Raw genomic sequence first — 72,089 nt, forward strand, 5'->3', positions numbered from 1 at the left:
AACCGATGTTAGTGGAGAGCTCACGAATGATCAGCATAGCTTTAAGCGCTTGACGTGCAATACCGTGCCTGTTCCATGCAAATCCTATGAGGAATACAGAATTATCAACTCGATTACAAATGAAAGAAACTCCACAACGAAAGAAAGCAAAAAGAAGCATGTGAGAAATTAGGAAGGTGGAAGAACCACATTCCCAGTTACTGAGGGTCTAGAGTAAAATTTTTAAAAAGCTTTGAGTTAAAAAAAAACAAAAAACAGAAATATACAACTGCACACAAAGGCAACTTTGCAAACTGAATTAACATTATTATTATTATTATTATTATTAATTATTATTTCATTATTTGTGATGAGTAGATAATGAACTAGTCTGGCCAAAAAAAGAACAGTTATTCAAGTATTCAAGAAAGGACAAAGTTCTAGAATCCAGTTTGTAAACTGAAGATCAAGCAAAACATTGTAAACAGCACCAGTGGTAAATAGATCCTAGTTTGACAGGTCTCGGTAGATATCTTCTCCTTGGATATATTATAATCAAAAATTACAGGCAGTTTCCCTTGCTTGGGTTTTCTTGTTTACATTAACTACTGAGACTCTTTAGAGCTTAAATACCATACGGAGACCAGAGTCTTGCTGACTATTCCAGCATAGTGTGTGCACAGCAACTTTTTTAAGAAGCATAATAGTTTTAGCAAAGGTGCCTTGGGCATATTATGAAGATGCTATTAGAAGCATGCTGCTTTCATAGTTATTGATTCTCATATGTATCTGGTAAGGGCTGAACATCCATACATATTTGTTTATTGGCATTATGCCATAAACATCCTTGAACCTACACGGAGCCAAACTCAGCCATGAGAAACAGAAGGTTAATTCCTCCAAAATGTGACCATCCCTGGGTCGGTAGGAAACGAGTACAAGATAATGAAACTAATTGCTTAGCAAATATTTGGGAATGTGTCATTACCTTCACTTAACTACTTGAAATTATCCAAATCTAGTTCCATAAGGCTGTTGTGCAAAGCAATTTCTGATAAATAAATTCATTCACGTATTCATTCCAAATCATTTATTTATCTTCCTTTGCACTGCCCTTGGAGGTGGCGGTGATCTCTTATTTGAAAAAGTAGCTAGAATGAAGCATCTTTTGAAAACTGGTATCATGTTAAGGATGGAAAATACATCTGACATTAGACAAACCAGTATGTCATAATTAGGCATTAATCATAGCACTCAAGGTGGGGAAAAAAAGTCAAGAGCCAGATTTTAAAATCCAATGTTGATTATAAAAGCAACACAATGACAAAGAACCTGTGCCCAGCAGCACCCAACAGTTGCTGGTATCCCCAATGAGTAACCACAAATGCAAAACATTATTTTACTAGACAAACTGGGCACACCATTCCCTCCAAGACTAATAAAATCATTTTGGCAAAAGCAGCTGACACGTGGGACACGACAGTCAAGCCTGATATTGTAGAGCCAAAGAAAGAGAAGGAAATGAGAAGCTTTATTTTCTTAGAATCTAGCAGGACTCTTAGACAACATGGATGTGCTGCATATCATGTTTTATAAATAAAGACAATAAAGCATATCTCTCATGCTTACTAAGAATTGTACTGACTGCAGTCAAATATTGACTTCTTAGTCATGAATTAGATTTTGGACAACGATGAAAAAAATTTTCATTGCAATTATGAAGTTCAACTCATTGAGCATTCTGTTATTTTTTTCATCATACATCACTTCCAGAAAATTAGATTTGTTTACATGGCTTATAAATTAGTTATGATATTCAATGGCAACAGGAAAATGTATATTACTCAATATTCAAGAGAGGGTACAGGCAAGACAGAGGGATGGTGATGATGATGATGATGATGGATAAGACACTTGGACTTTAAGTAGCTTCACTATGATGAACAAGAAAAAAATATCTACTCAGTAATTATAAAACACAGGATAAGCACAAGCTTATAGTTTCAAATAATAACAATTGAGGCATGATTAATTCATTCAGGTATGGGGCCGCCTGGGTGGTTCAGTGGTGGAGCGTCTGCCTTCGGCGCAGGGCATGACCCCGGGGTCCTGGGATCGAGTCCTGAGTCAGGCTCCCTGCATGGAGCCTGCTTCTCCCTCTGCCTGTATCTCTGCCTCTCTCTCTATGTCTCTCGTGAGTAAGATAAAATAAAACATTTTTTTTAAATCATTCAGGTATGGAGAATTAGTATATAATTCATAAAATGAATGTGTGAGGCCGCCTTAAAGGATAAGTAAGACCTATCAACATAACACATGAGGATATAAGTATTTTGGGAATGTATGAAGAAATGGCCTGATCAGATTTCCAGGCACGTGAGAATACGTCCTGTGATGATGGTGAGAAACGCAATTAAATTAATGCACGACAGGGATCCCTGGGTGGTGCAGCGGTTTAGCGCCTGCCTTTGGCCCAGGGCGTGATCCTGGAGACCCGGGATCGAATCCCACATCGGGCTCCCGGTGCATGGAGCCTGCTTCTCCCTCTGCCTGTGTCTCTGCCTCTCTCTCTCTCTGTGTGACTATCATAAATAAATAAAAAAAATAATAAAAAATAAATAAATTAATTAATTAATTAATGCACGACACATCAATTTCTTTGTGGGAGAAATGGGGTTATTTGTCTGACAGCCAAGACTGTGAATATCCTTTCTTCTTTGTAGTAAAAGAACACCTCTGATATGGGTGGTAATATGCCCAGGTACAACTATCTCCATTTTTAGTGAGACTCACACTAGCTGAGTGAATGGCCAATGAAATGCAGTAGAAAGCCATTAAGCAGGACTTCCACAAACTCTTTTTAAAGGGAATTAAAACAAACAAACAAAAAATAAAATAAAATAAAATAATAAATAAATAAATAAATAAATAAATAAATAAATAAATGGAATTCAAGGGGCACCTGGGAGGCTCAGTGGTTGAGTCAAAGGCAAACGCCCAAGGTCGTGACCCTAGGGTCCCAGGATCGAGTCCCACGTTGGGTCCTGCATGGAGTCTGCTTCTCCCTCTGCCTGTGTCTCTCATGAATAAGAAAACATTTTTTATTATTTTTTTATTTATTTATTTTTTTTTTAATTTTTATTTCTTTATGATAGTCACAGAGAGAGAGAGAGAGAGAGGCAGAGGGAGAAGCAGGCTCCATGCACTGGGAGCCCGACGTGGGATTCGATCCCGGGTCTCCAGGATCGCGCCCTGGGCCAAAGGCAGGCGCCAAACCGCTGCGCCACTCAGGGATCCCAAGAAAACATTTTTTAAAAACATAAAGGGAAATCAATTAGAAGGCTTCTTTTGCCCTTCCCTTTCCTTCCTTCTTCCCGTCTTAAACACTGATTGGGTGACTGGTGTCCCAGCAACCACATTTCAGCATGAGAACCAGGGTCATATTTTAGGGATAATGGAGTTTAAGACCGATGCCAGTGACACTGGGACCACAACATCAGGTTTGGACAACCTACCTCTGTGTTTCTAGTTATGTGTGAGAAGAATACATTTATGTCTTGTTGAACTCAGTATTTTTAAGATTTCAAGGTACAAAAGTAACCCTGAAGATGTATACTGAGGTTCACAAATTATTTGCACACAAGGATAAGTTTAATTTCTGAGGCGTATTAGGCACTTAACATTTGTAGGTAAGTGAGTCTATTACGATACACTGACCGTGTCGCCAGAAAATTGAGGAGCTTCATTTAGATACGTACGTTCAAGCTTTTTCTTGGAGAAGCAGGACTAGTTAGTATTCACAGCCACATCTATGGAAACCCAGGGGGGATTTGTTGTAGAATGATTCTAAAACTTTAACATGCAACAACTTTTAAAAGAACTTTACTTTGATATGCAAGTGCTACTCAAGCATCATCAACTTTGAGATTTCCAGATATCTTTCTTGCTCTAGGACCAAAAAGCACAAAGTCTGTGGAACATGAAAGTAATGAAAGTACCTAAGCATCTGTCAAAACCTCCCACGTATTCCAACCTGGTCTCATGGCCTGAGCCCGGGGCCTTCCTTCTGACCAATACGCCCATCCTGTGCTTATTTTCAGCTCTTTCTTTGTGTCTTTTTTTTTCCCCCTGATTTTGCCAAGTCAGAGTACCTGAGGTCTGTGCTTGCCACACAAAGGTTTTCCAGTGAATTGCTAAAATTATTAAAAATCTGTGTGAACATTTGTTGGGATTTGTTACAAGCCACCTATTCAAAGGGGAGACAAAGTGGAGCCCATATTGAGAGAAATGGAACAGATGGTTAAAAACAAGCAATCTGACATTCCTGGACAATTGCAATGTTTATGTGAATGAGAGAGAGGAGATAAGATACTTTTTTCTCTCCCCACAAAAGAACATCACATTAGAATTTTCAAATAACTTTTTCTATTACCTAGTTTTATCCCAGCATTACCATCTAAAAAAGGCAATCCGAAGGTCATTTTCCATTGTTATTTTTTAACAAATGAGAATTCTGAGGCTCTAAGAAGTTAAATAACTTGTTTAAATTACTGTAGGTAGTAAGTGCTTTATTTTATTCCTAGGACTTATTACTACCAAGGAATTGATTTGCAAATACATATTTATCTTTCCGTGAAACGCAAGTGCAATAAAGTCAAGTTTTGAAACGTAAGTACAATAAAGTCAAGTTTTTGCTGTTTGATTTACCTCCAAACCACCTGCGATGAGAACAGCCACCGTCTCTTAGTGGGTTACAAAACTAACAAGTGTGTGTGCATTGGTGTGTGTGGACAATACGGTGTCAGAAGAGTGAACGGCGGGCTGCGTGACTGTAAGACCAGGTTATCCACGACGCCGTGACTTGTGAGTTGTTTTCTTATCATGGTACCATTGCAAGGATTAGAATATCTGAATCCTGTCTGAAATTCAGTTCTCTTCCACATGAAAAGGAAGACATGCAAGAGCCGAATGGGAATCAAAGTTGCATTTTATCCATAGATGTCTAAGTGGTTAATATTCTAATTCAGATCCCGATTAAACAGCTGAGTAGAAACCCTGATCAAAAACAAAGCCTAATTACAACCTTTGTTCCTCCCCTCTGTCTAAATAATTGCGAGCAATATGCTTAGCTGTAAATGGAAGAGAATGAGAGGCAGGGTAACCCGGAGGAGGAAAGGGAGACTGGCTCACCCCAGCGGTAAGCCTCAGCTCAAATACACCCATTTCGACTGTGGAAAAGACAGTTTGGCTACTGTCCTCTGTGGGTGTAGGACCGAAAATGACTGTTTATGAAATGAATGTGGGGCACCTGGGGGACTCAGGGGTTGAGCCTCTGCCTTGGGCTCAGGGCGTGACCCTGGGGTCCTGGGATGGAGTCCCCTATCGGGCCCCCTGAGGGGAGCCTGCCTCTCCCTCTGCCTGTGTCTCTGTCTCTCTCATGAATAAATAAGTAAAATATTTTCCAAGAATGAATTTTAAAAAGGGAAATGTGTGAGAGTATTAGGGAAGAGTCTGGGTTTTTTAGTGTGGGTTTTGTGTGTGTGTGTGTGTGTGTGTGTGTGTGTGTTTTCTTTTTTACCATTTAAGACAATAATCCCACTCATTATTTTCTGCAGCCAAATTCCACTATGTTCTGACCAGTCTTATCACCAATATGTTTCTTAGAGGATAAGGACAGAAGAGGAGGTTCATAAAGGACTTCAGCGTGCAAATCTATCTTGTGCAAAGGAAGGAATATTTGGGGTCATCTCTTCTAGAATCTTCCCTTATTAATCCTGAACCAAAAATCTACAGGTGAGCAAATTCCTCTGGTTTATTGTTGTTATATGGAGGAAGGATAAAAGGAGGGACTGACTGATTCTCTGGAGACCAAAATAAAAGAAAGTAATTAAAATTTGCCTCAAACCATATCCTTCCAGAAGGCCTGTGTGCAACACGGTGCTTTGGTGTGCCACATACAAAGTTCACAGTATCTCTCCCTTCTGGAAACTCACAATCAGACAGTGATACTGAAAAAAAAAATCAATGGCAATATGAGATGAAATTGTAGAAATGATCAAGCAATTACATCTCGTTCAATCTGAGAGCTTAGACACTCTGCATGTCTTTTTCTACCATAAAAGTGATGTGCACTCAACGTGTCTTGATAATTGCCTCTGGTCGTCGTTTTAGTTTATGGAATGGAAAGACTTGTTAGGTGCTGGCAACGACCTTGGAGGTTTGCATAAAAGGTGAAAAGGTGTAGTTGATAAAGATTTACCAAGCCATCATTTTTATATGTAAAAACAATAGGAGGGTAAGGAAGACAGAATGAACTCTCCATGGCCACACACCTCAGTTAACGGCAAAGATGATCCATAACATGGGTGAGCTGAATCCTACACTATTCATTTTTTATCTCATATGTTCGCTTAATTAAGCTATTTCCAATTCAATGTTTTTGATTTATTGCGTTGCGTCCCTGTGTCAGCACATACACGCTTTTTACTTCCATGACTTCTCCAGTGCAACCGAAAAGAGTCACACTTAAAATATAGTGAAAGGGACTGATAATTATAATTTACTCCTATAAGAATGGTGTCTGAATGTTCCTCTGGGCTATGCCTGGGCCATGGTAGGGTTCAAATATCTCTCAAAAATGGCAAGATAATCATAACTCAAAACTAACTTATATTCCTTTTCATTGCTCCTAATATAAAAATTTCCCATTTCTTTCTTTATTCTCTTTCAAGCACTTTGTTGTCTCAACACACTGTCACGAGTTGAAATATAAAAAGCAAATAAAGCAGGAAAGAGAAGGAAAACACCAAGTTTCTAGGTTTTTATATTTCAAAGCTACAGTCCTCAGGAAAACTATGAACATCAGGGTGTAGGAAAAAAATGGAAGAAAATAAATAAATGGGCACAGAAAAAGGAGAGAGTCTCCTCTCCCTACTTCTGACACCACCTCTTCTGTGGATCATGGAAAACAGTATTTTTCTGTGAAGGCAGGAAAAATGGATCACAGCAGAGTTATCAATAAGTCCTACATGGAGATGCAAAAAAAAAAAAGGAAAGAAAGAGAAAGAAAGCCAGCCTCTTTCCTGTTTCTAGAGCAGAGTCTTTAGAGGACAGTAAGACGTGAGAGAGGGACAGCGTGCGTGGCCAGGGTAGGCAGATAGGAACAAAGTTACCCAAGTGGAAATGCTTGGGTCCCAGCAGGGCACGGAATCAGTATAGTATTCTAGTGCCTCCAAGTGGTAAATTTATGTAGTAAAGAAATCGTTCAAAATTGAAAGGTTAAGAATTACAGATTCCAGCATATCTGAATGAGGATCTATGTGCAAAAATTGGAAAATAAGAGCCATCTGCCTTCCCCACCCTAAATTTAAGTTATGTCCAGCCCTTCAGAAACGAAACTCAGACATCCAGTTTCCGGCCAAAATTTGAAAAGAAAAAAAAGAAAAAGAAAGCTTCAAATAGACTGAGATTAAGTTTCTGCCACCACAGTGCTGTAACGAACACTTACAATGGAAATAGCCTTGATTTAATTCAAAAAGAAACAACAAAGAATACGACTTTGTGAACTGGATTCCATACCTGTCACAAAAGTAATAATCTCTCAAGATCCGACACTCTTCGACAAATTTTGTTGTTTCTCTGCATAAATTCTGCAATAAAGAAGTTACAGTCGATCATCTACCTCAAAGTATTTGCTGTGTGCCCTAGAAGCAAATTGTTTTATTATCAGATGGATGGACACTGATGCTGATGTCAGTCTGTGACATCTCTTGTTTGCATTTTTCAGTTTATGCGACCATTTTGGCCTGGTATAAGAGAGGGTATAGAATTCATAGTCTGATAATCCTGTGAAGAAAAAAAACTTATACCAGTAATTGTGTGATCCTCATGTCCCTTCTCTGTTAAATATTCACATCAATGCTATTCCATCTTTTGAAAAACTGCAGGGACCTGCTTTTATTGAGCATATGAAGTCCTCTATGCTTCTCAGGCTCCCACTTGACCCCAGAAGGCTCACATCTGTCAACGCCGTTTCTTCTTGAAGAGAATGACAGAAAGGAGAATTCTGTGAATCAGAATATTCCCTGTATCAGTAAACAGTATGTGTTCAGTCTTGTGTTTATCATAGAGGTTGACAGATATGAACTCCAAATAGAAAATGCAGAGAAAGAAAGAGGGTAAGAAGTCATCATTGGATTTCTTGGTAGAGTCAACATGTTGGAGATGCAAAATATGTGTTTTGACTCCCCTTCCTAAGCAATATTAACAACTTTCCATAATCTGAGGATGCTTTGCATAATTATTTTTTTTAAAAAAAAGATTGTATTTATTTATTCCTGAGAGACCCAGAGAGAGAGGCAGAGACACAGGCAGAGAGAGAAGCAGGCTCCCTGAGGGTGGCCTGATGTGGGACTCGATCCCAGGACCCCCGGGTCACTCCCTGGGCCAAAGGCAGATGCTCAACCACTGAGCCAGCCAGGCGTCCCTGCTCTGTATAATTCTTTCAAAATACTGCATTGTATTTTGTAATTCCATTTGTGTTTCTATGGCTCATTTTTTAAAATATCTGATCCACTAATTAAACAGTAAAGTCCACAAAAACAATGAGCACACCATTTTCTCCGTCTTACGATCCCAGAAATTATGATAGTACACGACACATAGTAAATGCTAAATAAATAATTTTGATTGGAATTTTAAATTGTCTTCTAAATTACAATTGTTTGAGTCAATCAGCCATTTGGCAAATGACTGATTAAGAATCATGATATATACCAGGTAAAGATGTACTGCATCCAATATTGTTAATGTGGAGGAAAAGCCAGAAATCTCTGTGTCCATAGCTAGAAATAATACCTTATTTCTGCAAAAGAATATAGAATGTTATCAATGCTGATATTATGACATTAATAAATATTGACTAATAATACTTTTGTGTAAGTGTGAGTCATCTCTCCTGCTAGAAACCTTCATTCCTGGCATTACAGACTAACAAAAGTCACGCAATCCACTGAAGTGTGTATAGAACTTATAGTCTGTGATAGTGCTAGACCCTTTTATTTAATTTGATTCGGAAACTTAGGGCATTATTCCATAGCACAGATCCTCATTTTCTTAATTAATAAAACAAGGATGCTGACGTCAACAACAGTGCACTGATTAGATAGCCTAACTTGTAAAATATCCTAGATCTGTGCATAATAGGTTCTCAGGAAATACTAGCTCGAGTCCTCTCTTGTTTGCATTTTTCAAAAGCTGCCCTTGGGGGCACCTGGGTGGCTCAGTGGTTGAGCGTCTACCTTTGGCTCAGGTTGTGATCCTGGGGTCCTGGGATCGAGTGCCAAGTCGGGCTCCCCACAGAGAGCCTGCTTCTCCCTCTGCTTGTATCTCTGCCTCTCTCCCTGTGTCTCTCATGAATAAATAAAATCTTAAAAAAAAAAAAAAACTGTCCTTGGAATTTTACATTTTATATAGCAGAATAAATTCCCCAAGGGACATATTTCCTACAGATGACAACTAGAAATCTAGACAAAATGCAAAGAGAGAGCAGTAAGGGAGAGAGAGAGGGAGAGACAGACAGACAGACAAGAATGGCCTCTAGGTGCTGGCGAGTGAACAAGGGTATGCATTTTGGAGTGAGCCAAAACTTGAAATTGGAGCCCAGCACAAGGAGAATACTCTGTCATTGCAGGTTTGGATTAAGGGGGGGTCACTATCCCAGTAGGGGGAGAACAGCTGAATCATTGTTTGAAAATGTACTATGTTTTGAAGGAAACAACCAACAAAACTAAAAGGCAACCAAGGAATGGGAGAGGATATTTGCAAATGACATATCTGATGAAGGGTTAGTATCCAAGATCTATAAAAGCAAACTTATCAAACTGAAGAACCCCAAAATAAATAATCCAGTTAAGAAATGGACAGAAGACATGAACAGACATTTTCCCAAAGAAGACCTCCAGATGGCCAACAGCCACATGAAAAGATGCTCCGCATCACTTGCCATCAGGGAAATAAAAGTCAAAACCACAAGGAGGTCCCACCTCACACTTGTCAGAACAGCTAAAATTAACAACAGGAAACAACAGATGTTGGCGAGGTTGCAGAGAAAGGGGAGCCCTCTTGCACTGTGGGTGGGAATGCAAACTGCCTCAGCCACTCAGAGAACAGTGTGGAGGGTCCTCAAAGAGCTAAAAATAGAACTGCCCTAGGACCCAGCAATTGCACTGCTGAGGATTTACCCCAAAGGATACAAAAATACTGATTTGAAGGCACATGGATCCCGATGTTCACAGCATTGTCAACAATAACCAAATTATGGAAAGAGCCTAAATGTCCATTAACTGGTGAATGGATAAAGAAGATGTGGTGAATATATACACATATGTACGTATAATGGAATATTAGCCATCAAAAAGAATGAAATCTTGCCATTTGCACTGGCATGGATGGAGCGGGAGTGTATTATGCTGTGAAATAAAACAGAGAAGAACAAATACTATACGATTTCCCTCATATGTGGAATTAAAGAAACAAAACAGATAAACATAGAGGAAGGGTGAAAAAAGAGAGGGAGGCAAACCATGAGAGACCCTTGACTATAGAGAAGAAACTGAGGGCCCCTAGAAGAAAGGTAGGCAGGGGATGGGCTAAATGGGCGATGGGTATTAAGGAGGGCGCTTGTGATGAGCCCTAGGTGTTAATTGTAAGGGATGAATCACTAAATTCTACTCCTGAAACCAATATTACACTATATGTAATTAACTAGAATTTAAATAAAAACTAAAAAAAAAAAGAAAAAGAAAGTATATTATGTTTTGGACTGAGGGAGGAATCCCAGAAAAGAGAGGGATACACACAAAGTAGGACTCCAAATTCTGTGTGTAAATTCTGCCCAAATCTCCCTTTGTCTAGCGAGCTGCTTTCAAGAAATTTCAAAGGATCAAACAAATTAAAATACTTTTCAACCTATCAAGAATGATGAAACTATCCCCGTAGCTTCCTCAAACCTCAAAATATTTTTTCAGAAAATATTTCGAACAAATTCATGTCAACAAATTTGACAACAGATGAAATGGACAAACTCCTTTAGAAAATCAAGATACAAAATTGATGCAAGATAAAACAGAAAATCTGGATAGCCCCAGTGTATTCAAAAAATTGAATCTGTTACTAAAAAAAATGTTACCAAGAAAATGTGAGCCCCAGATGCTTTTGCAGGTAAATTCCACCAACCATTCAAGGAAGAAACAGCCCTAATCTTACACATAAACTTTCAGAATATATATATATATAGAAAAGAAGGAAATTCTGAATTAATTTGAAGAAGCCAACATAACACTAATATCAACAACTTGACAAAAACATTTTTATAAAAGCAAATTACAGATTAATGTTCCCAAGAAGACATGTGCAAACATCTTTAATAATTGTAAATTAAATCCAACAATATACTAGAACAATAGCATATCATGATCCATTAAAGTTTGTCCCAGAAAAGCAAAGTCAGAATAATATTTGGAAATCAATTAAAATAATTCACCATATTAACAAAAGAATAGCCATAGAATCATGACAACAAATACAGAAAAAGTATTTGACATGTGTCGACACCCAACACCCATTGAAAATACAAACTTTCAGAAAATTAGGGACAGAATGAACTTAGTCTTTCAGATAAAGGGACTTATACAGAAAACTGAGACTTAACATCAGAGTAAATACTGAATGTTTTCTAATAATACTGGAAACAAGGCAACAATGTCTACATGGATCTAACAGAATGTGGATGTGTGTGTGTGTGTGTGTGCATGTGTGTGTAACTGTGCACATAATGTGTTTTCAACAAAATTGTCAGGGTAATTTGTTGGAGGAAAAGTTTTTCCAGCAAACTCTGGATGGAAATGTTTGATATCCATATGGAACAAAAAATAATAAATTTGTCCTTTACCTCATACCATATGCATAAATTAGATAAAACTTGATCCTAGTCCTATACATAAAAGTCAGACTTCTATATCTTCTAGAAGAAAACATGGAAGAAAATCTTGATGAACATACATAACAGGCATTTTTTTTAGATCAGATATACTTTTTTCTAAAGATTTTATTTATTCATGAGACACACACAGGGAGAGAGAGAGGCAGAGACACAGGCAGAGGGAGAAGCAGGCTCCCTGTGGGGAACTCAATGCGGGACTCGATCCCAGGACCCTGGGATCCTATGAGCTAAAGGCAGATGCTCAACCGCTGAACCACCCAGGGTCCCAAGGATACACTTTCAAAAGTACAGCTTGGCGGCACCAGGGTGGCTCAGTGGTTGAGCATCTGCCTTTGGCTCAGATTGTGATCCAAAGGTCCTGAGATCGAGTCCAGCATCAGGCTCCTTGTAGGGAGCCTGCTTCTCCCTCTGCCTGTCTCTCTGCCTCTCTCTGTGTGTCTCTCATGAATAAATAAATAAAACCTTTAAAAAATATTTAAAAAGAGTACAGTTTGGAATTAGTGATTTTTTTTTTAAATGTTACCTCTTCAACAGATGCATATTTGTAAAACATTTCTGATAGAGGAGTCTAATCCAGTGTAGACCAAAAAACCAAATTTGGAAATGGGCAAATGACGTAAATAGACGTAATGGAGTTCAGGAGATCCTACCCCAAAATATGACACTGTGGCACACTGAATACTTTAAGCTAAGCTAATTTGAGAAATTGCATCTGCAGGAAGAAATTTCTGACCTTCCTCTGAAATAGCTCATAAAACCCTCCATGAGACATGCCCTCCCTGTACTTGGGGAAAAGGAACATGCTTATCTCCAAGACGCCTAGAGCAATCTGAACAGGACTTGCTTGGTCCCCTGGCTTACGACCTTTAGATCTTGTCCTTTTCTCTCGCCTCATTCTTCCATCACCCCACTTTTCATCAAGTTTCGCATTAGAACACTCAAGTTTCACTGCTTCCTGGGGTTTCTTACCCTAAGAAGGCTCTTGTGTCCTACAAAACTGACATTAAATACATTTGCATGCACTTCTTTATATCCTGTGTCACAGGGACCCCAGCCAATAAATTGGAAGAGTAGAAGAAAAAGAAAGTTTCCTTCCATACAGGCACCCCACAAGTGAAGAAAAACGATTGAACCGTAAGGGAAAAAAAAAAAATTCGATATTATTAGGCATCAGGGAAATGCAAACTAAAACCCCAGTGCCACGACACACCTATTAGGAGGGTGAAAATTAAATGAGTTGATGGTACCAAGAACATTAGCAAGAGCAAGAGCATTGACAAGAGCTCACATACATGTTGGCAAAAATATTAACTGGTAATACCACTTCTTACAACTCTTTTAAAACTTCTCTAAAATGTCAAGCATGCAGTCACAATATGACCCATATTTAGCAAAGATAAATGAAGATGCATGTTCACACAAAGTCTTGCACATGATGACTGCAACAGCTTTATCTTCTAATAACCAAAACTCTAAATGCTGCGGATGTCATTCTAATTTATTAGACAACTTGTAGTTGGCTCTCTCGGTTAAAAAATAAAAATAAAAAAGAGGAAACAGGGAAGGAAGAGGGAAGGAGGGAGGCCTAAAAGCATGGGTGCATTTTAAAAATATTTTATGATGGGGGATCCCTGGGTGGCGCAGCGGTTTAGAGCCTGCCGTCGGCCCAGGGCCTGATCCTGGAGACCCGGGATCGAGTCCCACATCGGGCTCCCTGCATGGAGCCTGCTTCTCCTTCTGCCTATATCTCTGCTTCTCTCTCTCTCTCTCTGTGCCTCTTGTGAAGGCACAGAGAATAAAAAATAAAGAGAATTCTTTATTTAAAAAAAAAAAGAATAAATAAATAAAAAATAAAAATATTTCATGGAGTGAGGAAACCAGGATACAGAAGAATGCATGCCACAGGCAAGCATAAAATCACACATAGTAAAAAAAATAAATAAATAAATAAATAAATAAATAAATAAATAAATAAATAAATAAAATAAAATAAAAAAAAATCACACATAGTGAGATACAAAGAGAAGAGCGATGGCCCGGTGACATGGAGAAACTTGGGCGTGATGCAAGTGTTCTGTGCCATGATGGTGGTGGTGGGTCTGCTTGCTTACTGCACCTGCCCACACTCACTGTTTGTACGATTTAAGTGGATTCAGTTAATCATATATTACACATGCTTGTAATACACATAAAACACCACAGTAAAACGGATTAAAGAAAAAACTCCCATGAGCAAACATGAACCTTGGACATAGAACATTATTGAATGAATGAGTTTATTCCGATTTCCTCTCCAGCAGAGAAATGCCCACTTACATAGTATTCCAGGCTGAAAGATGGATACAAAAATAAGAAATGAGTGATTGAAGTATATAATAGGACTTTTAACAAGTAGGATATAGACGTAATGCACATTTTCAAAATTAAAGAAAATAAGGCCCACCCCCAGAAAGAAGGAAGGGTGGGGAAGAGAAAAAGAGAAATATGGTTACAAATCCATTTAAATTCCGAATCCTGCCAGCCCCATCTCCAAACTGCTTCCACCCCTTCCAGTTACGTGATGGGGGTTTGAAGTGTTTGAGCTGCACTGAGTTGGGCTCCTCGGATCTTCAGTGGACATGCATATATCCGTGTTCTGGAATCGCTATTAAAATTCTAAACTAAATAATAATAATAATCATAATAATAAGTAAATAATAAATAAATAAAATTCTAAACTTTCTGGGATCCCTGGGTGGCTCAGCAGTTTAGCGCCGCCTTCAGCCCAGGGCGTGATCCTGGAGACCCGGGATCGAGTCCCACGTCGGGCTCCCTGCATGGAGCCTGCTTCTCCCTCTGCCTGGGTCTCTGCCTCTCTCTCTCTCTGTGTCTATCATGAATAAATAAATAAATAAATAAATAAATAAATAAATAAATAAATAAATCTTAAAATAAAATAAAATAAAATTCTAGACTTCCTGAACAAAACTTATTTGATGCTTTTAATAAATGGTGCTCACTCAGTTGGATACCCACATAGGAAACATATATCTCGCCCTCACCTCTTATACTCAAAAGTCAATTTGCGATGGATTGCAGATCTAAATATGAAAGACAAAACAGTAAAGCGTCTCGATACAAATAAAGGGCAGCGAGCATCTTTATGAATTGAGGTAGACACATGCATGTGTATGTGTGTGTGTGTATGGTATGTTCACCAATAGGATACACACACACACATATATGTGTGTGTGTGTGTGTGTGTGTGTGTGTGTGTAAAATATTCCCTAGTAACACTATTCACGTTAACGAAGCATGAGAAGTTTATGGGATGTGCTAAGGGCCGGATTCTTAGCCTGCATGCTGGTTACCATGAAACATTCAGTTCATGAAGCTTTACTAAGCTGAATACTTACGGTATATGTACTCTCCCCCATATATAATACAGTTTAGTAAAAAAACATAAAACATCACAATATCTGGCATAGATATAGTAATTAGCCGATGAATCCATATGTCGTTATTATTGTTGTTATTTTTTTTTTCTTTTAATGATTTTATTTATGTATATCAGAGAGAGAAAGAGAGGCAGAGACCCAGGCAGAGGGAAAAGCAGGCTCCATGCAGGGAGCCCCACGCAGGACTCGATCCCGGGTCTCCAGGATCACACCCTGGGCGGAAGGCAGGTGCCAAATCGCTGAGCCACCCAAGGATCCCCAATTATCGTTGTTATTATAACTACGTATGTCTTCCTTGGAAATTATGGTCTGAAAAATGTCTTGTGATCTCTACTTGTGCTACTTTATAATTTGTTTTCATATACATTTATCTTAGAAATTTTCATGTTTAAAAAAAATAATGTTTTAACATTTCTCTCCTTTTACTGTGAGTTCCTTAAAGCGGGAATTCTGATTTGCTCTTTTTTTTTTAATGTATCTATCACCCTACAATAATATTAGTGATAAAGACAAGTGCGTGCATTCACACACGTGCAAACACATGCAAACACTCATGTAAAAAGAGTCCCTCTCATTCTCTTGAATCCTGAATGCAGGTAGGGAATTTTAAAAGGACACATGGCAGGGATGATCATCACTCTCTTCTGCAGTGCTTTGACGTTTATGTGGCACTCGTCTAATTGTAAAAAAATAACCCAACCATTATTGAATCATTATTGGTTTATTCATTTTATGTTCATTGGTTGAAATTTGCACCATGTGCATGTTCGTTGTTTAGAGACTTAGGTGCACAACGTTTTATTCCTAGAAGTAAAACAGGAGCATCTAGAGAAACTAGAATAATTACTGAAATTTTTTAAAGTGCATGTGTGTAAGCACTAATGTTCCCCTGCTTCTCTTATTACATGATTTAGCCTTGTTTCTTTCCTTTTTTCCTTAATTCCACAGGAGCTAAGGAGTGCTTCTGTGCTAAGTGATAGAACAGAGCATACACAGAGAATTCAAAGTACTGCAAAAGGTATTTATATCCTTATTTATTATTAATAGTAATGATAAAAATAACTACAATCTATTGATCACCAAACCTATAGTCACCATTGTGGTAAAAGATTTATATTACAGCAAATTCTTATTCTGATATATATATGTATATTTTATTTCTGCAGATGTAGAAACTGATGTCTAGCGTAATATAAAACATACTCAAGGTCACATAGTAAATAAGGGGCAGAACCGAGATTTAAACGCAGACTCTATTGACTTGTTCTGTATTTCATCGCCAAGGATCGAATTCCAGAATAACTTGCAAATAATTTATTTTCTTCCTTTCTTCAGTTCTTCATCCCTCGCCCTCCTTCTCTCTCTCTCCTTCTCTCTTTCTTATCTCCCTCCCCCCTTCTCCTCTGAGATCAAAGGAAGAGTTTATATTGTAGATTTAATAAAGGCTCCTAAGATAAAATGGGTTTTCTGTGGGCTGTCAGGAGGAAATAGTCCAAGTTGAGGAAAAATGAAAAGCGGAGCCCAGAGATGAACGCCCAAGCAGGGCATATAGGAAGAGAGAACAATCCAATTCAGCCTGAGTGTAAAATGGATCAGGGTCTGTGAGAGGAGGTAGTTATTTTGAAACCATCCCATCATTCACTTAGGCCCGGAGGCTTGATGGGAACAAAGTTTTGGTGATGCCCTTACTCCTGTTCCTCTTGGAAGTAGGAACAATGAAGCATAGCAGAAAATCCGTTTCATCGTGACACCCTTATGGGAAAAATGAACCAATAGGAGACCTGGCTTTGCAGCAGATTCTGCATACCTCCCTCCAAGTAAGTTCAAAGGTCATGGGCTTCACCTACCTGCCACTTAAACTCAGGGCATGGCTCTCCAGGGAGGTGGCGGCGAAAGGAACATGAGCAAGAAGTACCTGGTCAGTGAAAGAAATCTGTGAAAATGCGTAAGGGTAACTGTCACCAGCTACTGTGTATGTACAGGGGTTTTGGAGAACGGAAACAATGACTCGTGAAGATGTCCAGAGACCTTGCTGAGAGCTACGGGCGTAGACCTTGGGTGCTTTTTTTAAGGAAAAGGAAACAAACGAAACCACAATTAATATTGCCCATCAGTTCAATCAATGGGACCTAGGAAGTCCCATTATTGTTTTCCCTAAGTACGAATCGGTGACTAGTGTGAACCATGTAGAATCTAGAATTCATCAGTTGTGTAGATATCTTTGCCAACTTTTACTTCTTCCATTTCTCTTTCCTTCTCTCCTTCCTACCTTCCTGCCTTTCCTCCCTCCCTTTCTTTTTGCTTTGTAAGAATGTGATCTTGACTATGTCTCTAGACATGATAGCAGGAAAATGAGATGGTAAACACTTCAAGGGTAGATGTAAGCAATTCAGATTTAAAGTCTCAAAAATTCTGCTCCATTTGCGTGTGCGTGTGCGTGTGTGCGCGTGTGATGCGCATGCATGCATGTGTGCACCTTGGATAATGCACCGAAGTTCAGAACGTCTCAATGTCCCCTATTACTGTAGGTGGACGGATTCCTGCCATCCGTCTGCTACTGTGCATTCCCTCAATCCTCATGGAAATTATCTGAGGTAAGTACCATTATTTCCCCATCTTATAGAAGAAGAAACTGAACTATAGTGAGGTCATATTACCCCAAAGTGGCAAGTTCAGGATGTTAAATAAGGTCGCTGTCTTAAATTGCCCATTCCGATCAGAAAGTCAGAGAAATGTAACGATGAAAGGGCTTGTCCTGGTATCACACAAACTTTGACGTTACCAAGACTTTAGTTGACTGAGTCCATTTTTTTTTTTTTTTTGCAATATGCCATGCTGATTATTTCCTACCCATCAGACGATATATCTAGGGAAAATATGATTTGCGAGCCACCGTGATAAATGGAAATCTAAAATGCTGGTTGTCTTCCAAGCGCTTTACGGTTTCCAAGAGCTGATCTAATTTAAGTCATTGTAGAAGAAATTAAGCGAGTACAATTTGGTGGACATCTCCTTATTTTGTTGACCCTGCTCAGACACAAATGATCATGCTCCACCAGCCAGCCGGGCGCTTGCAGAGCTCTTTGCCGACGTGGTAGACGGAAAGCTTCTCGCTGTCAGAACAAAGCTACCTACGAGCTGCCTTCTCTGGTCACCCATGCTCTGAACTCTAGCCATTTCAAAAGAAATCAGCACCAGTGGCTAGGGAAATGCCTGCTGGGAAGCCAGTGGCGAGAAATCATGTCTCCTTAGATGAGAAAATATGTGGCAACTACACCACTTACCGTTATGAATGAGAACTCCTTTGGCAAGTTTGGAAGGGCAGCGGCAGAGCGGGACTTCTGACACTGAGTGCATGCTCTTGATTTCCAGTGAGGGGTGCTGCACATGAGTAAAGAAGAGGATCATGAAAACTGGCTGAGCACAGACAATGCGTGAGTTGGTGAAATGAGCTGAGCTTTGTTGACAGCAGGTCCAGCTCGTTTGCATCTTTCCTAAGGCTATTTTCATAACATCCCTATGCAAAAAGGGCCTATACCATATCCACCCTTTAGAGAGGAGGGCTAAAGTACACAGAAAACCATTAATTTGCTCAAGACACACACTAGTCTTTTGGAAACACGCAAGACTCAAACCCAGGTGTTCTCATCACGGAGCTCAGGCGATCGCATTCGACACCTCCGTGTCTCTCTGGTAAGAGATGTCAGAGTCTTCCTTTCACTTTATATTCATAATAATCTCATGGAATATGAACTGTCAATATTACCTGTAAGGGAGCAACGCGTCAGAGGGATAAGCTTTCCATAGTGACATAGCTAACAATGGATCAGAGAAGAATACTAACCCGGAAGGTAATTTTTTTCTGCTAATACTGATTATTCTGAATCTCTGCTTTTTGTGTTGTTAGGAAATGACTCCTTCTTTCTGAAATTCATCCCGTGGAAACTTAATCCTAGTCCTTCATGAAGGGGTGGTAAGTAAGACATTGAGGCTAATAAGAAGTTTAATTGTCACAGTTTCCAAATACTTTAACAATTTCAAAGCCTTCCCAAAAGAACTTTCTACTGCATTTGCATTCTCTTTCAAAGAAACCTCTCATGTGATTAGTGCTTTGTCCCCAGATGACAAGTTGCAAATGAGGCATTTTCCTTTAAAATGTTTTCAACTTGGGGAAATCATTTATCCAAGCAGGGGACTCTCCTCACTGACCCCAACACCTGGGAACCAGAAAACTTTGATCACCAGGCAATACTTCCTTGCATTTCAAAGAAATACCACAAAGAAAATTAGCATTGCAAGGTTTGTACTTGCAGCGGAGAGGAAGCATATTATTCTAAAGCTTTAGTATCTAGCCAGAGTGAGTAATCACAGGTGCTTCAATGCCTCTGGCATTTCCATCCCCTGGACTTACATGCTGATCTTGAATTAAAAATTGTATCCCTGTTATTTATTGAATCTTAACCTTAATGAAAATGTTTGACAGTAAAGCAATGGCATTGACGATGAAACTGAAGTATTCTTGCCACATGGCCAACTGAATATCACATTTGTAATTAATTTGTGACCTACAGAACCCCTTTCATGGTGACAGTTATAAGTATGCATATCACCTCGAAACACCAAGTGAAGAAATTTCACTTTCTAGAAGCTGAGCTTTGTGCGCATACAAAAACAAAAAGGCCAGTTTGTATTATAAGATTTAAGGGTTTTTTGGGCTTTTTGGAATATTTATAATTCTGGTAGATACCACTATGTTATTGCTGAAGTCTTTTTGGAAACGAGCACTGATGCAGCTTTTGATGTTGGGAGTGTGAGCAAGAGAGACACCATTCCTGGCATCATGAACCCCTCATACAATTGGTTCTAGTCTTTCTTTCTCTTGAAGAAATCTAAGAAATTGATACTCATGTCAACCATTTTACTCTAAAACTAAGCACAAGAGGTGATCCTTCCCCAAATCCACTTCCACAGTAAGTGTATCAATAAAACTTTCTTATTAGAATAGTTTCTAATTATATTTTTCTCTGGCTGATTTCCAAATCTAATTTCTTTCTTTCTTTTTTTTTTTTAAGATTTTATTTATTCATGAGAAACAGAGACAGAGAGAGAGGCAGAGACACAGGCAGAGGGAGAAGCAGGCTCCACGCAGGGGGCCCAACGTGGGACTCAATCCCAGGTTTCCAGGATCACACCCTGAGCCGAAGGCGGTGCTAAACCACTGAGCCACCCAGGGATCCCCTAAATCCATCTAATTTCTTAGAAAGAACCTTGGTCCAGAAAACTTGGGGGAATTTCTAAGATTAAAAAAATCATAGCTATTCACCTGACTGTGACACGTCTGACCTCTTGTCTCTGCGTGCTATGACAGCATGGTAAAGGTGGTTGGGCATCCGCAGACCGGTAAAGATAACATGGTTTGTGATACGTGTTGCAGATTGTCGGAAGACTTGAACTAAGGAGGCCATTGCCTCCTTACACAATATAAAAAAACAAGATAGGCAGTGGTAGGGACCACTGAGCCTTCCAGTGTGGAGAGGGATTGGGCTCGACTCTGAAGACAGCATGGACGGGTGGGAATCTACAGCCAAGGAGCAAGACCGAGGGTCAACAGATGTAAAATTACTAAGACGAAACCTCCGGGTTAGGTAAGGATGGATTCTTGCTAACCGATTCCTGCTGAAGGCGGGCCAGGGAGATCAGCCATTAGCTGAGACAGTCATCCAAGATCATTCCAGCTGAAAGCAGGGCTTTGAGAAGAAAAATGGCCTGGAAAGGTTTCTAAATATTCAAAGTATCTCCGCTTCAACAAGGTACAGGCTGTCACGCAATGTCCTGTCAAGTAGCCACTTACCTAGGTCTTTAATTTGAATCATGTATTTGTGTATCCTCCAAATTATTTAAAATGATAGCCGAATACTACCACTGCCTCATAGAAGTAGGAAAGGAGAATGTGAATATGAGGGAAGAAAAAAAAAAGTAAACAAAAGAAATATTTCTCAGAATTATAAGGGAAATAGCTTTTATTAAAATCGAAAAACAGATGCCTCTCTTAAAATATGAGGCTCAATCTAGATCTGATTTCCAGAAGATGTTAGAACCGGTGCACAAAACCCAAGCGTAGGTACTCCCCATTTCTCTGTGTGGGTAAATATATATTGTAAAACATAAAACATGTATATAGTTGCCCCATTAATATGGGGCCAACCCCGTGCAGAGCAAAAATCTATGTATAACTTTTGACCCTCCAAGAAACTCACCTATAAACGGCCCACAGTTGGTCAGAAGCTGTATCAGTAACATGAACCGTAGGACCTTGGTATGTAATATCTATTATGGACGCTGCTCTCACAATAACACAAGTGAGAGAAAAGAAAATGTTATTAAGAAAATCATAGGGGCGCCTGGGTGGCTCCGTCAGTTAAGCGTCTGCCTTCAGCTCAGGTCAGGATCTCAGGGTCCTGGGATCGAGCCCTGCATGCATCCGGGCTCCCCACTCAGGGGGGAATCTGTTTCTCCTTCTCCCTCTGCCCCTCCCCACCACTCTTATGCTCTCTCTCTCTCAAATAGGTAAATGATATCTTTAAGAAAGAAAAAAGAAAATCATAAAGAAGAGAAAATACACTTATAGTACTGTCCTGTATGGAAAAAAATCCGTGTATACACGGACCCACTCAGCTCAAGCCATGTCGTTCAAGGGTCAACTGTGCATAGAGCACACAGATACATGTATATTGGGGGCATGTATCTTGGATGAGAAAGCTTTTCTGGGAGGTTCAATTCTATTTTATCATAATTTCACAAATAAGCAAGTTGAAAATATAGAAAATAGACAGGAACTGCTTTATCACTAATTTGACATTTGAAAAACACACGCTGAGAGCAGAGAGCTAAAGAAAAGTCTACGTTTACTAGAAACAAAGAGATTACAGGGCTGAAATCTATGCTTGAGTCAAAAATGTGTTCCAACGTTCTCCCCTAGCATTCATGCAAGTGTTAGCATCACATAAATGCTGACTGCGTCTCCAAGTGCTGTCGATTTTACCTTAAAAATAGATTTGAATTCATTTACCACAGGGCACAGAGGAAGAAGAATGAATCAGGGGATCTCAGAGTGAAGATGCTTAGACCCAAGAGACAGAAGACATACAGGAAGTAAAATGTAATTGTGAGGGCAAAAAAAAAAAAAATCATAAGATAAGATTGGATTTTTCAGTATAATTTTTCTGAAAATGCAATTTGTAACAAGTTATATTGTCTGTAAAAGAATCCCTACTGCACTTCTAATGTGCTTTTTTAGTATCTGAAACATAAAAGCACATCAGAATACATCATGTGCAAACCATGGCATTAAACAGATTAGAAAAACTAAATGTCATACAGTAACATGGTCGGTTCTTGTGCTGTTAATTTAGTAGAAAGGCAGAGAATCGCTGCAGGAAACACTCTCTCTAGTTATGCTCCCTGCAGCTAAAATACCGTGTGTACTTTTTTTTTGAAGGAACAATAACTTCGCTGAAGTGATAAATTTAAAGCTTATGTGGTTTTAGGATGGCACCTCAGCTAACTTATTCCTGAAGTGGGTTGTATATTGAGAGACATGGATGTTAGGTCGAACGAGAAAGGCCCCCGCTTCCTCCACTCCCAGAGTCCTCTGGCCATCACGTGTCCTTTGTTAGCCTCACTGGGCATCATCTATTCCAGTCAAATCAACACCTTGGATATAACCACTCTTTAGTCATTGACCTCCCACTCCGCCGAGTGTGTCTCTTGAAGGTTCTTGGTCTTTACGCAGCCTATGGTTAATGCACCACAAAGAAAGGGCCATTTTTCTACTTCACTTAAAAAAATAATACATCAAGACTTGACATTATCTGGCCACCAGGTCAGAAAAGTTAAATTGAGCATCAGGTATTCTCCAGCGGTCTTCAAGCGAAGTCCATCACTCCTGTTAATTAGAGCTTTTCATGTGGGTTCTGACCGAAATCGCCTCCGTTGCTTTCTTCGGCTCTCACCTCATTCTAATTAATCCCCTTGGATCATTACCCCAGCTCCAGCCTCCCAGCGTCATCCCTACCTCATGATTCATCTCATTAGGAAAACTGATAAGTGGGCCTACTACTATCTGCTAGGTAAGATATACAGCGGTGAGCTCACCACTGAGCAGTTTGCTAATGATAAAGGATGGCCTTCCTTATGGCAAGCATTACAGAGGATCAGTGCCTAATGCCCTTTAACTTGGGTAATTAAGCACATCAACAGTAGAGATAATTTTTTCACAGTGGGGGTTAAGGAGAAACTGGAACAAAAAAAATATACCTTGCCCTGACCGAGCTGACATCTCTATAAAGCTTAAGCAGACTTCAGGAAGGTGCTTTACGTACCGGTGACTAAGCAGTATGTACTCTCCCGGCCTCCTAGATTCAGAACAAAATCCACTTACAGAAATTTTTAAACGTGAGCAATGGTATGTGGGGGGAGAACAATGATGCCTTCACCCCAGTCTCTGGAACCTGTGAACATGTGACCTTACAGGACCAAAGGGACTGCAGATATCATTTAGGTTTTGGACCTTGAGATCAGGAGATTGTCTTGGAATGTCTGGCTCAGCCGACGGCAACTGCAAGAATCTTCAAGGTTGTGCTCAAGGGGAGACATGATATCCAAAGGATAGATAGTCAGACACATGCAAACTTGCTGGTTTTGAAGATGGAGAAAAGGACCTAAGACACAAGAAATACCTCAATCTTTAGAGAGTAGAAGAGGCAAGGAAAACCACATCTTTCCTGGAGGCTCCAGAAGGAACGTGGCCAGGTTAACATACTGATTTCGGCTCAGTGAAACCCCATGTTGGGTTTCTGACATACAGAGCTATAAGGTTCAAATTCTGTGCTTTCTTAAGCACTGAGTTTGAAATAATTTGTTACAGCACCAATGGAAAACTAATGCAGATAGGAATTTAGGAGAAAAGCTCCTTCAGTGGAGAACCACAGGGGCTTGTTCAAGATTGCATTCATAGCACCTATTTGTGTCTGCTGCATAAGAGAAGCTCAATTATTACTTTTTTTTAAAAATTTTTTTCAATTATTACTTTTTAATCAATAAATATTAATTGACCCCCTACTGGGTTCAGTGACCTGATGTAGCTACTATGATATGCATTGCTCATTGATGAGAAAATTAAAGTTCACCGAGGTAAATTACTGGTTTCGTCCACATAGGTCTAAAATAAATTAAAAATTCAAACCAAAAAAAATAAATAAATAAATAAAAAATAAAAAAATAAAAAAATAAAAAAATAAAAATTCAAACCACAGCTTGACAGGCTGAGGTCTATGGTTATAAAAATGTTCCTGATTTCTGTAATTGGCACTTAGCCTCCGAAACAGGAGGTTTTGGTTCTAGTCGTGCATCCTCCAAATTCTTACAAGTGATAACTGAAGTTCTCCTCTCTCTTAGACGAGGTTACAAACGACATGAAAAAGATACTTGGAGTTCTTCAAAAGGCAAAGTAGATAAAACTAACTTGTTTGTTAAAATAATGAGCTAACATCTACATGACACTTTCTACTTGCCGGCTGTGGCTCTGACAAATTTTCTTACTTTAACAACTTATTCTTCAAACATAATTCTAAAAGGTCCATGCTCTTGGTTGCCTCCCCTTGGATAAATGGTGAGAGGTAATAATAATAATAAATAATGATAATAACAAGAACAATAATAAAATAAGTTGCCTGAGACCATGCTTTATGAATGCCACAAGTGGGATATAAACCCACGAGATGTAGCAGCACAGGCCACGTATTTCATGGCCCTGAATGGCCTTTCCCACAAAGGGTTCTGACATATGTCCTCTTGCTGGGATCCTTGGCCTTCTTTGCAAAAGATTTCTGCCAATCTGTTGAAAACCGTGGATTAGCTTCCACAGGATATGCAGGAGCATATTGTGGATGTGTAAATTTTTATAGAGGGTATTTTGGGAATCAAAGACATAAGATTAGGGAAACATACATGGTAAAAAAAAATAAATTGAGGATCTTAGATGCAGGATCACATTCAAATTACTTTTATAGTTGAATTTTGATTTGATAAAGAGAGACTGATGAACTATCACGTAGCCAATGGAATGTCTTCTTCCTTTTTTCTCTCATTCACTCTTGACCTTTGCCACAAAACCCTGCTAATGATTTTCCTCTCCGTTTAAATTTCAAATACTGAAAAGATTCTGTATATCTAAAAATGCCACTGGCAAAACAACAACAGTAAAAAGCTATAAAATATACACTAATTTGAAGACTTTTTTTTTTTTTTTAAGGTTCAATTCAGTAGCATATGCTGGAAAGGGCTGATTATGCTATTGTCATGTTAAGGAATTTTGAAACATTATGAGTTTGTGAGAACCAGTGATCTATCAGACAAGGTCTGCAGATATTTGGAGAGAATGAGATATTGTTACAAAGGCACAGGTTTAAGCAGCATTTGACCTACATTGTGGTAATATATCTGAATATGAATGGAGTTGCGTAGCTGCTAGCAGGGGTCCTGCCGTTCTTCTACCTGCTTCATCCAACAACCACCTACCGAAAGCCTTCTTTCATTCCATGAGTGGATGATCCCTCTGTTTCCAGATGGATCCTAGGTTATGAAAAACGAAAATCCAGATTTGCAAGGGAAGTGATCTCCACTATAACATGGCACATGAAATGGTGAACTAATCTCCCTGTGTCTGTCTGTCTCTCTCACTCTTTCCCTACCTCCTCTCACTTTACTCACATCACAACATAGTAGGTAAGTGCAACTCTTCAAGTCTGGTTTCTTTCTAGTAATAGTCGATGAGAGAGAAACCTTGGTAGAAAGTGCCACTCCTATGGAAGAAGGTAACACTCGTTCGCAATGGTCATCTGCTTCCTTAGGACTGTGAAGCAGAGAAACATTAATTGCATATCTTAATAAGGGATTGAGGAAAGAGATAACCGTAGACATATACTGGCCGAGAGAGGCATTTATGGATCTATAGGGAAGGAATACACATGGTTTACAAATGTGAAACAAATAATAAAACTCTACCATTCCTAAAGGGAGACTGCTACTTACCATAATACGAACACGCTGTGTTCATACCGAGTGCTCAGCTATTAGTATTTGTCAGTGGTCACTACGGGCTGAACACTGGAGTGAAGCCTAAAGCACATTTTTTGCCAGCATCTTTATTATTGGAGAATCTGTATTATCACAAAGTCTAGATTACTGGCGATGAACATTTCACTTGTTCATAAAAAGAAGAAAAGAATTAGAAAGCAACACTTCGTAGGCCATGATAGTAGAAACCTACAATGATCCAAGAAACAGGGTATCACAAATCTATAGTTCAGAAATTCAACTTCGGGAACAATTATGTTAAAAATCCTAAAACACGATGAAAAAGGTTTTGTGTCTTATCTACAGGAGAAACTACGAAAAGTTTCTGGAGGCTGTGAAGAACTCACCATTTCTCACTGCCCAGCTTTGTTTATTTATGGATGGGCAGGCGTTATACATCCGTAAGGGAAATCTGCTTTTACTATGTTCTCAGCATTTAGACAGAAAAAACTATACAGAAATAGATTTTTATTTTTTTGTTTTTCTTGCAAGGAATTGACAGATATTCCTGAACTGGGTTTACAGCAATTTTCTTCTCTGAAAACCTGATAGACAATAGCCATAGACATTTTCTGGAGTCCAGGCTAGAGGTGAATGTCGGGTGGGCAACTCCCTGCAGAGCTCTGCTGATATATGCAGATGTGATGAGAGGGATTAATAGTGACTGAGATGAGCAACGGGCGATAGCTATTATGCTTATAGCCTAATGTGCAAAATACGAAGACACGTGTGTATATGTATCTTCTCACAGACAAAGATAAGAAAGAAATTTGGGACCAGCTTAATCTTCTCCATCTCCTCCTTCTCCCTTCTCCTCCTCCTCCTCTTCCTCCCCTTCTTCTTTAACAAATTAACTCTTGCCAGTTTATTTTTCGTTTTGTTTGATTACATGCTTTCCTCCCCCTTAGAATGGTGTAATGAGTTTGGGGGAGATTCTTGGTGAGCCTCTTGGTGGATGATGTCCTTAGAAATCTGTGTATGGGACTGTCTGGAGGGACTACAAGGAGCCCTTGATGAAACACGCAAGGAGGAAGGAAAAGCTTATCTCAGCTCGGCCTGGGAGATTACAAGACACTCAGACACCAAATTTTCTCTGGCGCCAAGAAAACTGATAATTTTTGTGCAAATAAGGATGTGATTTTATGTTGCATGTGCACATACAGGAGAGGCATGGCAGCTGATGGTAAATACCTTATGGAGGGTAGGCTAAGTTGATTTGAATTAAAAAAGAGGATGTTTTGGGGGAAGAAGAGCATGTTTGCTTCAAAATACGAGAATAGTGGATAAGGTCTTTCCTGGTTGTTTGAATGCAGCTTCTCATTAAGTTTGGGACAAAGCAAAAAGTAATGTTCAGTAATGCTAATTAACAGCATAAAAACATAAAGAAGTCGTGTAAATCTCACTTACGTTAAGTACGTGGTCAGAGTCCGATTCAGATTCGGCAAAATGGTAATAGTGGTGCATAATTCACTTACAACTCCAGTTCAAAAGTTTTTGTTGTTTTTTTTTAAAGGAGCAAAAAATGGCCATGACCATAACAATCTGTAAGTAGTTATACAATATAAAAAAAACATAAATTGTAACAGCAATAACCTAAAATATGAGGGGGAGGAGAAATAAAAGTGTAAAGTCTACAAATTCTGTTGAAGTTCAATTGTCATAAATTGTTATCAGTTTAAAATACGGTGTTATAAATTTTATGTAAGCCCCATGGTAAGCATAAGAAGAAATCCTTACAGTACTTACACAAAAGAACACGATAAAGAAGTCAAAGCACATGGATTCCAAAAGACGTCAAAAAGAAAAAAAAAAAAAAAGCAGGATAAGAAACAAAAAACAGATCATCTACAAAACAACCAGAAAAAAATAGCAAAATTGTAATGGTAAGTCCTTAACTATCAATAATTACTTTAAATGCAATCAGATTAAATTCTCCAATTAAAAAAATAGGATCGCTGAATGGATTACAAGAACGCGATTCAACACTCTGCTGCCTGTAAGAGACTCACTTTAGCCTTAAAGATACATATAACCAGAGTAAATGGATGGAAAAAGACACTTCAAGCAAATGGTAGCCCCCAAAACCCCACAGGGGTAGCTATACTTACATCAAACCAAATAGACTTTCCACTAAAATGGCAAAAAGAGAAAGAAGATCATTATATAATGATTAACAAGTGAATACATCAAGAGGATATAACTGTGAATATTTATGCACCCAACATCAGAGCCCCTAAATATATGAAGCAGAAACTAACAGAGCTAGAAAGAGAAATAAACAGTAATATAATAATAGTTGGGGATTTTAATACCCCACTCAACAATGCATAGATCATCCCGACAGAGAATCAATAAACAGCAGATTTTAACGACACTATATTCCAAATAGACCTAAAAGACATATACAGAGCATTTCACCCGATAACAGCAGAATACACACTCTTCACAAGTGTATATGGAACATTTTAGGACAGACCATATGTTAGGCTACAGAACGAGTCTTAGCAAATTGAAGAAGACTGGAAATCATACCAAGTGTCTTCTCTGACTATTACTGCGTGAAATTAGAAGTCAATAACAGGAGGAAACCTGAAAAATTCACAAAAGGATGGAAATTAATCAGTAGTCTCCTAAACAACCACTGGATCGGAGAAGACATTAAAAAGTTTCTTGAGCCAAAAAAAAAAAAAAAAAAAAAGAAACACAACCTACTAGAATGTTATGGATTAAATCATGTCTCCCACAAAGGATACGTTGGAGTCCGAATCCACACTATCTCAGCATGTGACCTTATTTGGAAATAGGGTCATTGTAGGTTAGTTAAGATGAGGGCGCAGTGGAATAGGGTGGGACCTTGATACAGTATGACCAGTGTCCTTGTAAGATGATAGTACAACGACAAAGAAAGAGAATGTCGTGAAGGCAGATGTGAAGATCGAAATGACACAGCTGCAAGGTAAACCATTCCAAGGACGGCTGGTGACACCAGAAGCTGAGAGGAAGTTGTGGGACAGTCGTCGTGCCCTAAAGAGTGTGGCCCTCATGACAACTTGCTTTTGACATTCTAGACTCCAGAAATGTGAGACAATAAATTTCCATTGTTTGAAGCTGCCCAGTTTCGGGTTGTTCCATTACCCCTCGTACCTTCCAGAAGACAGCTGCTGGAATAGGTTCACAGGCAAAAGCGTCTCTAATCTCTCGATTTCATCTGATTATTCTTTATCACACCCTTTTTATCATCTCGGAAATTCCTTTTTTGTCTTGGTATTTGTAACCCTCAGATATTAGACAGGTATGCACCCAAGGTTTTTTTACAGCCCGGATTTAATTGCTGTGACAGCTCACTAGAAATCAATCTCTCAAGTCCTGAACACGCTTCTAATGCCAATCATGCAGGGCTTTCCTAGGAAGCATCGCGAGGAAGTTGTAACGAGTTGCCTCCAACAGAAAAGTGTCACCAAGCTCCAGCCTCTGATATATGGAGACGGATACGACTGCCTCTCTGCTGCACATCATCAGGCCCACCTAAAAAAGATGCACGTCGCATTTCTTTCCTTGTTCCTTTTTCTTACCAGCTAGAGGTGTTCCTCATAGACTGTAATCCAGTTTATAGACTGTGTGAATTGCAATGTATTTAACATTATGGGGACACAAGGTTTTTTTTTTTTTCCCTTAATAGTGTTGCATATTGATTTGTTATTTTTAATGCTCTGAGGCTATTTGAGAAAGCAGCAGAGGATCTCCCGTCACAGTTCCTGAACAATTCCTCACTTGACTTTCTTTTGCTACCGTTTGGTGTCACTTAAAAATTTCCATAAGATGATGCTTTATTGCTCTTTCAGTGGGAAAGCCAGATAGATTTATATTCTAGACTGATTTATCATGGACTTCAGGCCAGCACTGCCGAAAGGGAGTTATTCTTCGCTTCTGACAATGTGCCGTGCCTACCAAATGGTCTCTGAGAATAGCTGGGCAGCAGCAAGTGATTCAAGGGGCAGGGACTGTGCTAGGGGCCAACATACTATATGAGGACAGACATGAACCTTCCTGGATAGTTGAGTCTCATTGTCCAATCAGGAAAAGAGATAAAAACTATGTACTTGCTAGCATGCAAAACTTCAGAGCAGGATCACTTAGAGATAACACCCTAACCAAGCATTGCTCGGTCAAAAAAGATTTGTTTGAGTAAATGACGCTTATGCTGAGCTTTCAAGTAAATAAGTATTAATCAGGTAATACAATTCTCAGAACGTATGTAATATATACTTATAATTTTTTTAAAAAATATTTTTATTTTCAGATGAAAAAAGACAAAGATATTATATACATTTTCTAAGATAATAACCAGAACTGGGGCTTCTAGGAGGCCTTGTACCTCCAAAGCCTGTGATACTGACCACTGTACTACACCCCTATGCTCTCTGCCACCTGGAAAACTTTTTCTTCATTTTTACTAAAGGCTCTTCTCAGTTCGCCTAATTAACAAGACTTCTCCTGATCATGAAGTATTCCAAATGAGACAGTCTGATCCCCCGTCTGCAAAGCTCCTGGCTGTGGTTCGTCGTTCGTATCTCCTTTATTTCATGGTGTGTGTTTAATTTATGTGTAATAGTAAAAATATTCTGGGTCCTCCTTCATTCTTCCAACTTTTTCCATCACACATGTCTTCTACCCCAGTGGGGAGGCGAGAGAGAGAGAGAGAGAGAGAGAGAGAGAGAGGATGCAAGAACAGGGAGGAGGAAGAGGAGGACAAGGAGGAAGGAGAGTGGGAAGGAGGGAGTGGATGAGGGGTGGAGATGAGAAGAGGGAGGAAGGGTGGTCAATTTTACAAATGGTAGAAATCAATTTGTGCTTATATCACCCGAAGTCCAAAGGGCCTCACATAGCAGAGTGACTGTAGATGCTCCTCTGCGCATGACAGCTGACTTTAAAGTCACTTACAGGTTAGCTGGTCACATATGCACACATTGAGTTTTGGGTTCTCAATTCTGTTCCATTGGTCTGTGTACCCATGTTCATGTTGTTACCATACACTTGTAGCTTTGTAGTGTAGTTTAAAATCAGAAAATGTGATGCCTGTCAGTTCTTCTTTAAAATTTTTTTGGCTATTCAGAGGTATTCATTGTTTCATAGAAACTTTGTGATTTTTTTTTCCCTGTTTCTGTGAAAATGCCATTAGAATTTCGATAGGCACCGTACTAATCTATGACTTCAAATAGTATGGACCCTTTAACTGTATCAATTTCTCTAATCCATGAATACAGAGAGTATCTTTCCATTTGTTTGTCTTCACCGATTTATTTCCTCAAAGGTCCTATAGTTTTCTTTTTTTCTTTTTTTTAAGATTTTATTTATTCCTGAGAGACGCAGAGAGAGGCAGAAACACAGGCAGAGGGAGAAGCAGGCTCCGTGCAGGGAGCCCGACGTGGGACTGGATCCCCGGGGTCCCGAGGTCACTCCCTGAGTGGATGGCAGATACTCAACCACCGAGCCACCCAGGTGTCCCAGATCCTATAGTTTTCAATGTAAAGATCTTCATATCCTTGGTTAGACTTATTTCTAAGCATTTTATTCTTTTTTATGCTGTCGTAAATGGGATTGTTTTCCTTCTTTTTCAGATAGTTTGCTGTTAGCATAATAGAAATGCAACAGATTTTTACATGTTGACTTTGTATCCTGCAACTTGCCTGAATTTGTTTATTTGTTATAACAGGTTTTTTTGCGGAGTCTTTAGAGTTTTCTACATATAAGATCATGTTATTTGCAAACAGAGACAATTTCACTTCTTTCTTTCCAGTTTGGATGCTTTTTATTTCTTTTTCTTGACTAATTGCTCTGGCAAGGACTCCCGGTGGTATGTTGAATAGGATGAGTGACAGCAGGCACTCTTGTCTTGGTCTGATCTTAGAGGAAATGCTTTCAACCTTTCACCATTAAATATGCTCACTAATTGTGTGGGTTTGTCATACATGGCCTGTATCAAGATGAGGTATGTTTCTTCCATGCCCAGCTTGTTGTCTTGCAAGGTGTTGAAGTTTGTCAAATACTTTTTCAGCATCTTTTGAGATCATATGATTTTTATCCTATTTGGGTCCAGTGTTTCCTTATTGAGCTCTCCAATGCTGAAAGTAGGATACCGAAGTCCCCTACTATTATTGTGTAGCTGTCTTTTTATCATTTCACTGCCTATTGAAGTTTGAGGCTTCTGTATGTGATGAAACATTTTTCTCCTGCTTTCAACATTCTCTTTGTCTCTGACTTAACATTTTGATTATAATGTGTCTCTGAGTAATTTTCTTTGGGTTGATCTTGCTTGAAGACCCTTGAGCTTCCTGTACCTGAATGTCCATGTCTCTCCCATGATTTGGGAAGCTTTTAACTATTCTATTAGTAAATAAGTTTTCTGCCCCTTTCTCCTTCTGGAATTCCCATGGTGTTAATATTAGTTCACTTGATATTGCCCCATAATTCACATAGGCTTTCTTCACTCTTTTTTATTATTTTATCTTTTTGTTCCTCTAATTGGCTGATTTTTGAATGTATTGTCTTTGAGTTCATTTAAAGGGTGGCACCGGGATAAGGGTCCATTTCTGTGTCCACAGCTGGGCCCACAGACAACAAGTCTCTTACCAGATATACCTTGGAGGGATAATGTCAGGTCACTGAGCAGGGTTGGAGTCAAGTTCCAGGGATATTTCAGGGATATAGACAAGAGTCAGCTCTGGAGATCTGGCTCTGGAGGCATGGATGAGCATGTACCTTCTAGGACCCTGCTCAGGTTAGAGTGCTCCCTGATTGCAGCTGGAGGTGCAAAAGCTGGAGGTGTGTAGAAGGCCATCTGGATTTTCTGAGGTGCAGACTGAAGTATCCCCGATAGATCCTTGGACCTGCAAGACTAGCTGTGGACCGTGGCTAGGAAGGCCTGGAGGCAACACGAAAGCCCTTTAAGTATCTCTAAGGGCACAAAGTGTCTCTTGTGATAATATCCAACTTATATTATGAAGCTAAATGTGCTTATTGCTGAAAAAAAATTCTCTTTAGATATAGTAATTTTTTCCAGTGAAATATTGTGTGACCGTCAAATCCTGATTACTCTTCAGCATTATTAATTTGGGTTACAAAGATATCACCTTAAGAACTTCTCATTTCAAATACAGAGGGAAAATAACCTGCTCAAAAGCTAATACATACAGGTGAGAAGAGGGGAAAAAAAATCAGAACTCTAGGGGAAGTAGTAACAGAGTCTGTAAGAATGAAGTGTTTAAAAGAATAAAAGAGAACCATACTCCTCCATCCCAATAATATAATATTTTCTAGAAGTATTAGCTTACCCATGTAGTCTATGAAAAATGTGTATTTACCATAGCAATCCCTGCAAGATATGTTACCTATTGTACTTCAGAGATATGAAGAGATAAATGGTGTTGAGATCTCTTACAGCAAACATCAATTTATTATTATGAAGCTTTTCCCCTTTTGGAAGACTAGGATTTGACATCTCTCAAGCGTATCTTCCCCAACTACCCTGACACCATGTAAAAAGGGTACAAATGTTTCCCTCTAGTGCCTTGGCTGAAACAAAGCTTTTCTGATTTTATAAAGTGCTTTTATTCTATTGTGTTGCATAAAAATATTTGGCCAGAATATAGCCTAGAACAAGGCTTTGCATGATCAGCTTCCTCCCATCTCTTGGGCATTGCTGGGTGCCTTTCCTCCTGCTCTGTGCTCTACTCTGGACCTACAAGAATATTAAACCTTGACCTTGTCATTCCATAGGCTTTGGGGCTGCTTTTTACTCTTGGTTTGGCATGTGGCTCTTCATGTTTTCTATCACTAACCCCATTTGTTTCACTCATAGCATTACGGATATCTGTATTTATTTGCTTTGTTTAACAACATCATCCTTCCATGAAGACGGGGGTGGTAATCTTGGCTTTATGCCATGATCTAGCACAGTATTGGGCACATTCTAAGCATTCAATACCTATGTGTTGAATAAATTAAGACAATTCTTAATTCATTTTTTATTAAATTCTCAAACCCATAGCTCTATGACTGTTGAAAATCCATATACAACTTTGACTCCCCCAAAACTTAAGTAAGAATAGCCTACTGTTCACCAGAAGCCTTACCAATAACATAAACAGTTGATCAAGATGCATATGTTATACGTACCATGGCTATATTCTTACAGCGTAGCTAGGAAAAATAAGTGTTATGAAGATGGTAAGGAAAATCAAATGTATTTATAGTATTGTACTGTATTTATATTTTAGAAAATCATATAAGTGAACCTGTATGGTTTAAACATGTTTTGTGTTTTGTGCAAGGTCAACTGCATTTTCTCTCTAAGGTACATCTTAGCTTTCTTGCCCTTAGAACACTAACCAGGAATTCAGTACCATACTTGAGAACCATTTTAAAAAGCAAAATCATCAACAAAAAGTAAAAAAATGCAAAAAAAATGGCATTAAACAGACCATAAAGAAGCCACTTGTTTACAATTTAAAAGCTGAAACAAAAAGGCAAGGCCTCCCTTTGTTCAAAATTAGCTGGAAACATTTTGTAGACAACTGAAATTTTTTTACTGCTTTGTGTATAACTATGAATGACCCTGAAAGTATAGGAGTCATGAGCAGGAAAACTGGCAAATATAGAATTTCCAAATAATGAGATCTGCAGTTTGTCTGAGATTGCACTATTTAATAGTGCTTTGAGGACTTGGTTCTGAAATCCAGCAGCCTGCAGTAAATAAGTTCAACATATATATTAAAATAAAACTGGCAAGGATTTTTTAAAATATTTTATTTATTTATTCATGAGAGACAGAGAGAGAGGCAGAGACACAGGCAGTGGGAGAAGCAGGCCCAATGTGGGGAGCCTGATGTGGGACCCGATCCCAGGATTCCAGGATCACACTCTGGGCCAAAGGCAGGTGATAAACCGCTGAGCCACCCAGGGATCCCCTAAAACTGGCAAGGACTGAATCACCATGTTATTTATTTTCTTTCCCTATAAATCCTATGGGTACGTGTATTTGTTTTCCCATATTACATGTCAGCAATGGGATATGTGACCGATACTTTTATTCCATCATCTAGAGATAAGTAATCAGAGAACTTCTTGGTAGTTTCTTTGTAGGCATATTTTATTTACTTAATTTATGTAGTTATAATTATATATTATATATTGGGATCCAATTTTATGTCTTACATGTAGTATATAGTAATATAAGAAATTATTCAGAAACACATGAAAGTCAAAATTAAGAAATAAATACAATGTGCGCTATTTGAAGACCTTTTTGTGGTATATACCAAAAGAGTATGAGAAGAGATATATGGTGTAAAACAGTGGTAAAATTATACATATGAATATATATATAATATATGTTATATACACATATAAATATAATTACGGTTTGTGTGTGTGATCATAAAATGATCATATTGCATGTATTATTTTGCGAAGATTTTGCTTGCAATGTGTCCCGAAAAATCTTCCCATATAAAAATATATATCTTGGGATCCCTGGGTGACGCAGCGGTTTGGCGCCTGCCTTTGGCCCAGGGCGCAATCCTGGAGACCCGGGATCGAATCCCACGTCAGGCTCTCGGTGCATGGAGCCTGCTTCTCCCTCTGCCTATGTCTCTGCCTCTCTCTCTCTCTCTCTGTGACTATCATAAATAAATAAAAAATAATAATAATAAATAAAAAATATATATATATCTTTACTCTCATTTTGATTTCGGATATTTTATTCCATTTTATAAATAGATTCAACTAATATTGCTCATTCCCTATTTTTGGACTTTCAATGTGTTTCCAGTTTTTCATATTAGAATGAATATCTTTATTAATAATTTTTTGAATATTTATAGCTGTCTTTTCCTTCAGTGGATCGGCGGGGTCTAAATAATTATTTATATTTGTTTTAGAATTATGATGCATATTGCTGTATTACCCCATTTAAGCACTTTAACCAATTTCATGCTCATTATAGAAGTATGAAAATATGTATTTTCCAGAACATGAACCAGATATTATGGTGAGCTAAATCAGAGTATCATTTTAATTTTTGAGTTTATCCAGTTACAAATGAAGCTGAACAACTTTTATTTGATATTTTTATTTGTTATTTTGTGAAATGTCTGTTTATGTCCTTTGGCATGTGAAGTGCTCACTTTATTTCCTAATTTTCCAAATAGTTTTCATTCTTTAAATGTTTTAGTATCTTTTTTAGGTATAATTTATACAGTGAAATTCACTCTATGTATAACGTTCTATGAACTTTGACAAAGTCATACAGTTCTGTAAACTCTGTCATAGTCAAGATATAGAAAACTTTTAATATTGAAATATTGAAAACAACAGCAATAAACAAGCCCTCTTGCCCCTTTGTGATCAATACTTCTTCCCATCCCTAACCCCTACAAACACAAATTTGTGCTTTCCCTATAGCTTCACCCTTACGAGAAGGTTATATAAATGGGGCCATAAATTTGAGTTTGTTTTTAGAGTCTACCTTCTTTCCCTTGGCATAATTCATTTGAAACTCATGCATGCTATCGTGTGCATCAGTAATTTTTTTCTTTTTCAACTGGCTGATTGATTATTCCATAGTATTACATTAAATGATGTTCTACAGATTTTATTTTTATACTTCCACCAGTGACAGACATTTGGGTTATTTCCAGCTTATGGTAATTATGAATCAAGCTCTAGAAATATTCACATGCAGGTTTTTATGTGAACATATGTTTTCATTTCACTTGGTTAAACAATTAGGGCTTGGATCGTTCAGTCATATGATAAGTGTATGCTTAACTGTAAAAGAAAATACCATTTTTTTCTCCAAAGTGACTATATGATTTTGAATTCCCTTCAGCAGCATAGGAAAGTTCAAGTTGTTCAGCATCCTTGCCAGCACATGGTATTTTCATGTTTATTTGGTTGAGGTTATTTAAGCCATTCTAAGAAGTTAGTAATACATCATCACCATTTTAACTAGCATTTTCTTAATGATTAATAAGTCTTAGACTATTTTCACATATTTATTACTATTGTTAACGACATTTTTGTGAAGTAAATTTCAATTGTTCATTGCAAATATATAAAAATGTACTGATTTTTAAAAAAAATATTTCTCTTGTATCCTGCCACCTAGTTAAAACTACTTAATAGTTCTAGTAGCTTTTCTATAGATTCCATTTGATTTTCTACATAGACAATTATTTCCTCTGTGGGTATAGACAGTTTATTTCTTCTTTTCACACTCAATGTCTTTTTTTCCCCTTGCATCTTTGTACTGGCCAGTACATTCTGTACTATGATGAAGGGTGAGGAGACCAGATTCCTTACCTTGATCCAAGTCTTCTAGAAAGAGCACACAGTCTTTCATCATTAAATGTGACATTAGCTGTAGGGTTTTTTTGTAGGTACTCTTCATCAGGTTGAGTGTTTCTTTTTTTGTCACTGTTTTACTTAGAGTGTAATTTTGTTTATCTTGAATGGGTTTTGCCAAATTGTTTTTTCTTTAGGCTATCCACAGGTAAATTTTGATTGACTTTCAAATGTTGACCCAGATATATTTTTATAACTATGGGCACAATTCTTTATTGCCATGTGTGCTATCAATGTGGCTCATTCAATGAGATTCAATGAGACCCAATTTTATTCAATTTGAGCTAACTGATTTTCAGCAATGAAATTGAATCAGTGATCAAAAAACAAAAATCCAGAAACAGATGGCTTCATAGGTAAATTCTACCAAAAATTTAAGAGTTAACACCTATTCTTCTTAAAAGTTTTCAAAAAATAGAAGAGAAAGGAAAACTTCCAAATTCATTCTACAGGGCCAGTGCCATCCTGATGATGAAACCGGATAAAGACACCACACACATAAAAGAGGATTATAGGCTAATATCTCTAATGAGTATAGATGCAAAAATCCTCAACAAAACACTAGTAAATACTAGTAAACTAAGTCTAACCATGCATTAACAAAAAAATCATACACCATGATGAAGTGGGATTTATTCCCCGGATGCAAGGGTAGTTCCATATTTGCAAAACAATCAATATGATATGTCATATCAATGAGAGTATGGATAAAAACCTTATGATCATTTCAGTAGATGCAGAAAACATTTGTCAAAGTACAACATCCATTCATGATAAAAACCCTCAGCAAAATAGATCTAGAGGGAATGTACCTCAACATAATAAAGGCTTTATATGAAAAACTCACAGCCAACATCATAATCAATAGTAAAAACCTGACAGCTCTTCCCCCATGTTTCCTCAACATAGTCCCAAAAGTTGTAGCCACAACAATTAGACAACAAAAAGAAATAAGAGGCACAAAAGCATCCAAGTGGTAAGAAGGAAGTAAAACTCTCACTATATGCAGATGACGTGATACTGTATATAGAAAACCCTAAAGAGTATACCAAAAAGATACTAGAACTGATAAATGAATTTAGGAAAGTTGTAAGATGCAAAATCAATGTAGAGAAATCTGTTGCATTTCTATATACCAATAATGAAGCTGCAGAAAGAGAAACTAAGAAAAAAAATCCCATTAACAATTGCATGAAAAATAGTAAAATACCTAGGACTAAGCCTAACCAAACAAGTAAAACATTCGTACTCTGAAAACTATAAAATACTAATGAAAGAAATTAAAGAAAACATAAAGGAATGGAAAGACATTCCAAGTTCATGGGTTGGAAGAACAAATGTTAAAATGTCCATACTACCCAAAGGTATCTACAGATAGCTATCGAAGTAATATCAAGCTATCTACAGATGTCTATCAAAATACCATTGGCACTTGCCATGTAACTAGAACAAACAACCCTAACATTTGTATGGAACCACAGAAGACCCCAAACGGCCATAGCCAAAGCAATCTTGAAAAAGAAAAGCAAAACTGGAGGTATCACAATTCCAGACTTCAAGTTATATTGCAAAGTAGTAGTTATCAAAACAGTATGGGACTAGCATAAAACAGACAGACAGATGAACAGAACAAAATAGAAAACCTAGAAAAATGGGTTTTAGCACCCGCGATTATATGGTCAATTAATCTTCAGCAAAGGAGGAATAAATAAGCAGTGGGAAAAAAGAACTTTTCAACAAATGGTATTGGGAAAACTGGACAACCACATGTAAAAGAATGAAAATGGGCCACTTTAATTACAAACAAAACAAAACAAAAACCCTCAAAATGTATTTAAAAACCTAAATGTGGGACCAGAAACCATAAAAATCCTTGAAGAGAGCATAGGTAGTAATTCATTTGATATCAAGCATAGTAACATTTTTTCTAGCTATGTCTCTAGAGGCAAAGGAAATAAAAGCAAAAATAAACTATTGGAATTACATAAAAATGACAAGCTTCTGCACATCAAAGGAAACAAAGTTTTAGAAAACTAGAAGACCAACTACTGAATGGGAGAAGACATTTGCAAATGACCTATCTGATAAAGGGTCAGTATCCAAAATATATAAAGAACTCATGTAATTCAACACCCCCACCACCACCACCACCAATAATCCAATTAAAAGTGAGCAAAAGACAGGAACAAACATTTCTCCAAAGAAGACATACAGATGGCCAACAGACACATGAAAAAATGCTCAACATTGCTATCAGAGAAATGCAAATAAAAAATACCATGAGTCATCACCTCACATCTGTCAGAATAGTTAAGTCCAACAACACAGGAAACAGGTGTTGGCAAGGATGCGGAGAAAAAGGAACCTTCCTGCATGGTTGGTGGGAATGCAAACTGGTGCAACCAGTGTGAAAAACAATATAGAAGTTCCTCAGAAGGTTAAAAATAGAACTACCCTATGATTCGGTAATCACGCTCTTGGGTATTTATGCCCAAAATATATAAACACTAATTCAAAGGGATACGTGCACCCTTATGTTTATAGCAGCAGTATTTATCATAGCCAACTAGGCGAGCAGCCCAAGTTCCACTGATGGATGAATGGATAAAGAAGATATGGCAAATATATAAAATGGAATCTCATTCAGCCATAAAAAAGAATGGAATCTTCACATTTGTAACAAAATAGATGGAGCTAGAGAATATAAAGCTAAATGGAATAAATCAGTCAGAGAAAGACAAAGACCATATGATCTCACTCATGTGCAAAATTTAAGAAATGAAATAAATGAGCAAAGGAAAAAGAGAGAGAAACTAAGAAACAGACTCTTAACTATAGAGAACTAACTGATGGTTACCAGAGGGGAGGTGGGAATGGGATGGGGGAAATAGGTGATGGGGATTCAAGAGTACCCTTATCTCATATAATAAGCACTGGTGATGTGTAGGATTATTGAATCACCATATTGCGCATCTGAAACTAGTACAACACTGCCTGTGGACTACACTGTAGCTAGAATAAGGAACTAAAAATAAGAGAAATGAGGAGAAAAGAAGTTGTGGAGAATCACAGGAATTCTCAAATCTAGGAGACCCGGCATGGCACAAGAGAGACCTGGATTATCTTGAGTTTCATTTTAGGACCTGGTGAAGTGGGATGGGGGAGGAATTCTAAATTTAAAAATATGTATATTTACTCTTCATTCATTTTAGTTTCTTTATGTCATCACCGGTTTTGGTATTATATACAAAACTGAAGTGTACATCTTTATGCCCATGCTCCCCCAAATACACGTGTTCTTATAGGTGAGATACAGGGATGCCTGGGTGGCTTAGCAGTTGAGCATCTTCAGGGTGTGACCCCGGGGTCCTGGGATCGTGTCCCCCATCAGGGAGCCTGCTTCTCCCTCTGCCTGTGTCTCTGCCTCTCTCTGTGTATCTCATGAATAAATAAAATCTGTTAAAAAATGTATAAGTGAGATATACACTTATATGGATATATGGATATATGGGAATTGGTATCAATTAATTAAATATATCAATTTATTAAAATATATCAAAAATTTAAATGGCTTTATATATATAAAATGACCATATATATATATATATATATATATATATATATATAATTACAGTGTTCCTGTTCACTCTCATGGCAAATACAAACAATTTAACAAGATGTAATATAATCTGGGTCAGGAAACCCTAAAAAATATAGTACACATTATTTATATCAGCAGTTTATTGTGGTAACTATAGTTTTCTTTAGCTTCTATTTTACCCTGGATACCCAACTCACTTTTCTCTAACTATCAAATTCCATTTTTTTTTCCCCATGAACAACCAGCAGACTGAGTTATATTAGTCATAGCTCTCATTATAACGTACTTATTTACCCGCTGCATTATTAAACTCTCTCCTTCAATCAATGGTTATTATTTTTAAATAGAAAATCAGAGATTCCGGGGATCCCTGGGTGGCGCAGCGGTTTGGCGCCTGCCTTTGGCCCAGGGCGCGATCCTGGAGACCCGGGATCGAATCCCACGTCGGGCTCCCGGTGCATGGAGCCTGCTTCTCCCTCTGCCTGTGTCTCTGCCTCTCTCTCTCTCTCTGTGACTATCATAAATAAATAAAAAAAAAAAAAAAGAAAATCAGAGATTCCAGATTTGTTACAGATGTACTGATACTTGTAAAAGGATGAGGAACAGTTTCCCTTAAACTTACCCACAAATCATATATATGATATACAGGCACATAATGCATATGCCACATATATTTACGCATCGTATAGATCATAGTACATTTTGAATCACATATATATGCAAGAGAACACCAGGTAGCCTAAGCTCCACAACAGCACTCAGACATCTCTTGCATAGCTCAGGCTTAGGGAGGAGGTAAAAATGCAGCTGTGAGGTGGCATCTCTGGTTATATCAGGGAGAAGCATCAAAAAGCAAAGGGAAGGGAAGGGGCGTTCATAAAGCAGAGGACGCAAGGCTGGGATTCTGGGAATCCTGTCCCTCGGTGCCACTCATCATCAATCCTATGTTTAAAATGAACTACAATAAAATGGAACGGCTGTTTCTAGGAGGTGGAGGGTCTTGCATATAATGGGGTAAACCTCTTGAAGAGTCAACTCCACGCTTATCCTCCTAAGCAGTCCTGCATCCACTCGCATCAGAGCCTATTTCTCTTCCACTAGATTGGAAAGCTTTTAAGAACAATTAAGATCCTTTAAAAAGCTTTTTTTTTTTTTTTCTTTTTTTCCCTTTTTTTTAAACAGTGTCTTTATTGCTAACGTCTGATCCAGGGAAGGGGATTCCGATGTTAGGAGCACATGTGATGTCTCTACTAGCATCAAGTTAAAGAGCTCTGGAATTGACTTTTTCTGTCTGTTTCAAAGCACTTTTTCCTAATTTCGCTGTCTTCCTATTTTCTTCCCATCCTAACCCAAGAGATCTCTTTACTTACAGAACACGTATTTATTGATTGCCTACTATGTGCCACAACTGTTTCGGGCGCTGAGTTGACTTTAAATGTAGTTGGCTTGATTCATGTCCCCAAAACGTTCATTATTTTTCTTCTGCAGTATCACCGATACGATGTCTGAATTATTAGAGGGAAAAGTTAATCCTTACTTAGTGCTGCTCTGATGGGCAAGAATAAAGGTGCTTTATGTACACTTAACCCCTAATTTTTAAATAAAATTCATTTAAATGTATTTAAAAGAAATGTGATATCCCTACCTGCCAAGGGCTGATTTGCCTCCCGTCCCCCAATTTCGTAGGTTGAAATCCCAACCCCTAGTGCCCCAGAATGTGACCCATTGTGATCATTAGGGAGGCCCCTAATCCAAGGACTCTTGTCCTTATAAGAAGATAAAATCTAGATACAGACGTGTACGGAGGAAAACAAGGTGAAGACACAGGGAAAAGGCAGTTAGCTACAGGCTGAGGAGACAGGCCTGGAAGAGACCCTTCCCTGGGCGGTCAGCTGCCACCTGCCTGCGGACCCCTCAGGCCTGGACCTGGAGCCCCTGGAATGTGAGGCGGCACAGTTCTGTGCTCTAAGCCCCGAGTCCGTGGAGCTCCGTTACAGCAGCTCTAGAGAACAAACACTCTACCATAACCGAGTGGTTCTGTGCCACAGGAAGGAGAAAATAGTCACTAAAAATACATATAAATCTACTAAAATTGCAAATAGTGCTTTGAAGGACTTAAAAAAAATATTCCTGCTTCTCAGACTCCTACAGTGCATGGTGAGTGCTGGGGCCCTGGAATATCATCTGTGAAAATAAGCCTTTACGTGCAGTGGAGACCTGCCCCGAGGCCACAGAGCCTCATCCCCAGCAGGTGCTTCCTCCCTTGACTCTGCCCTCGGTGGGCCCGGGGGGTCGGCCCTGCGGCTGGGCCTGCGTTCACTGTCGAGGGAGCCAGATGCCGAGGCCTAGAGGGCATCCCTCGCTGGCACGGGGCAGGCTGGCACGGCTCCCCCCGAGGGCCCTGCCTGCAGCAGCAGGGAGCCCAGGCGGGGTGCAGGCCCTGCCCAGGCCGCAGGAGCCGGGAGCCCTGCCTGGGCGCTCCCAGGTGACATGTCCAGAAACTGAGCCCCTGGATCCAACGTGGGCAGTTGGCTTGAGGCAATAGCTACGGAAGAGAAAGAAGACACGGGATGGTGCAAGACGATAGCTGGAGACACAAGGGCAGCAGGCAGGGACGGGAGGCGGGCGAGGGGAGAACACTGAATGGGTCCAGAAAGGGATCCTCAAACAATGGGATTTGAAGGAGAACAGCCAGACGGGGGAAAGTAGAAACATTTTCTCCACCTTAATTTTTTTTTTTCCTCCCACAACTTCTTTTTCACATGTTGACCTTTCTTGTCCTCTGCACCTTTTAGACTCCACCGATGATGCGCTTTCTCTCAACGTGTGCGAACCAGGCCTGCCAGGTGCTGGGTCCTTTCTTTCCCCTTCCTCGCCCTTCACTCCATGGACGTCATGGAGAAAAAGAGGAGTGTATCTAAAGGCCCCACTCCAATGCCATGATGCTCTCAGGTCCTATCTAAATATTTTAAAAGCACGGATTGCCTAACGCCCATTTAGGATTTCCGCAGCTATGTAGAAAGGTGCCTCGGTTGAAATGAGGGTGGGGTGGGTGAGGAGAGGGTGTGCAGCATCAGCGCCTGCCGCCTTCCGGCACCCCTTTATGAAAACACCCCACCTCCTAACACTCCCTACGCTACTGTTTGCTGTCATTTCCTCCCTGGAATACTTAATCCTCATGAAACACATTTCATCAAACTACTGCAGTCCTGCCTGAAAATTTTTCATCCTTTTAGGGGGACACAGTGAAAACTGTTTCTTTGTGTTTGTTTTCAAAAAAAAAAAAGCTTTCCAATATTGCCATCTTGATTGGGAAATGATATACTACTTCATAAAATGAGCATGGTCCGGAGCCAGAGAAGCTATTAGAAATGTGTTCTTAGTATGATTTAATTATCCGCCGTCTCCCCCACAAAAGCATGGCGAGAAGTTATTTGTATGTAAATTCTGTTGACAGTGTATTATTCTTACTATACAATCGTGCTTGAGGAAGGACACTTCCAATTACTTGTAGAAACATAATAATATTTTAAAATGTACTTATTTAAGTGCGGGTCAGAGAAATATTTCGACGCTAACCCTAGCCGACTTACCGTAGCCCTGGCAAAGTATTTATGACCACACAGTGGCACGTTTTATTTATTTATTTATTTTATTTTTTATTTTTTGGGTGGCACGTTTTAGAAATGCAGCTTGTTTCTTGTTTGTTAGTTTGTTTCTTTCGTGAAAAAAAATTGTCGTCACTGTTACATTTATAGGCACCAATCAATTCATAAACGTCATGTCTGGGTCAGCCGTGAAGGCCCGTGCACATGTCTTTTAATCTCCACAGTGGGCCTGTTTTTACTGGACTCATAAGAGCTGCAGACCAAGGTGGCGAGCCGAGGCAGCTGGTGCTAATGGTAGAAGAGAGCTGGAATTCGAACCCACGTCTGCTAGCCGCAGCCCATGCCCTTTTGGGACCAGAAGAACCTCCTCCTGGTTCTCGCACTCTCCTTCTCCCCTCTCCCTTTTTAGTCATTATTGCTGAGCTAAGGATGACCTAATACGAAATTCACTGTTTTAAAGTGTACACTCCAGTGGTTTTAACATATTCACTATATTGTGTGACTATCATCCCAATCCCAGGGCATTTCCATCACCCCAAAATGAAACTCAGTACCTATTACCCACCAGTCCCTATTCCCCTCTCATTTCATCTACTAACAACGAGCAATCTATTCTGTGTGCAGGGAACATTAGTGGGGACAAGTGAGCATAAAACACGACCTCTGCCTTCATGGACCTTAGACATGGTGGGGAAGATAGACGTGGACACAATGGCCTAGCAATGAGGGTGTGTGTTGACTGCTAGGGCACAAGTCCACGTACAAGAGGATCACAGAAGACAAGTGACTTGCATCTGTAGGAATGAGGGGATGTTTAGAGAACAGAGGGACACTTGAGCTGAGTCTTGGAGGACAGATGGGAGTTAGAAGGGCAGAACTGGTGTGGCATTCTCCTTCAGTGCCCCTGTCAAAAAATGCTTAGTAGGCCCCAGAGAGAGAAGGCGCACAGCATGGACTTCGTCTTCATTGCCATCAAGCACTGGATGAAGGGGGTCCCTACGTTGGAGACGATGAGGACTGTGGCAATGATATAAGTGAGAGTTACAGGCCCAAGGGATGCAAAACGGGAGCTCCTCCGAGACGCTGTCTCTATACCTATGGACCTGCCTATTCCGAACATTTCACACAAATGGAATCATAAAACACCTGTTTCCTTTACTTAACACTTTCAAGGTTCATCCACGTTATAGCGTATAACATCGCTTCATTTCTTTTTATGGCTGAATAATGTTTTATTGATGGATATGTAACCTTTTGTTTATCCATTCATCGGCTGATGGATATCGGGGCTATTTTCTCTAAGTTGCTATTTTTTTTTTTTAGTTATTTATTTGAGAGAGAGACTGTGTGAGCAGGGGGAGGGGCAGAGGGAGAAGGAGGGAAATCTCAAGCAGAGTCCCCACTGAGCATGAGAATCTGACCCTGAGACCATGACCTGAGCCCAAATCAATGGATATTCAACTGACTGAGCCATCCAGGTGTCCTTCTCACTTTTATTAACATAATCATATCAGGGTGTCCCAAGAATACTGAGGGGCCTGGGGTTTTTACCTTACCAACTAGCGTTACAGCTCACCATAGATTTATGGGCGCTGGCAAAAGCCAGGGGCCTCCTCTCTCAGAGATCCAGTAGTGTATTACTCACAGCACAGCCATCAACCCGAGTATCAAGTACCTGCCACGTTTGGCAACTACCAACAAACTATCTTTGGTATTTTATTGGATATTTACTTTGGGAATTGGCATATGATTTGGTCTGGAGGAAACACAGTCTTAAAAGACCCTACTGGTCCACTATAGATCAGCTATTCGCTGAGTTTTAAAAATATATGGTTTGATTCCTCTGACATACGCAATTATTTGTACTCTCCTGATCTTACATCTCAGAGGTTAGGTGACTCGCACAGACACGTACAACCAGTACAGGGAGCATCTTTACTCGACATCAGGCCTAAGCTGATTCCAAATAATTCATATTTCTGCTAATAATCTACAATCCAAGGAAGACTGTGGGCATGCTGAAACAGAGCATTACATGAAATCTAAAATGGACTCATTGAAGCAGAGAGCAGAACGGCGGTTACGGGAAGCAAGGTGGAGCGGAAGCAGGAGATGCTGGTCAAAGGGCATGAAGTTTCAGTTACGCAAGATGAGTAAATTTTGGAGATATAACATACACTCTATTGTATGCTTGAAATTCGCTAAAACAATAGATCTTACACATTCTCACCACAGGGGGAAAAAAAAGGAAAAAAGAAAGAAAGTTCTAATAATATGAGTCAACGGATGTGTTAATTAGCCTGGCGGTGGTGATCATTTCATCATACGTACCTTTATCAAAGCATCAAGTGTATATCTTACTATGCCACATTTCTATTTGTCAATTATACCTAAATAAAGCTGAAAAAAGGAGTTAGTGTTATTCTAACAAAGCAAGTGTTTTCCTACAGAGAAATTAAAAAAAAAAAAAAAAAAAAAAAAAAAGGTGTATCCCTAAGACCACAGGGACTGCTCCAGAAATGTGCCTCCAGTTCAAAGTATTGCAAGTATTCGGCGTGGCAGATGTAATGAGTGGCTTAAAGGATGATGCTGGAGAGTCACTTATGACTATGATGATCAAATGAATAAATTCATGCGGCTTTCAAACTGTTTTCGTAACAGCGAGTGTCGTCAATAACATATTACACTGAACTTCACTACAGAAAGCAGATAATGGGCTCGGAACTGCAGAGGTGGACTCAGATCCCAAATTACTGGGATTACCTCACACTGACTCCTGAAGCAGCTGGCAGGAATGCTAAGTCTCTGTATTTCACAGTGAGAAAGCCACCCACCCACCCCGATAGCCTTTGTGACTGGTGAGGAAGCAGAGGTTCAGAGAGCTGAAGCAGCTTGCAAATATGTTAGTGACAGAAGCAGACGCTGCTCATTAATATTTCAAAGCTGGTGCAGCAAAATGTAGCATTGAGGACATTTCCAGGCGAATAGATTTAAATTAAATTCTATTTAAAGAATTAACCCGTCAAGAAGAAAAAAACAGAGTAATATTTACACATGCCTGTCTATGTCTTTTTGAATTCATCAGTTGGAGCATTACTGGACATCTTCAGAGAACTGTTTGATTTATCATTACCTATTTTTCCGGGAATATAGGAGGTGCAGTAAATGTGTCTTTCCTAAGTAAATGCATTTTGGAGTGAAAAAGGTTCTGCTTCATATCCCCTTCATACCCTAATGCATTGAACAATTTACTTAACTTTTTGAGACCTACATTTCTACCTACATAGCAGAAATAGTCAATAGTATGAGGCTCCCGAAGGCACGGTAATTACCTAATAATGTAACCCAGGGTGTCTTTGTACAAGAATGTGAATCAGGAGACATGGGTTCTACCTGCACCCGCCACTTACTAGCTATGCCAGCTTGGACAGGTCATTGAACCTCTCCAGTCCCTCATCTGTAGACCCAGAAGCCTCCAGGGTACAATCAACACATAAAACTCTATGGCATTTCACGACCTACATCCAGGTTAAAAACAGCATCCATTCTACTTCTAAATGTGTCCTTTGGTCAGGTGCTTCAGTGGAAAATCTCCTGATCAGTAAAAAGAAATTCACAATTTATTGCAAATTCAAAGAAAGATGAAGCCCCCTTCACTCCTGTAGAATGAATTACATGAGTCTTAAGATCATTAGTTCACATTCAATCTTACTAACTGCAACAGTGTTTTCGCCATTTAGCATGTTAATAAGTATAGGAGTCGACTCCGTATTTATAAAGATATATAATGCAGAATCCGAAGGAGACCTTTACCGACATTTTGTAGCCTCATTCCTTGATGGGAAAGATCAAGAATTTAATGAAGACAATGGGGAAATCTGAATAGAATATAAACCCACTTGGAATGAACTCATTTAGAGTTTGGTGACCATGCCCATCTCTTCTGCTGAGCACAGGGAAGGGAGTGAAAAAAGAAAGTAGACATGACCTAGTTAGGCTTCACAGGGGATCCCATCAGTCTTAATGTCAGGTTCTTTTTCACTTATCACAACAGTATTTGCGAATGCATAATGGGCACCCTGCTGGCGTACGGGGCCTAACACTACAAGCCCAATCCAGGAAAGTTCTACATCACACACTAAAATCACAAAGGGGAAATAGAAGCAATGAGAATTGAATTAGGGACTATCTATCAGTATGAATATTATACTTGCATTTTGCTCCGATCATTTATTTGTTACTGCATCCTCTTTTTTTTCTCTAACATTTTTTTTTCTGTAAGACATGCTTATGAATATCAAGTCTCAAAAATCTTACAGTGGCATCCTATGATACTCACTCTCATCTATCAAAAAAAGCCCTCCAAGTTTTAGCTTGTGGCTTCATATTTTACATTCTGACCCTGAAAGGCTTCACACTAAAATACAGTGGGGAAAGTACAGGGACCCGAAAGCCCTTTGAATACGCACCAGCGTTACCGAGCCCGCAATGAATTCACCTGCCGCCTCTTTGTCACCTCAAGTTCTCAAGGACCATGTAGAACAATTCTAGGTTGGAAGGCCAAACACTGCCAATGGCAATCCCTGGTATGTGTCGACATTATCTTTACTGACATTGTTTTTTCATCGACACATGGGCATCTGTTCAATCTACCTCAACGTATATTGAAAGATTATCATTAGATAATACATAGAAACATCCTGTGAGAAGGGCAATGTGTTGGATTTAGAATACACCTTTGTCATTATTTTTTTTTTAAATCTGCTACCTTTACTATCTTTCCTTCATTAAAAAAAAAAAATATCTTCTAGAGGTGATCATTTGGTGACCAATGATGAAACCAGAATCTCTGGAAGCCCACTCACACACTTTCTTTTAACCGAAATTGCACTGTTATTTCTGCAGGTGTGACTGCCTGCACTTACTACTCTGCGCCCTAAAGATGAGGGACTACGTTCATGTTTTCTCTCAATTATCACTACCATATCCTGGAATTCATGAACAGATTTCTTCAGTCCCTTCAATTTCCAAACTTCTACTTTCTATCTTGCCTTATCTTGAAAGTGTTCCTTTTTTTTTTTTTTTTTAAATATAGGAACAAACCCAAGTACAGAAATACATTTCAAAAACATCAGAGGATGTCCATAAATACTGCCTGAGTTTACTCCTTTACAGCTCACTGATTGTCTTACCAATGGATCTTATTTTTAAAGTAAAGATCTTTAATTTATTTTTTAAAAGATTTGATTTATTTATTTGAGAGAGAGAGAGACAGGGAGCATGAGTGGGGAGAGGGGCAAAGGGAGAGGGAGAAGCAGGCTCCCCGCTGAGCAGGGGCCCCATGGGGAACTCTATCCCAGACCCTGGGGTCATGACCTGAATTGAAGGCAGACACTCAACGGAGTGAACCACTCAGTTGCCCCAAATTCTTTAATTTTAAGATAAATTCTTCTCTTTGGCCTTTAGATACCTACAGATCCTATTTTATGAAGTTTGACTCCTTGGCATGACTACCGTTTCCCAATTACCTGTCCCTCCCAGTCCTGGCTGATAGTTTGGCTCTTGTCCGGGGAATTTCTCTCCTGCCAGCTCCGGCACATTTGGCTTAGAGCCCCCGCGAGCAGAATCTTTGTTGGGTCCAAGATCTATAAAGAACTTCTTAAACTCAACACCAAAGAAACAAACAATCCAATCATGAAATGGGCAAAAGACATGAACAGAAATCTCACAGAGGAAGACATAGACATGGCCAACATGCACATGAGAAAATGCTCTGCATCACTTGCCATCAGGGAAATACAAATCAAAACTACAATGAGATACCACCTCACACCAGTGAGAATGGGGAAAATTAACAAGGCAGGAAACCACAAATGTTGGAGAGGATGCGGAGAAAAGGGAACCCTCTTACACTGTTGGTGGGAATGGGAACTGGTGCAGCCACTCTGGAAAACTGTGTGGAGGTTCCTCAAAGAGTTAAAAATAGACCTGCCCTACGACCCAGCAATTGCACTGTTGGGGATTTACCCCAAAGATACAGATGCAATGAAACGCCGGGACACCTGCACCCCGATGTTTATAGCAGCAATGGCCACGATAGCCAAACTATGGAAGGAGCCTCGGTGTCCAACGAAAGATGAATGGATAAAGAAGATGTGGTTTATGTATACAATGGAATATTACTCAGCCATTAGAAATGACAAATACCCACCATTTGCTTCAACGTGGATGGAACTGGAGGGTATTATGCTGAGTGAAGTAAGTCAGTCGGAGAAGGACAAACATTATATGTTCTCATTCATTTGGGGAATATAAATAATAGTGAAAGGGAATATAAGGGAAGGGGGAAGAAATGTGTGGGAAATATCAGAAAGGGAGACAGAACGTAAAGACTGCTAACTCTGGGAAACGAACTAGGGGTGGTAGAAGGGGAGGAGGGCGGGGGGTGGGAGTGAATGGGTGACGGGCACTGGGGGTTATTCTGTATGTTAGTAAATTGAACACCAATAAAAAATAAATTGAATAAATAAATAAATAAATAAATAAATAAATAAATAATAAAAAAAAAAAGAATCTTTGTTGGGAACTGGATTTGCTTCAAAGGAAACTTGACTGGAACTAAAATATAATTCCTCCCGTCCCTTTTTGCTCTGCCACACACAACGCATCAGGCTGTAGGTGTAGTAAGCCCATGCATCAGATTGCTTCTCCCTAATGCAGTCATTATCATCAGCCTCCAAACCTGTACATCCTTTTCTCCTTCGTGGCCATAATCATGCAATTAAAGGCAGAGGTTTGAAGTCACCCACAATAAGTGGCACACCTGGCTTGGATTTGGGTCAAATAATTTCACTCCCTGTGCCTTTATACAAAGAGAGGGGTAATGTAACTGAATTAATACTAGATGTAAATATATGCAAATGAACAGCCCTGAGCAACATTCAACTAATGGTAACATCATCATCATCAGACATTCTCCTTTCCAAATTCAGATTTCTTATTCAATTCAAATGTCAAGCACCTCCAATTCAGGACCAGGTTTGCAGGATTCCATTTTGCTGCAGAGTCAGAATCTATGAGGCCCAGATTGATGGAGCTGACCTTCCCGAACACTGCTTCACATCAGAATTGCCTGAGTAGATCTTAGAACTTCTCAAGCCCAGGCTAGACCAAGTCCACCAAAGCCGAAGGGTCCGACACAAGCACTAGTATTGCGGTTCCCCAGGTGACTCCACTCTGTACCAAGGTTGAGAACGGCCGTCCTACACAGAGCCAAAGAGAATGCTAGGTCTAGCTAGAAGGAAGCTGAGAGTCCTCTCACTACTTTCTGAAAGGCGGCGATACATTTTACGGCAGTTTTGCTCAGAGGAACAGAGTGAGGTCAGACAGAGAGCTGACCATCTGAGAGAAGAAGCTGGAAGACTACCTGAGAGACAAGGTTGGTTCAGACGCTGTAGAGCCCCCAAGTTAGACTCTGTTCAACCATTTAATAACCACGTATCTTTGGCCAAGTTACTTTATAAGTTTCGATCCCCCATTTTTAATTTTTAATTTTTTCTTAAAAATATTTTATTTATTCATTTGAGAGAGAGCAAGAGAGAGAGACCATGAGCTGAGTCCCCACTGAGCAGAGAACCTGACATGGGGCTCAATCCCAGGACCCTGGGATCATGACCCAAGCCAGAGGCTTAACAGACTGAACGCCCCAGGCACCCCTCAATCCCCCATTTTTTAAAGAGAGGATAAAAATAGCAATGAGGTCACAGGCGTGTTGTAAAGATTAAAAGCAATAATTATTTCTATTAATTAACAAGTCTTATAGTAATTTCCATGTGTATACATGTAGTATGTACACATTAAAATGTGGACTTGTCATTATTTTTATTGTTATTATTAAGAAAGTGGAGGGATAGTTTACCACTTGTTGTCCTAATCTGTTCTGAGGTCCCATGGAAATGGAGTTAAGGTGTAAAGCAGCAATGTTTAAAATAATGTTATGAAGCTTTCGTTGACTTTGAATCACAAGTTGTTGTGATGTTGGGGGGATGTTGGGGGGAAAAGAAGTTGAAGTGATTCAGGATCAAAGCAGTGTGTTTTCCCAGAAGTATGCTATCCTAGGCCTATGTAACAATCAAATTTCTATCAAATTTTCTTCCTATCATGCCTCTCAAATCATACATATCCTTTTAGAAAGAGAAGGTGCTTTAAGTCAGATTAGATGGTCCGTGTGGCTGCACCTGCACGTCTGTCATTGCACCGAGCCAGACTTCCAGGCACACGATCCGCATCTTCCACGGGTGCAGAGACAGCAAATAACGTGGTCAAGGATGGACTCAAGCACCGGCAGATAGGACATCTAAGCCCAAGAGGGAATGATCCGAAGTTCTACTCTTCCCAATAGAACACAAAGACAGGGTCAGGAGAAAGGACAGTTGGGCTACAAAAATAGTGAGGAGCAGAGGGATGGTGGTAACACCCTCCTCCCAGCAGCTTTATACTTTTCTTATCATCTTCCTTGCACCACGGTGCCCTCCTGCTCCCTTCCCCAGCTATTCCTCTGGTGTTGGCAGTGCCATTCAATCTCTCTGTCAATGTCTCTCTCTTTTCTATAAGAGAACAAGATAAGCACATTTTCAAAAAAGAGTACAAAGGGAGCTTATATATGTTAGTTGAATAATTATTAGAACTCATGGGCTCTATTTAAAGATTTGGATAAGAGTCCTACACATGGGACTGAAGATAGAAATGTGGCTTGAAACTCTGTCTCCTGCACAGCCACGATTTGCATAACCAACAGGACACTGTGTCAAGCTTTGGATGAATTAGATTTTTCACAGAGAAGGTTAAGAAAAGAACAAGGGATTATGGTATATTCTAATGAAGCACTGGACCCAGTGATCCTGCATCAATGTAGTTGAATAATTGCCTGCTTTTGGGGGTTTAGATGATTTGCCCAATTATATATGCTTTGGGAAAAAAAACCTAGAGTGTATCCGTGGTGATTGCTGTACAGCAATGAGTGAGAAATCGTTCATTAAAGCTGCACATTTTGATAGCTTCTGGCTCTCTGAAGTTTCTGATTTGAGGCCCTAATCACTCCTGCTTATTCTCGACCATGAGTAAATTATTTGAGAAGCTTCAGACATATTTTACTCATCATGAAAATGTACACTTTCTTCCCCAATAAAAGGAAAATAAAGTATTACTTTCAAATGGTAAAATAAAAAGCTTTAAAATAAAACAACTTGTGCCTGAAACTAGTTCTGAGCTCTATCCATGCTAAATAGGGAGAACTGCACAACATAAAAATGTATCAAATAGTTGAGTTTGTATTAGGTTATGAATAATTAAAATATGAAGAGCACGTTGTTCCACATTCGGGAATTCTGTTAATATGCTGGTGCTGTCATAAAAATAGAATCTGAATTGTCCAAATTAGACAACACAGAGTAGTAACTTCCCTAGGAGTGTAAGAGTGTGTGAGTATATATATGTGTGTGTGTGCATGTGTGTGACTCATCATCACCATTGATGAGCATCAGTGATTATCAATACGGTTAAGTGAAATCATCTGAGGATTTCAGGTGCTGGTGATGTGAGAAAGAACAAGGCCTAGTATGTGACTCTGAAGAACTCCCCGCCTGGTCTGATCGGGAGTACATTTCCAATTTTGTACTGCCACGAGGATATGCCTCAGTACGACTCAGAAAGGCTCGGTTTTAGAGCAAATATAAGAATACATCATCACTCCTGGGGTGGGCATGTAATATTTATAATCATCTATACAAATAAGATAGCGTAGCCTTAATTAAAAGGGTTTCAAATAGTAAAAATTATAAAAATAATTTTACAAAGAAAAATCCATTTCAATCTTGAAAACATTTAAGAAATTCAGATCAAGTATTTTGTTCTCATAGTTCTCAGTCTACATAGTAAAAACTGGGGCCTAGAAAATATAAGTGATTTCCCCAACGTCAAGATGAATTACGAGCAACATCTTGTTATCAAACTCTGTACAATGCTATGTACCAAGTACTCCTGGAAGCTTCAATATTTCTGCTGAAGAGAAGGGATTAACATCTTCCTTCAAATGTTCACTCAAAACATATTTACTGTGAGACTTCTGGGTGCTAGTCCTCACCTGCAGTAAGCAAAGTAGACAACTCGTTTTCTTCTTGGGGGGTCGGGGGGATGCATTCTGATCCCAAGATACAAAGTGATATGAGTGAACTGCTTTGATGATCTGACATTTTTGGGGTTGTTTCCTATAATAAGAAATGCCTCCTATAAATTACACATTTGATCCTTACCTGCCACATGGTTTGTGGGGCATCACATAACTGTTCTTGAGCTAGGATTCAGATCTCTTGGGTTATCATTCTGGGATTACCACTTACTCTTTGGCTTGGGCCCTATTACTCTCCCCGTGAACATCAGTATCCCTACACATAATGTGTAAATGATGCCACCTGCCCCGTTATCTCCCAATGCCACTAACAGAATCTAGGGAACAGCAATTCCTCAGAGCACCTTTTGACAAGTAAAGTATTACATTATTCGCTGTACATCTGTCCGATTCCTCCTATGTGCTTAGCTCTCTAATGAACATAAGCATTCTTTTTTTGCCTGTCTCTCTTTTTTTCCCTTCTTTTCCCCCCCAACCTTATCCAGTGCCAGCCAAGAATACAGAGATGCAGTAGAGGCTGATTGCATCTGTCTCATGGTAAATTTGTTTTTTTAAGGACACATATCAATACCTGAAGTGTTATGGGAATGATAATGTTGGTTCCACATCCTCCAGATTGGTAATTTGGCCATTTAAATTTGCTAACCATTATGCATTATGTATCAGAATACCATGTTACACTTTAGCATCTGCTTTATGACAGAAAAATGAAAGAGGTAGAGTAGAAAAACACATCTACAGGAAAAGGTATGTTTTTGAGAAAAGGTTTCTATATATTCATTTTTGTTAAGTTCGTATTACCTAGGTGATCCAAATATCACAGGTGAAATTTTTGAATTAATGAGTTTTTTTGTTTTTGGTTTTCAAGATAGGAAGGTATTTCGATATACATCTCTAAAGGTCACATGAATCTCAGTTATTGGTCCGATGTGTCTTATAGGCAAAGGTCTGTAAATTATAGTCTTTTTTTTTTTTTTTTTTTACATTTGGTATCTTACCAGTTTTTATCAATTACATCATAAGTTATACTAGGGCCTTTGGAATTCCACTTATTAAGTATTTCAGTGATGGACCTCTTTGTAGGTTACACTTTGATTTGACTGAAGACCAATTGATCGTGGAGAATAAGACTCTCCAGAGATGAAGGAGGCAAGACTTGCCACTGGGCTCAGTTTACAGAATTCTGCATGAATCGTCATTACCTGCCTGAGTTACAGTCAGGAAAATATATTTGGTGTTGCACAGCTCTCCTTACCAACATATCTGCTTACGTAAAGATAGACAAACACCCAGCTGATTTGCACCTCTGTTCCTTTCGGAACACCCCTGAGAGGGCCAAACTGTTCAATTCCCTGGGATCCAGGGACATAAGAAACATGCTTGTGATTCGAACCCACAGCCTCCCTTGCCGGCATGCTGACTTTGTGCTTGCTGTCTGAATATTCAGCTCTTTCTACACAATCTGCCTCCAGAGTGCAGCTTCCCTGGTGAAGCTGACCATCCTCTCCCAGCTGCGATTCTTCATGTTCCCACACTGAGAAGCCAGCACCAGAGTCCAGAACCCAAGGCGTCCTCAGGGCTGCATCATCTACAGGGGAAGGACTTATCACTCAGCAGACAAAAGTAGCCCGGGAGACAAGTGCTGACCATCAACACTGACTATTTCTGCAGTAATAAGGCAGTTGACAAAGTTACCTTCTCAGCAGGGAAACTGGAGAAGCAGCTGCTAATTGCTCTGTTCTAGAAGCATCCTTTCCTTCCTTAAAAAAAAAAAAAAATGGTGGGGCTTCCCACAGATGTGCATCCTACATCCCCTTGCATAGGTTTCTCTTTTTGTCCCCCAGGAATTTCCCAGAGGTTTTATTTCCACTTGGAAAAAGCTCATTTTTAACTTGTCCCCCCATTCCCGATGATACTGGAAAGAATGCTTATATTTCTCTGCTTTAATTTTAAATAACTAGAATAGAACTATAAGATAAAGGTTTTTACCAAATTGCCCCACCCCTTTCTCCAGAGGGTCTCATGTATAAAATTATATGGAGTTCATGCTGAGAAATGGTCAAACAATCTGGGGAGAAATAGTAACATCTTTCCTTTTCTTGCACCTTTGTTTAAAGAGAGACTCTGATATCAATGACCGTTTTTCAGTTATTGTCCTTCCAAAGCTTCTTTTCCTAATACTTCATAAAATGCTGACAGGAAAAAAAAAAAAAAAAAAAAAAAAGCTGTCTCCCTACAGTTTCCCCAGAAGCCAGTCTTTTGAAAATATATTTTTTTAACAGGATGTTTCATAACTATGAATAGGCCTCTTGGGAAAATACTGAAAGGCATTGTCTCCACTTAACCAATATAAAGACTGAATTTTCAGAAAAGAATCCCACTCAGATCTCATTTAACCATGACAACCATTTTCAGCACCTAGAGAATTCTATGTTCAGTGCTGGGTGCTGGGATAATGAGACAAATAAAGTATGTTCTTGCATTCAAGAACATGAAACACTCATGCAGCAGGACAGGGTACACATGAATGACAGACCAGATGGACAGACGTCATCAGCAATGTTCATCTGTTGCTTCTTATTCATCAAATTTTCTAAGTCAGGTAACTGAGGTTTAAACACTAGCTGGCAACTTACTCCTCCTTGGTCTTGGCAATCTCCTTGTACTTCGGCATTTCACTTTTTAAACAGATAATATTAGTAACTACTTCATGTGGTCTTTATTAGAATTAGATGAGTTAATACATGTAAAAAGCTCAGGAGAGTGCTTAATATATGAGAAACATTCAGTAAGTGTCTTGTACCTGGTATATGCAAGTGCCAGTAGCAATTATGGATACATTTATAGTAAAAGACATGATCTAGTTAGTAGCAATACCTAGATAGCTGGATACAGCTAATAGAAGTCACACACACGTAGAGTTACTGCAGGGCAGCGTTAAAGTATATGATCCACTATTGGTTCTAAATGGTAAAGAGAGACTTACACAGACCCTTTGATCTAAACACTTAGCAGTAATGGATGACATTTGAAATGAGGAGACAAATGAAATGACTGCACTCAAATACAAGTAAAGTGTATATATATATATATATAAATCAGGCACTTAGTAAAAACAAATGAGAAAATAAAAACCAATAATCTTTCTGTTCCTTAAGACTACAGCCATTTAGTACTGGATAGTATAGGTCTGAAGGGTGAAGGGAAAAGAAAGTTGCTCCATTTGCTTTAATCATGGTCTAAGACAGGAATTTCCTGACTCCAGATATAAGGAAAAAATAAAGAAACCAGTATATTCATGAAATTTATCAACACAGCTTCAGTATCAGTGGAGAGTGCAAAGCATATACAAAAAGAAGTCTTTCTAACCACAGAAATTTAAAAGAAAAAAAAAAAAAAGCAAAACATGAAGAATATATTTCAACATGAATGGAAGCAAACTCAAATGTAAAGCATGAGAGAACTGCAAATAGTGACCAAAGAAATTCAAACAATTCTTAATCATAATAAAAATATAATTGCTTGTGATAAAAACAAATGCCTACATGTCTTCAATGAAGAATTATATTAAACATTTAAGGAAGAAATAGTATCAAGCAATGAAACTTCTTTAGAATACAGAGGTAGGAACACTCCCCAGGTTATTTTATGATACCCACATTATACTCATAAAACCAGGATAAGTCCTTACAAGGAAAGCAAATTATAAACCAGTTCCCCTCATTAGCAAAGGTCTAAAATCCTTTTAAAAATGTAAACTGAGTCTTTCACTATGTAGAAAGTTTAACATATGATCAAGTGGGGTTTGTTGCAGGAATGCAGGTTGGTTTAATGTTGAAAAAAATCAACTAAGGTAATTCACAATGTTAACAGAATATATGGAAAAACCATTATCATCTTAATGTATGAAGAAAATACGTTGGCAAAACTCAGTGACCTTTCATTTTATATGCATATATATATCATATACCATAAATAATATAAATATAACAAAAATAGATAAAACTTATTAAACCTCACAGCACACTTGGAATACAAGGAAATTTTCATATTATTTATGAAGGATATCAACAAAAAACATATCTAATATTATAATCAATACTGAAAAACTTAAATGTTAAAATTGAGAACATGGCAAGAATAGAATTCTCTCAAATTTTATTCATCATTATATTGCAGGAATTAGCCAGAGCCACCAATAAGAAATAAAAGACACTCAGATTCGAAAAGGAGAAATAAAACTATATTTGCAAGCAACATTGTATCTGTACACATTTACAAGGAATCTACAAGAAGTATTACTAGAATTGATAATGACTTTTAACAGTCTCAGGATAAAAACGTCAGTATAAAAATAGTAAATGTATTATCAACAGTGACAAACCAGTAATTAAAAATAACAATGACAATGACGATATCAACAGAAATCAGAATAATTAATCAAGAATATATTTGATAAAATACATGCAAGACCTGTACACTAAAAATTGCCAACAGTGCTACCAACATTTGTAGACAGACAAGATTTAGTTCTTGACTGGTATTGTCCAGAAACTGCCCTCATTTCCTTACCAAGTGGACATTTCCATAGAACAATGGTTTCATCAGAATAAAATAAGAAGAGCCAGAGAGAGATTGTGAGCAACACAAACTCAGAAGTGACATGCCATTACTTTTGTCGTATTCTATTTGGCTGAAGGGAGTCATTGGATCTAGCCCACACTTAAGGGAAAAGCCTGTGCCAGTATATGGATATTATGAGGTGGAAATCACTGAGGGCTGTTTTTGCAGCTGCCCACCACAGCAGCTAAAGGGCAAAAATGATTATTTCAATGCATGTGTTCAGAAATATTCAAAATGCTATACTCCTGTATGATATACAAAGAACATGTTTCCAATCTGAAAATCTGAAGTAGAAGAAAGCTTTTTTAAACCATTAGAGGCATATATATGTAAGCCCATCTGCTGCTTAATGTGGAAACTTTAAAAGCATTCTTAGCAAGAAAAAAACACAGCAAGTTTGGCTTCCATCATTATTTCTATTTCAAATTTACTGAATATACTGGGCTATATAATAAGGTGGGTAAAATAAATCACAGCTATATGAATTGGAATGAGATTAAAACCTTTAAAAAAAAAAACTTTTCAATTTTTAGATTGTATGATTATTCACATATGTTCAGACATTTTGCTTTATAAAAATGTAACATGCATGCAAAATATTGCTGTGGACATTAGTATTAACAAATTAGAAGATACAAGAGGAAAAAGAATTTACACTCATAATGCAACAACATATAAAAATATAAGTAAAGCTGATAGGAGAAATAAAAGATATTGAAGGAGTAAAAAAAGAATTGAGTAAATGGAGAGACATACCATGCTCATGGATGAAAAATTTCAGTTGTTAAGATAGCAATTATTTCTCAACTATCCTATAAATTCAGTATGATTTCAATCAAAATCACATTTTAATTTACCTGAATGAGTATATCATAAAATATAAATGGAAGAATATGGATTCAATTTACAAGACTATGAAAAAGAAACATCTGAAATCACTTGTCCTACCAGATACCATGCCTAACTTAAATCTATAGTAATTAAGATACTAACAATGAGACTGAAGAAAGAGAAATTAGAAAAATCAATCCCATTTACAATTGCACCCAAAAGCATAAGACACCTAGGAATAAACCTAACCAAAGAGGTAAAGGATCTATACCCTAAAAACTACAGAACACTTCTGAAAGAAATTGAGGAAGACACAAAGAGATGTAAAAATATTCCATGCTCATGGATTGGAAGAATTAATATTGTGAAAATGTCAATGCTACTCAGGGCAATTTACACATTCAATGCAATCCCTATCAAAGTGCCATAGACTTTCTTCAGAGTAGATCAAATAATCTAAAGATTTATATGGAGTCAGAAGACCTGGAATAGCCAGGGAAATATTGAAAAATAAAACCAGAGCCGGGGGCATCACAATGCCTGGTTTCAGGTTGTACTACAAAGCTGTAGTCATCAAGACAGTGTGGTACTGGCACAAAAACAGACACATAGATCAATGGAACAGAATAGACAATCCAGAAGTAGACCCTCAGCTTTATGGTCAACTAATATTCAACAAAGCAGGAAAGACTATCCACTGGAAAAAGGACAATCTCTTTAATAAATGGTGCTGGGAAAATTGGACGCCACGTGCAGAAGAATGAAACTAGACCATTCTCTTACACCAGACACAAAGATGAACTCAAAATGGATGAAATATGTAAATGTGAGACAAGAATCCATCAAAATCCTAGAGGAAAACACAGGCAATGCCCTTTTTAAACTTGGCCACAGAAACTTCTTGCAAGATACATCCATGAAAGCAAGAGAAACAAAAGCAAAAATGAACTATTGGGACTTAATCAGGACAAAAGGCATCTGCACAGCAAAAGAAACAGCCAAGAAAACTAAAAGACACCCTACAGAATGGGAGAAGATATTTGCAAATAACCTATCAGATAAAGAGCTAGTATCCAAGATCTATAAAGAACTTATTAAACTCAACAGCAAAGAAACAAACAATCCAATCATGAAATGGGCAGAAGACATGAACAGAAATCTCACAGAGGAAGACCTAGACATGGCCAACAAGCACAGGAGAAAATGCTCCACATCACTGGCCATTGGGGAAATACAAATCAAACCCACAATGAGATCCCACCTTACACCAGTGAGAATGGGGAAAATTAAGACAGGAAACAACAGATGTTGGAGAGGATGTGGAGAAAGGGGAGCCCTTTTGCACTGTTGGTGGGAATGTGACCTGGTGCAGCCACTCTGGAAAACTGTGTGGAGGTTCCTCAAAGAGTTAAAATAGAGCTGCCCTACGACCCAGCAATTGCCCTGCTGGGGATTTACCCCAAAGATGCAGATGCAGTGAGATGCCAGGACACCTGCACCCCGATGTTCACAGCAGCAATGTCCACAATAGCCAAACTGTGGAAGGAGCCTCAGTGTCCATTGACAGATGATGGATAAAGAAGCTGTGGTCTCTGTGTACAGTGGGATATTCCTCAGCCTTTAAAAACGACAAATACCCACCATTTGCTTCAACATGGGTAGAACTGGAGGGTATGATGCTGAGTGAAGTAAGTCAATCAGAGAAGGACAAACATTATATGGTCTCATTCATTTGGGGAATATAAAAAATAGTGAAAGGGAATAAAGGGGAAAGGAGAGAAAATGATGGGAAATATCAGAAAGGGAGACAGAACATGAGAGACTCCTAACTCTGGGAAATGAACAAGGGGTGGTGGAAGGGGAAGAGGGCGGGGGGACGGGGTGACTGGGTGACGGGCACTGAGGGGGGCACTTGACGGGATGAGCACTGGGTGTTATGCTATATGTTGGCAAATTGAACTCAAAGAAAAATAAATAAATAAATAAATCTATAGTAATTAAGATAAACTAGTTGAGGAGGAGAGGATTAGAGGTCATACATAGACTTAGTGAACTAAATACAGAAACCAGAAACTAAAGCAAAAGACACATTGAAAACTAGGCTTGGGACATAAACAATACTGTAAATCAATGATTAAAATACAGACTTTAATATATAGTATTGAAATTATTTACTATTTATATAAAGAAAAGTAAAGCTAGCTCTTACCTCACACATAATTCTAGGTTTACTGATAGTCTAATATCAAAAGTAAAATTTTAAACTGCTACAAAAATACCTTTACGATAAAATCATCCTACTATACAGAGTGGATTCTTATAGTAGACAGAAAAAAGCAAAAAAAAATTAATATCTACAACCTATTAGAAAAATGGACAAGGATAATTCATAGAGGAAGCAACTCCAAAAGCTAATAGATATAAAAAATGTAATTAGTCCTCTTTAATCAATGAACTACAAAATAAAATAAGTATTAGTTATCATTCTTTATATACTCTTCTGTATGACCAGGAAAAAAAATATTTTAAGACTTATTTATTTGAGAGAGAGAGAAAGAGCATGAGCACTTGAGCCAGGGAGAAGGACAGAGGGAGTGAGAGAGTCTCAAGCAGACTCTCTGCTGAGTGGGGAGTCCCATGTGGGGCTTGATCCCAGGAGCCTGAGATCATGACCTGAGCCAAGATCAATAGTCAGATGCTTAACTGATTAAACCACCTAGGTGCCCCCAAAATATTATTTTTTAAAGTGTGATGATACTGATGTGTTTGGATATGTGAAGATATCCCCTTTCACTGGGATGAGCAACTGCACCAGTTTACCTAGATGGGTCATGAGATCCTCTGTGCTAAAATTGGGGAAGTTCCAGACAAATCAGAGCTAGTGGGTTATCATAGTGGGTTTTAAATTGGTTTAAATTTAAAGACAATACTGCAGTGCTTAATATTAGAACGCTAAACATTGCAACATGGAAGAGGGAGGGAAGGAGAAAGGGAGGGAAAGACTAAGAAAGAGGTATATTCAACAAAAGGAGAATGAACTTTGGTGTGTTTATCAGACTTACCTGTGAGCACCTATAACAAAGATACATAGAGCCAGACTCACTGCAATGGGATAGAACTTGGCCTTTGTATTTTCCAAGTTTCCCAGGTGATTCTGATACCTGCTAAAGTATGAAAACCACTGCATTAGGGGCTTATCTATCGGCACAGATAAATTGCCACACCTAATGTTGGGCAGGAGTAGCAAGTTGCAGAGTGCCATATAAAGTATGATTAAATTTATTTAAACTTTAAAATCCTCCAACACAAGACTGTATCATGTGTAGAGATGTATACATAATGTATTAAATATTAAAACATGCATGGAAATAATAAACATGAATTTACATTTGTGATTACCTTGGTAGAGGGTAATAAAATAAATCAGAGTCTTTCCAAGGGGGCTTCAGATATGTCCCAAATTTCTTATTTCTTCTAAAACAATAAAAATGTAGCCAATGTAGTGTAATGTTGAGATTCAGTGCAGTAGAAAATTGAATATTTGTATATTTGAAATACTTCACAAAATAATTTTAAGAATATAAGAGTATGAGTATATTACAATTCCTATTTTGTGAAGATATATTTAACAATTTATATGGTTATGGAAGAAATGGCGTATCATTTCCACTGCTACATTTATATCTATTAATTACTAAAAATTCTCCTTCAGCTATGACAAGGCAGAGTCTTATCATTATGTGTGATTCTTGTTTTCCTATGTTTCATTTTTGTATTTTATCAGAAATGCCATTAACACAACAAATTAGTAGCATATGACTAAAATTTGCAGGCATAGTTTGTCAGATTAGTTGGGTGACCATAAATGGCTTCTTCTGTTACTTCCTGCTTGGTTGTATATAGTATGATGAATACAGATAATAGTGTGTGCTAATAATCATATTTATTCTTCAGAACTAAGCTATTAAATCACTAAAAGACTGTATGAATGCACAATGTCTCCAAATATGAAGGATTATAGAAATTCTGACTTTTAATCATTTGCTTTTGATTATTATTCTTCTAACCTATCACTGAAAACTGAACAGTACACATTAACTGAACAGTACAGATTAACTTTCATCATTAGTGATACAGCATAGTGAGCATTGTTCAAGCAATGGGCTTGATTTGAAAGTATGTGAGACAAATAGAATATATCCTGACACTATCTCATCCATCTGAGCTGTAGTGAAGTTGCCTAACGAACATTACCACTCACAGAAAAGATGACAGGAATGGTTGCAAATCAAGCTTTGAAGAGTCCATTAGAGTAATCTGGCTAGAGTGTGATGTGCACACCTTATAAAGTCGTAACAACAACAAAAAGTCCTCATCATTTATTCAGAAAGGTCATTTTAAATGAGTTTTTCTAGGCTCATGCAAAAGATTGCTTTCTTTCAACTGTCAATTTGATTTGACTTGACTTGAAGTTTCTTTTTTTTTTTTTTTTAATTTATTTATGATAGTCACACAGGGAGAGAGAGAGAGGCAGAGAGAGAAGCAGGCTCCATGCACTGGGAGCCTGACGTGGGATTCGATCCTGGGTCTCCAGGATCACGCCCTGGGCCAAAGGCAGGCGCCAAACAGCTGCGCCACCCAGGGATCCCTGACTTGAAGTTTCAATCATCATCATAGAGCTCTATAATCTCTTGCAATTTATACTGCTTTTAAGCCTTAAAAAATAACTGTTGGTAAATATAAAAATAATATGGCAACCCATTGGTAAAACTGGAAAATTGATAGTGTCAGAGAAATAGAGGAAGTCTAAGTTTGGTTGAGTTTGGTTCTAGGTTTCTTTGATTGTTTGCTTTGCAGATTCAAGAGTTACTTATTAGAAATCTTTCCAGACTTCTCGGCTGCGTTGGGTCCTGGACTTTTGCAACAGGAAATCTACAACCTATGGGGTAACAGTGAAGCACAAAGCAAGATTGGGTCATTTAGAATTTACTAAGAAATTGAGTAAGGCTGTTATATGATTTTGGATGAACTTCATGGGAAAAACAACACAGAAATATATCTTTGAATATTTCTAAGATATTAGCATTGATAAAACTTTTTATAAGCTTTCATTTAGTCTTCAAATTATAGGGAAAAAAAGACTATTTTTATCAAATTCAAACAACACTATCTACAGTTTATGGTATTTTTCCAAAAACGTTTCCTGGAAAAGTAGGGTTAATGATGTGGGGGATAGAGTATGAAGTTATGTACTTGGGTTGTGGTTGGTGGGTTATAAATAAGAGAATAGCTGGGATTGTAAAGACCAGAGTGTCCTGGAAACCACACACAGATTAAGAACAGTTGGGAAATAAAAGAAGGTATCCCAGTTAATTTTTGCAAACATCTTTACAGATATATCTATGTCCACATACAGTTCATAATCTGGGGAAATGCTTATTAAATCTCTTCTACATGCCAGATTATTCCAACACACTTGATACTTTTAGTAGAACAGAACAACTCAATGAGCTTAAACTTGGAAATCTTGAAAGATTTCTTGCTCTCTCTTCTGTTCTCCCATTGTAATTTGGGGGGCAGACAATTTAGGATAATTTATTCATCAGAATGGTAAGAGAGGAAAAAACTAGAGATTATTTGTTTATTCATTTGATTAAAGAACTCACTCTTAAACTTTATTTTTTTATTTATTTATTATTTATGATAGTCACAGAGAGAGAGAGAGGCAGAGACATAGGCAGAGGAAGAAGCAGGCTCCATGCACCGGGAGCCCGACGTGGGATTCGATCCCGGGTCTCCAGGATCGCGCCCTGGGCCAAAGGCAGGCGCTAAACCCGCTGCGCCACCCAGGGTTCCCAAAGAACTCACTCTTACATGAATAAATTTCTACTTTTATTTTCAATATTGTGAATTTCCCTAAGTTAAAAGACACAACTAAGTTAATATTTATATCTCTTTATCTGTATGGTATAAATTTTTCAAAAACTGAAAATTATGTGTTTTGAAATCTTTTGGCAAAAGTCTCAGAAGGAATTATAAGAGCTTCATCGAAACTCTGGATTTGGTAACAGTGTAAGGTCTGGAGTTAGATTCAAACATCACTTGGAAGTCCTCTGAAAAGTCACCAAAGAAGGAGAACTTAGTCTCTGTCTTAACTGAGTTATCTAATAAGCCAAAATGTGTGTGCCAAGAGTTGAGACTGCCTGTCATTTTCTTAGATTCATTGAGAAAGAAGTACCATTTGTTTCTATTCAACCTTTTAGGCTGACCTGCTTCACCTTTTAATCAGTTTGAGCCACAGCTTCTTTTACTAATGGTACTAGATTTTATAGTCCTTTTCAAATGCACATGTCATCTTTAAATGTTTTGACCCTAGTTAATAACATAGGGATGAAGATTTGGGCTGAAGAAGGCTTTGACACTAAATGGGATTGTCATTGATGTTCAAACTATATCTAAGTTAATAGTTAACTCCTTGGAGAGATGAGCTGCCCTGACAGACTCCCAGAGCTAACCATTTAATCTATAAGAAACATAAGAATACTGGTTCTCAACACTGACTGCACATTATAATCATCTGGGGGAACATTTTAAACTTCTGACATTGAATTCCACCACAGGCCATTTAGATTGGGATGCTTGGGAGTGGACTCTGCATCGGTGCATACCCTCTGCTTTGAGAACCATTGGTATAAAACAGTAGCTCCGAATATGTGTTCTACATACCTTCTACATCAATATCATCTTTGGAGCTGATGGGAACCCATTATAGCGAATCAAAATCTGGTGGTCAGGAGTGGTGTCACGAAGATGAAACAATAGGAGGCTCCAGACCCTGTTACTCCATGGAGACACCAGATTAAAAAGATGGACTTCTGTGAAAACTCCAGAGAACAGTTAAAGAGTTGCAATACTCAAGGTCAGTGCAAAATGAAGAATAATGCACTCAAGTGGGTAAAATAATTCACTGTATTTACTTGCCATAATCCTCTCCCCTAGCATTCAGCATGGCATGATCACAAGAAAACTCTCAAGATCTCTACTTCCTCCAGAGAGAAAGAGAATAGTGGAATATGCACATACCCTTTGGCATTCTGAAGGACTTCCCAAGGGTCTGTTTCTGCCTCCCGTGATTTGGAGCACTAATGGAAACTAACACAATGTGGATGCCTGGGGGCCGCTGAAAACAAAAGTGAGCACAGGGCATTCTTGAAGCACAGGAGAGATGGCACAGCTACAGAAAGGTACTGAAAGGAGTAAAAGATTATGAATGCCTGAAAAATAAATGGCCTAACAGTTTGGCTGGGAAAATACACATACAAGCCGAGGGAAGATGCATCCCTACAACAGGTTTGAAAGGTCCCTAGAATTTCTAGTTGGGCTGACTGGTGAAGGTCTTCCACAGCTTACAAAGCCAGCTAGTAAAGACTGGAAAATGTGGCTATCTTTCAACTACCCAAGTTTCAATAAATGATAAGGTATACAAAAAAAAAAAAAAAAGAAAGAAAGAAAGAAAGAAAGAAAAAAAAATATACAAAAGAAGAAAATGAATCTCCAGAAATTGACTCTAAGGATTCAGAGCTCTATGAATTCCTTGACAAAGAATTCAAAATTGATCTTAAAGATGTTCAATGAGGGGATCCCTGGGTGGCGCAGCGGTTTGGCACCTGCCTTTGGCCCAGGGCGCGATCCTGGAGACCCGGGATCGAATCCCACATCAGGCTCCCGGTGCATGGAGCCTGCTTCTCCCTCTGCCTATGTCTCTGCCTCTCTCTCTTTCTCTCTCTGTGACTATCATAAGTAAATAAAAATTAAAAAAAAAAAAAGATGTTCAATGAGCAAAAAAAAGAGAATATAGATCCATAACAAAATAAAATTAGGAAAACTAGGCACGAACAAAGTTAGAGTATCGATGAGAACATAGAAACTATAAAACCCCACACATTTTGGAGTTGAGGAATATGATAATTGAATTGAAAAATTCGCTGGAAGGATGCCTGGGTCGCTCAGTGGTTGAGCCTCTGTCTTTGGCCCAGGTCATAATCCCAGGGTCCTGGGATTGAGTCACACATCAGGCTCCACACTGGGAGCTTTCTTCTCCCTCTGCCTGTGTCCCTGCCTCTCTCTCTGTATCTCTCATGAATAAATAAAATCTTAAAAAAAAAAAAAAGTTCACTTGAAAAGTTCAAATCAGACTTAGTCAAGCAGAAGAACTAATTAGCAAATTTGAAAAGATGTCATTTGTAATTGAGGCAAATGAGCAAAAAGAATTAGGAACACAAATAAGTGAAGAAATCCAAAAGGAAGATAATAATAATAAGCATTACAATAACAAAATGCATTACAGGAGTCTCAGAAAAAAAGAGAGAAAATTGCAGAGAGCCTATTTGAAGAAATAATAGCCAAAAATATCTCAAATTTGAGGAAGGAAGTAGATATACAAATTTAAGAACTTCATTGAACTCCAACCAGGAAAACCCCAATGAAACTCACACTGGAACTCCAATGAAACTCACACTGGAATACATTTCAACCAAATAGCCAAAAGTCACAAATAGAGAATCTTGAAAATAGCAGAAAAAAGACATTCATCACATGGAAAGCATTAAGAGGATAATATTACCCATGGATTTCTTAGCAGAAACTTTGGAGGCTATAAGGGAGTGGGATGATGTATGCAAAGGGCTAAAAAATAAAATAAAATCTTCTGACCATGAATATTGTATTTGAGAAAGCTCTCCTCCAAAAATGATGAAGAAATTAAGACTTAAAAAAAAAAAAAAAAAAAAAAAAAACAGAGGCTAAGGGAATCTATTACTCCAAGACCACTACTCCAAGAAATGATGAAGAGAGTCCTTCAAGTTGAAACAAAAGTTTGCTAAACTGCAACACAAAAAAATATGAAAATAAAAAGCTCTCTGATAAAAGAAAATATGTAGACAAATATAGAATCCTGCAGGGTTGTAATGGTGGTATATAAATTGCTTTTCATTCTGGTAAGAATTTTTAAAAATAATAAAAAATTAATCTGTATAAATGAATACAAAATGTAAAAAAGATATAATTTGTGACAATAACAAAGTATAAAGGATAAGTAAATGTAAAGGAGTATATGATTTAAGTTATTATTAGTTTAAAATAAAATGTTTATAATTTTAAGATATTTTATATAATCCTCATGCTAACCACAAAGAAAATACCTTTAGAAGATACACACATACTCCCCTCAAACACATAGTAAGGACTCAAACCATGTAAGTACAAAGAAATCAAGAAAACACAAAGGAAGGCAGCAAGAGAGGAGAAGAGTAGCAAAAACAGTTCTAAGACATCCAGACAAAAAAGAAAACAAAATGGCAATAAGTGTCTCCATATATTACCTAAAACACATACACTAAATTCCCCAATGAAAAGACAAAGATAAGCTGAACACACAAAAATCTATCTCTGCTGTACATAAGACTCATTTTATGTCTGTATATATGTAGGTACATACCCGACTTACTTTAGATCTAAAGATACATATAGACTAAAAGTAAAAGAATAGAAAGAGATATTCCATATATATCTTAGCCAAAGGTGAGCAAGGTGACCATATTTATCTCAGACAAAGTAGACCCTAATTCAAAAATTATTATAAGAGACAGAGAAGAAAATTATGTAATTAGGAAGGGGTCAATTCATTAATAAGCTAATAATAAATATATTTATATACCTGAAATCAGGGCTTGGAAATACATGAAGTATGTACATTGACATAAGTGAAAGGAGAAATATACATAAACACCATAATGATTGGAGACCTTAATATCCCACTTTCAGTAATTGATAGAACAACCAGATAGAAGATCGGTAAAGAAACAGAAGACTCGAAGAATGTTACAGACCTATCAGACCTAATGGACATATGCAGAATATTGCACCTTACAACACAACAGAGCCCACAATCTTGTCAAGTGTACATGGGAAATATGCACACACTGAAAATATATCAGTTTTTTTTTTCTGACCAAAATGGAATGAAACTAGAAATCAAAAGGAAAACCGTTAGGTTCACAAATATGTAGAATTGAACAACACACTCTTAAACAACCAATAGGTCAAAGAGGAAATTATAAGAGAAATTAGAAAATATATTAAATGGATGAAAATGAAAATACAGCATATCAAAAATTATAGGATCTAGTGAAATGGTACAAAGAGGTAAGATTATGCCAGTAAATACATTTTTTAAAAAAGTATTCAAATCAACGATCTAAATTTATATCTCAAGGAACCTGAAAAAAAAAAAAAAGCTAAATCCAAAGTTAGCAAAGAAAAAAATAATAAAGATTAGAGCAGAAATAGAGAATAAAAAGACACAACAGGGAAAAAAAATAAGCAAAACTAAGAGTTGGTTATTTGAAAAGACCAACAAAATCAACAAATCCTTAAATAGATTAAGAAAGAAAAGAGAGATAACTAACATCACATACAAAAGAGGAGACATTACAACTGATGCCACAGTTGGGATGAAAAATTTTAGTAAACTGGATGCTATGTGAAATGGACAAATTTCTAGGAAAATAAAATTTACCAAACTGAACCATGAAGAAATTAAAAAAAAAAAATCTAAACAAACATATGACTTGTAAGGAGATTAAAATAGTAATCCAAAACCTTCCAACAACAACAACAACAAAAAACCCCTCATGACTGGAATATCTGGGTGGCTTAGTCGGTAAAGCATCTGCCTTTGGCTTAGATCACGACGTCCTGGGACTGAGCCCTATGCCCAGATCCCTGCTGAGGAGGACGTCTGCTTCTCCCTCTGCCCCTCCTCCCAGCTCATGGGTGCTCTCTGAAAGAAAGAAGAGAAAAAGAGAGAAAGAGAGGAAAAGAAAGAAAAAGAAAAAGAAAGAAAGAAAGAAAGAAAGAAAGAAAGAAAGAAAGAAAGAAAGAAAGAAAGAAAGAAAGAAAGAAAGAGAGAAAGAGGCTTTAAAAAAGAGCCTATAGCCAACTGGCTTCACTGGATAAATCTAACACAAATTTAGAAAGTTAACACCATTCATCCTCAAATACTTCCAAATCCTGAAGAGAAGGAGGGTACTTCTAAACTCACTTTATGTGACCAGCATAACCGCCACACCAAAGCTAGACAAAAGAAAACCAGGGACCAATATCCCTGATGGATATTGATGCAAAAATCTTCAACAAAATACTCCCTAGACAAGTTCAACAGCGTTCTGAAATACTTACACGCCATGTCCGGGTGAGATTTATTCCTGGAAAGCAAGGATGGTTG

Source organism: Canis lupus, chromosome 3 (assembly GCF_048164855.1).
Source record: "Canis lupus baileyi chromosome 3, mCanLup2.hap1, whole genome shotgun sequence".
Classification (NCBI taxonomy): domain Eukaryota; kingdom Metazoa; phylum Chordata; class Mammalia; order Carnivora; family Canidae; genus Canis; species Canis lupus.